The 72,089-nt window shown below is 47.0% G+C and overlaps 1 protein-coding gene across 1 annotated transcript; it reads right to left on the bottom strand.

The window, feature by feature from the left end:
- Window positions 1-1,848: 1,848 nt before the first annotated feature.
- On the bottom strand, window positions 1,849-52,422 carry macroh2a2 (macroH2A.2 histone). Its single transcript, XM_080521212.1, has 9 exons — window positions 52,280-52,422; window positions 50,643-50,820; window positions 47,805-47,911; window positions 7,001-7,189; window positions 6,117-6,221; window positions 3,056-3,155; window positions 2,898-2,987; window positions 2,473-2,647; window positions 1,849-2,327 (listed from the first exon to the last, which is right to left on the bottom strand). Exons 2-9 carry the CDS (start codon window positions 50,812-50,814, stop codon window positions 2,162-2,164), a joined length of 1,104 nt encoding a protein of 367 aa, XP_080377338.1. The 5' UTR covers window positions 50,815-50,820; window positions 52,280-52,422; the 3' UTR covers window positions 1,849-2,161.
- Between the last annotated feature and the right edge of the window lie 19,667 nt (window positions 52,423-72,089).

The following is a 72,089-nucleotide window of genomic DNA, read 5'->3' on the forward strand; positions in this document are numbered from 1 at the left end:
CGTTTCCTAGGCTACAGGAGGCCCTAAAGGAAGCATCAGTGTTTCCTAGGCTAAAGGAGGCTCTACAGGAAGCATCAGTGTTTCCTAGGCTAAAGGAGGCTCTAAAGGAAGCATCAGTGTTTCCTAGGCTAAAGGAAGCATCAGTGTTTCCTAGGCTAAAGGAGGCTCTACAGGAAGCATCAGTGTTTCCTAGGCTAAAGGAGGCTCTAAAGGAAGCATCAGTGTTTCCTAGGCTAAAGGAAGCATCAGTGTTTCCTAGGCTAAAGGAGGCTCTACAGGAAGCATCAGTGTTTCCTAGGCTAAAGGAGGCTCTAAAGGAAGCATCAGTGTTTCCTAGGCTAAAGGAAGCATCAGTGTTTCCTAGGCTAAAGGAGGCTCTACAGGAAGCATCAGTGTTTCCTAGGCTAAAGGAGATCACACTCTGGGTGCTGGTCTCTGGATCAGGGGAAGGTCTGACCCTCGTGGTCGGGGCAGCAGAGGAGTTGAGGAGTGAATGCCCCTGGTTGCAGGCCTTTGGTGTTAGCTGAATGCTAACGCTGGGTGTGCTGCCATCTCGGGGTCTTCGTTGCAAGAGAGCAAGTAGACTGGCCTTTTGTTGCACGTGTGGATTCGAAGGTGTCAAATCCTGAGAGCTTCAACCAATCAGTGACTGGCTGAGTGCATGGGGGGAAGCGTCTTGTGATCAGAAAGGGGGGGAGGAAGGTCCTGCAGAAGCTCTCCCCCACTGGTGCGAAAGACAATCACACTCCTGGGTCAGAATTCATATGTCATGACTGTGTATCATGACATATGAAAATTGTCTTTCCCCAGAAATGAACAAAATTTCTGTGGTCTTGTGAGATCCCAACAAAGAGCAACTGTACTTGTTCATACCACGAATCTGCTCACTTTCTTTCTCAGCTGGGTTGACTGACTTTCCTTGTTTCTGGTATCAACTGAACAGGTTTGTTTGGTTTGTAACCAGCTACAACATTTCCTCAGTGACAAACTGTTTGAAATACATGCATGGTTTCTTCAATGGTCTCATCAAATTTAACATCGAGAGCTTCAAATTCTGCCTTTCACCTCTACTTTCAGATTCATTTGTAGTTTTAGCCTGTGTCAGTGTTGGACATTCTTCTTCGGGACTTGTTTGGTCATCATCTTTATCTAACTTTGCAGCTGTATGCATTGTTCTCCTCTTTTTTTTTTTACTTTTCACTGCCGTTTCCATGCGACCTTGTTGCCTGTGTTGCTGTTGGACTCTCTTATTCCTCTTCAACGATACAAGTATTGACGGGTCAATACTTGTATCATCTTCATCATTACTATTAGAGCTTTCTTCATCATGCTCTGCATTGGAGGGCCAATCTTTATCTTCCACTGCATCATTTGACCCCCACTCCCCAAAATATCGCTCAAATTGGCATCAAGGAAGCACAGTACATCTTGTACTGTCGTACCTTTCAGTTAAAAATATAGGTTTATCAATTTAGAATGGAAATAAATGATCCTTTCTACCAGTTGTATCAAATTTGGTATCAAATTTTTTGCACGTTTTTATGATAACACCCCCCCCCTTTCCCGATTCTGATGCAGGTTAACAATACACAGCAAACACTTTTATATTGAGACAGTCCACTGAAACCTGCACCTGTTTACCCCATGTCCAATAAGTGTGTGTGTGTGTGTGTGTGTGTGTGTGTGTGTGTGTGTGTGTGTGTGTGTGTGTGTGTGTGTGTGTGTGTGTGTGTGTGTGTGTGTGTGTGTGTGTGTGTGTGTGTGTGTGTGTGTGTGTGTGTGTGTGTGTGTGTGTGTGTGTGTGTGTGTGTGTGCGTGTGTGTATAAAGCAGGAGCAGACCTCTGGTGTAAAACATTTCCATTTTACTTGAAAGCAGAATGACATCCACATTGTTTCATTAGTAAACTAAGAGTATCAGAAACTACAGAGGCCAGGAGGAACGCTTCTATTTGTACATGGAATGTGAAACCAGTCGCAGAGGATCAAACGATACTGACTCAAATCATCTAATCTAGAAAGGATGTGACTTGTTGGGAGTGGCAGTGGAACAGAAATGTGAAGAGCACTCTACTCACAAACATGGTTTTCCTCGTTAAACCAGCTGGACCTCCTACTTACACCATCAACAACAAACAACAGTTAAAAAATGGCATGGACGCCTCACTTCCCATCCAGCTTGGCCATTTCCTGCAGGTAGATGCCGATGCTCTCACTGTCAAACAGCACAAAGTAAATGTTTTTCAGAGAGGAGCTGGTGGACGACACAAAGTGGTTGGAGATGGCCTTGAGGATGAGCTGAGCAGCTGTCTGCTTCGGGAAGCCGTTCCTGAGAGACGGAGACAGTAGGTCAGTCATCTTTCTATTCCAGGTGATCGCCAAGGTGTGTGTGTGTGTGTGTGTGTGTGTGTGTGTGTGTGTGTGTGTGTGTGTGTGTGTGTGTGTGTGTGTGTGTGTGTGCGTGTGAGACCCACCGGCCGGCAGGAAGAGAGGGGAAAGCCACAGACTTGAGCTTCTTGTCCTCTGCGGCTGAAAGGCAGTTCTTCACCGTCTTCTCCAGCTGGTCTTCACACTTGTCGGAGCCCCACTGAGGGATGTTACAGTGGATGATGAAGCGGGCAGCCATGCCACTGGCCTGGCTCACTGCCACTGCAGGACCACACACACACGCACGCACGCACGCACGCACGCACGCACACACACACACACACACACACACACACACACACACACACACACACACACACACACACACACACACACACACACACACACACACACACACACACACACACACACACACACGTGTGTCCTCCTTTTGTCATGAAGCTGAGCGTGTTCTCTGGATGTTCTCAGCTCAGTTTAAAGTGTTGCCCCCTGCAGGTGTGTGAATCTGTACCTGAAGCCACATCCAGAGGCCCCTGTGCTTTTCGTAGCTCCTTCACTGCCTCCAGGAATTCACGTCCTCCGGCTTTCTCCAGAGCGTTCCCTGAAACAGAAGCAGCACTAAGTACCAGACAGGACAGAGGACAGAGGGACGGCAAGCTACGTGCTTACCCACTCCATCCTTCAGGTCCATCTCTGCATTGGTGGGGTTGATGATTCCCTCCACTTTAATCGTTCCGATCTTTCCCAGTTCACTCTCTGTTAGTGACAGCTGTGGATTCATCAAACAGTCTGGTGACTCTTTGACACAGCATCAAAATCCACTATGGCTCTACTTCATATCACACTTCTTTTTGTCTCTCTCACTTCTTCAGTATACAATGCTGCCACCTACATGTACCCAGGTTTTTAGAAAAACAAATATTTCCCCTCTACATTTCCCTAAAAAAAAGTCTCCATCGACACAGACCCATATACTGTATAACGCCCTAGTACCTGGCGTCCACATATGTGGACTTCACATTTTCAGTTGTATAGACCACAATACTACATTTTGCTCTACAAGGTCCTGGTGTCCACTTATGAGGACATCATACTGCCACTTGGTGGTGGAAGAAGAGTATAACACATTACAGGTTAGATTCAAGATGGCTGACAACGCACCTAGAAGTTCAGCCGGCCATTCCCGAACCAAAAGTTGACCAGGTAAAAAATTCCAATAAATTTCATGGCTGATTCTTGTTCAGATGTATTTATAATTGTTCAATGTTCGTTATTGAAGTGAAATTAGACAAAAGTTTGTAACTATAACAACTCATGCTGTTAAACTTGATGTACACGTATGTGGACAGGAGGACTTAGTTCTGATAGTTTGGTTGAACATGTCCACAAATGTGGACAAAGGGATTGAGTTTGTAAATTGTACTTTGGGATTGATTTTGGTAGAAATAAATAGTTTACTACAGTACAAGCAGATATGGTATGTTTTATTAATACATTTACATAGATTTTTATTTGATTTTTGTCATGATTTTTTTTTGAGAGCGTTATTCTGGATCACAACTACTGGAGTTGCTGGGGTTAATTGGCGGAGACAAGTCAGAAGTGGAAAATTTGTCAGACATCGATGATTCCGTGGAGGATGCTGATTATCAGCCCCCACGACAGGAGCCAAGTAGCAGTGAGGAGGACAGTAGTGGGTGTGAGGACCCCGTTCCTCAGCCTATCAGAGGACGTAAACGCCTCCGTTAGGAATATCAAGGATATCGTTTGGATCGTGACAATGACAAATCACGCACTCCCAGTCGTCGCTCTCGGGCACCGCAGGACGAGGATGATGTCTCAAGCAATGTCTCAGAAGAGACAACGCCAGGACCAAGCCATCAAGCACAGTCCAAGAAAGGACGTGGGCTGTGATGGAGGGCTTCTCCGCTAACACCAAATCAAGCTCAGTTTGAGCATGAAGAGGACACTGTGGATGACAGAGAGGGCTGGACCACATGGAACACTATATTGATAAAGACTTGATAAATGATTGCTGATTGCTCCAATGCTACATCACTGGCCAGAAGTTGAGACGCAATCAACACGTCAACTCATGAAATCTGTTGTTTTTTTGGTGCTTCTATTTTGATGTCTTGTGTCCAGTGTCCTGCAGTCAGGATGTATTGGTCCAGCACTTTGACACTTCCTGCCCTCACAGAAAAGTTCACACGTGACAGATCTTTCAGACTGAGGAAATGACTGAATGTGGTCATTGTTGATGACGTTCCAGACGTCACTGAAGGGGCGTGATGCATTCTGGAAAGTGAGGCCTTTTCTGCACTGCATTCTGAAAGGTTGCAGGTCCCAGGCTCCCCCACCATGTGTTTCTGTTGACGAGCAGATGATTCCATTCACAGGAGCTTGTCCACAGTGACAATATCTGCCAACGACGGGACAAGAAACTGAAAAGATATGTAACCATCTCGTGACCAAGCATTATCCGTGAATACAACTCCAAGATGGGTGGAGTTGACCTCGTCGATAGAAGGATGAGCGACGACAGCACGGATGGCCACACAAAGAAATGGACACTGCGGATGCTAATGCTCTTTACCGATCTGGCTTTAGCCCCCAGCTGGTTCCTGTGCCGTGAAGACCTCAGTGTATTTGCTACTTCAAAGAAGAACGTCATGCAGTTCTTTTCGGATGGAAGTGGCCGTAACCTTCTAGGGCCAGCATGACAATAACAACTCTGACTTTTCAGAGCAGGAAGATAGCCCAGATGTTTCGATCTGAGGGAAAAGGCGTCCAGTGAAGGCAGTTCCCCATGTCTCAGTCTGAAGGAGGGTTAATGCACAAATTGGCATTTATAGTTTAGAATAGTAACATTGCAGAATGTTTACAATGTGTTTTTACTTTATTACAGTCATACCTTTTCCTGCAACTGTTAACAGCACTACAAACTAAATATACTACTCAAAGACGCAAAATTGTGTTCATTGTCATTTTATTTTTGCACTAAGCAAAACTGTGAAGTTATTTATTTATTTGGATTTTGCGCACAATCATTGTTTATATTTTTGTTTAGGAAAATGGGCAATAATTTCCTACTTTGGTTTTGCACTCAGGAAACAATGTTGCCATGTCCAGGTACCAAATATAGAGTTTTGTACATCATTACTCAATTGTGACTTTATTGTGTTTTATTGGAATATAAAACGAAGGTCCACATATGTGGACATCATTTTTCTCAGAAACTACATCGTGTAATAAGATCATTCTCTGTTTTAACACTCATCAGGTCCCAATAAGCCCAAATAGCAAAGAGAAATTAAAATTGAATGCCATTTAAGAGTTCGGGTCTTAGGTATAAACCTCGTTCAGAGCTCCTATGAGCAGCCAGACCTGTAGCAGGCAGTGTAACGAGAAGCATGAAGCCGTGACAGACTATCAGAATCCTGAAAAAACACATCACCAATTGTGACGTATCCTCCCCCTTAGAAGCAAACGGAGACACAGACTTTCTCCACTTTGGCCACAGTTTTCAGGAATCACCGTTTGTGGAGGCTTTTAGCTGCGTTGATGTGTAAATGCAAGAAACGCAGAGAAACATCACAGGTTGTAAATACTCTGATACATGTAAACGTGGCCTGAGAAACATCCAACCTTCCCGATCTGGTATTAAGATCATCTGCAGCATTTTCTTCATAGTTTAAGTATGTGGCTGCTAGTTGTAGAGGCGTATTACCTTCTGTCCCAGGAACAGGCTCTTGGCTGACAGGATGGTGAAGCCGTCTCCAGGACCGTCCTCCCCGGTGGAGTTGGGCACAGACTCTTTGTCGTTGTCTGTGCTCTTTGTTACAGGGGAGAAGAGAGCTTCATTTAACATCAATGACACTGAGATGTTCATCAGAACCTGCTGAGTCTCTCAACAGGGAGTGGTTCTGTGTGCAGTGGTTGTCATTGAGCTACTCCTTAAGGATTGAACTGGTTCATGCAGCTGCGCAGAGTAAACTGATCAAACAGGGCAGCCTTCTTCCACTATTTTTTCTGGTATTGTATCACCAGAAAACCCTGATCAGTGTCTAGAGTCTTCCTCCATGTAAAAGTTTGGATTCTCTGGTTGTGGTCCTGATTTGAATCCCAGTTTAAAACCTCTGGATATTCTCAGTTCATTGCTTCTGTTGAATGAAGTCCATTTCTGAACTTCTTAACTATTGCTTCTGTTAATTTCTTCATTGCGAGTCTCCAGATGATGCTGCAGGTAAAGGAAATCAGAAAGATTCACACGACTGAGCTTCAACCTGGAATATTAGTTTACTGAGTCCCTCCATTACAGGCTGTGTTCTGTCAGGTATTCAGGACAGTAAATGTCTGAGTGAAGCCCGATGGCACTGTTCTGGGATGTTTAATCCCATCCACATAAAGCCCAAAAATCATTTTAATTGCTCGAACTTGACTTTGATGACCTGTAAGCTACATCATAACCTTTAAATACCAAAAAGAAAAGAAATCCTGCATTTTTATTTAACGCTCAATTCACAAGCTCACTCTCATGATGTGTTCTTTTCAGTAATTTAAATCTTTCACTGCTGTGAGCCCCCCCCCCTCCACTGTGCAGGGCAGACTGACCTTTGGCTTGCGCCCTCGTTTCCCTTTGACTTTTTTGAAGGGTTTGACTGACTTCTTGCTCTTTGCTCGCTCCTCCTGCTTGTCGGGGATGGAGGCCTGGCTGACCCGGCCGCCCCTCTTCTTAGAGAGCAGCTCTGGGTGGATCCGGGGCAGAACTCCTCCATTTGATATGGTCACTCCTCGCAGCAGCTGCGCCAAGACACAACTCACAGTTCATCAAACAGTTTGTCTGCAGAGGGACGACAGCAGAGGTATGACTACTGAGTGTCGACAGCGGAGAGAAAACCGCAGAGGAACGACCACCGAGTGTCAACGGCAGAGTGTCGACCACAGAAGGACGACAGCAGAGGGACAACCACAGAGCGATGACCACAGAGGGACGAACGCAGAAGGATGACCACAGAAGTATGACTGCAGAGTTTCGACCGAGTAACGACTGCAAAGGGACGACCGCAGAGTTTCCACCGCAGAGTTTCGACCACAGAGGGATGACCGCCGAGGGACGAACGCAGAAGGATGACCACAGAAGTATGACTGCAGAGCTTCGACCACAGAGGGATGACCACCGAGGTTTGTCAGCAGAGGGACGAGCACAGAGTGTCAATGGCAGAAGAACAACCGCAGAGGGACAACTACCAAGTGTTGACCGCAAAGGGATGGCCACAGAGGGACGACGGCAGAGTGTCGACCACAGAAGGATGACAGCAGAGTGTCGACCACAGAGTGACGAAAGCAAAGTGTCGACCACAGAAGGATGACAGCAGAGTGACGACCAAAGAGTGACGAAAGCAGAGTGTCGACCACAGAAGGATGACAGCAGAGTGTCGACCACAGAGTGACGAAAGCAGAGTGTCGACCACAGAAGGATGACAGCAGAGTGTCAACCACAGAGTGACGAAAGCAGAGTGTCGACCACAGAGTGACGAAAGCAGAGTGTCGACCACAGAGTGACGAAAGCAGAGTGTCGACCACAGAAGGATGACAGCAGAGTGTCGACCACAGCGTGACGAAAGCAGAGTGTCGACCACAGAAGGATGACAGCAGAGTGTCGACCACAGAAGGATGACAGCAGAGTGACGACCGCAGAGTGACGAAAGCAAAGTGTCGACCACAGAAGGATGACAGCAGAGTGTCGACCGCAGAGTGACGACCACAGAGTGACGAAAGCAAAGTGTCGACCACAGAAGGATGACAGCAGAGTGTCGACCACAGAAGGATGACAGCAGAGTGTCGACCGCAGAAGGATGACAGCAGAGTGTCGACCGCAGAGTGACGACCACAGAGTGACGAAAGCAGAGTGTCGACCACAGAAGGATGACAGCAGAGTGTCGACCGCAGAGTGACGAAAGCAGAGTGTCGACCACAGAAGGATGACAGCAGAGTGTTGACCACAGAAGGATGACAGCAGAGTGTCGACCGCAGAAGGATGACAGCAGAGTGACGACCGCAGAGTGACGAAAGCAAAGTGTCGACCACAGAAGGATGACAGCAGAGTGTCGACCACAGAAGGATGACAGCAGAGTGTCGACCACAGAAGGATGACAGCAGAGTGACGACCACAGAAGGATGACAGCAGAGTGTCGACCACAGAAGGATGACAGCAGAGTGACGACCGCAGAGTGACGAAAGCAAAGTGTCGACCACAGAAGGATGACAGCAGAGTGACGACCACAGAAGGATGACAGCAGAGTGTCGGCCACAGAGTGACGAAAGCAGAGTGTCGACCACAGAAGGATGACAGCAGAGTGTCGACCACAGAAGGATGACAGCAGAGTGTCGACCACAGAGTGACGAAAGCAGAGTGTCGACCACAGAAGGATGACAGCAGAGTGTCGACCACAGAAGGATGACAGCAGAGTGACGACCGCAGAGTGACGAAAGCAAAGTGTCGACCACAGAAGGATGACAGCAGAGTGTCGACCGCAGAGTGACGACCACAGAAGGATGACAGCAGAGTGACGACCACAGAGTGACGAAAGCAGAGTGTCGACCACAGAAGGATGACAGCAGAGTGACGACCACAGAGTGACGAAAGCAGAGTGTCGACCACAGAAGGATGACAGCAGAGTGTCGACCACAGAGTGACGAAAGCAGAGTGTCGACCACAGAAGGATGACAGCAGAGTGTCGACCACAGAAGGATGACAGCAGAGTGACGACCGCAGAGTGACGAAAGCAAAGTGTCGACCACAGAAGGATGACAGCAGAGTGTCGACCGCAGAGTGACGACCACAGAGTGACGAAAGCAAAGTGTCGACCACAGAAGGATGACAGCAGAGTGTCGACCACAGAAGGATGACAGCAGAGTGTCGACCACAGAAGGATGACAGCAGAGTGTCGACCACAGAAGGATGACAGCAGAGTGTCGACCGCAGAAGGATGACAGCAGAGTGACGACCGCAGAGTGACGAAAGCAAAGTGTCGACCACAGAAGGATGACAGCAGAGTGTCGACCACAGAAGGATGACAGCAGAGTGTCGACCACAGAAGGATGACAGCAGAGTGACGACCGCAGAGTGACGAAAGCAAAGTGTCGACCACAGAAGGATGACAGCAGAGTGACGACCACAGAAGGATGACAGCAGAGTGTCGACTACAGAGTGACGAAAGCAGAGTGTCGACCACAGAAGGATGACAGCAGAGTGTCGACCACAGAAGGATGACAGCAGAGTGTCGACCACAGAGTGACGAAAGCAAAGTGTCGACCACAGAAGGATGACAGCAGAGTGACGACCACAGAGTGACGAAAGCAGAGTGTCGACCACAGAAGGATGACAGCAGAGTGTCGACCACAGAGTGACGAAAGCAGAGTGTCGACCACAGAAGGATGACAGCAGAGTGTCGACCACAGAGTGACGAAAGCAGAGTGTCGACCACAGAAGGATGACAGCAGAGTGTCGACCACAGAAGGATGACAGCAGAGTGACGACCGCAGAGTGACGAAAGCAAAGTGTCGACCACAGAAGGATGACAGCAGAGTGTCGACCGCAGAGTGACGACCACAGAGTGACGAAAGCAAAGTGTCGACCACAGAAGGATGACAGCAGAGTGTCGACCACAGAAGGATGACAGCAGAGTGTCGACCGCAGAAGGATGACAGCAGAGTGTCGACCGCAGAGTGACGACCACAGAGTGACGAAAGCAGAGTGTCGACCACAGAAGGATGACAGCAGAGTGTCGACCACAGAAGGATGACAGCAGAGTGTCGACCGCAGAAGGATGACAGCAGAGTGTCGGCCGCAGAGTGACGAAAGCAGAGTGTCGACCACAGAAGGATGACAGCAGAGTGTCGACCACAGAAGGATGACAGCAGAGTGTCGACCGCAGAAGGATGACAGCAGAGTGACGACCGCAGAGTGACGAAAGCAAAGTGTCGACCACAGAAGGATGACAGCAGAGTGTCGACCACAGAAGGATGACAGCAGAGTGTCGACCACAGAAGGATGACAGCAGAGTGACGACCACAGAAGGATGACAGCAGAGTGTCGACCACAGAAGGATGACAGCAGAGTGACGACCGCAGAGTGACGAAAGCAAAGTGTCGACCACAGAAGGATGACAGCAGAGTGACGACCACAGAAGGATGACAGCAGAGTGTCGGCCACAGAGTGACGAAAGCAGAGTGTCGACCACAGAAGGATGACAGCAGAGTGTCGACCACAGAGTGACGAAAGCAGAGTGTCGACCACAGAAGGATGACAGCAGAGTGTCGACCACAGAAGGATGACCGCAGAGTGACGACCGCAGAGTGACGAAAGCAAAGTGTCGACCACAGAAGGATGACAGCAGAGTGTCGACCGCAGAGTGACGACCGCAGAAGGATGACAGCAGAGTGACGACCACAGAGTGACGAAAGCAGAGTGTCGACCACAGAAGGATGACAGCAGAGTGACGACCACAGAGTGACGAAAGCAGAGTGTCGACCACAGAAGGATGACAGCAGAGTGTCGACCACAGAGTGTCGACCGCAGAGTGACGACCACAGAGTGACGAAAGCAAAGTGTCGACCACAGAAGGATGACAGCAGAGTGTCGACCACAGAAGGATGACAGCAAAGTGTCGACCGCAGAAGGATGACAGCAGAGTGTCGACCGCAGAGTGACGACCACAGAGTGACGAAAGCAGAGTGTCGACCACAGAAGGATGACAGCAGAGTGTCGACCACAGAAGGATGACAGCAGAGTGTCGACCGCAGAAGGATGACAGCAGAGTGTCGACCGCAGAGTGACGAAAGCAGAGTGTCGACCACAGAAGGATGACAGCAGAGTGTCGACCACAGAAGGATGACAGCAGAGTGTCGACCGCAGAAGGATGACAGCAGAGTGACGACCGCAGAGTGACGAAAGCAAAGTGTCGACCACAGAAGGATGACAGCAGAGTGTCGACCACAGAAGGATGACAGCAGAGTGTCGACCACAGAAGGATGACAGCAGAGTGACGACCACAGAAGGATGACAGCAGAGTGTCGACCACAGAAGGATGACAGCAGAGTGACGACCGCAGAGTGACGAAAGCAAAGTGTCGACCACAGAAGGATGACAGCAGAGTGACGACCACAGAAGGATGACAGCAGTGTCGACCACAGAGTGACGAAAGCAGAGTGTCGACCACAGAAGGATGACAGCAGAGTGTCGACCACAGAAGGATGACAGCAGAGTGTCGACCACAGAGTGACGAAAGCAGAGTGTCGACCACAGAAGGATGACAGCAGAGTGTCGACCACAGAGTGACGAAAGCAGAGTGTCGACCACAGAAGGATGACAGCAGAGTGACGACCGCAGAGTGACGAAAGCAGAGTGTCGACCACAGAAGGATGACAGCAGAGTGACGACCGCAGAGTGACGAAAGCAAAGTGTCGACCACAGAAGGATGACAGCAGAGTGACGACCACAGAGTGACGAAAGCAAAGTGTCGACCACAGAAGGATGACAGCAGAGTGTCGACCACAGAAGGATGACAGCAGAGTGACGACCACAGAAGGATGACAGCAGAGTGTCGACCACAGAAGGATGACAGCAGAGTGACGACCGCAGAGTGACGAAAGCAAAGTGTCGACCACAGAAGGAGGACAGCAGAGTGACGACCACAGAAGGATGACAGCAGAGTGTCGGCCACAGAGTGACGAAAGCAGAGTGTCGACCACAGAAGGATGACAGCAGAGTGTCGACCACAGAGTGACGAAAGCAGAGTGTCGACCACAGAAGGATGACAGCAGAGTGACGACCGCAGAGTGACGAAAGCAAAGTGTCGACCACAGAAGGATGACAGCAGAGTGTCGACCGCAGAGTGACGACCACAGAAGGATGACAGCAGAGTGACGACCACAGAGTGACGAAAGCAGAGTGTCGACCACAGAAGGATGACAGCAGAGTGACGACCACAGAGTGACGAAAGCAGAGTGTCGACCACAGAAGGATGACAGCAGAGTGTCGACCACAGAGTGACGAAAGCAGAGTGTCGACCACAGAAGGATGACAGCAGAGTGTCGACCACAGAAGGATGACAGCAGAGTGACGACCGCAGAGTGACGAAAGCAAAGTGTCGACCACAGAAGGATGACAGCAGAGTGTCGACCGCAGAGTGACGACCACAGAGTGACGAAAGCAAAGTGTCGACCACAGAAGGATGACAGCAGAGTGTCGACCACAGAAGGATGACAGCAAAGTGTCGACCGCAGAAGGATGACAGCAGAGTGTCGACCGCAGAGTGACGACCACAGAGTGACGAAAGCAGAGTGTCGACCACAGAAGGATGACAGCAGAGTGTCGACCACAGAAGGATGACAGCAGAGTGTCGACCGCAGAAGGATGACAGCAGAGTGTCGACCGCAGAGTGACGAAAGCAGAGTGTCGACCACAGAAGGATGACAGCAGAGTGTCGACCACAGAAGGATGACAGCAGAGTGTCGACCGCAGAAGGATGACAGCAGAGTGACGACCGCAGAGTGACGAAAGCAAAGTGTCGACCACAGAAGGATGACAGCAGAGTGTCGACCACAGAAGGATGACAGCAGAGTGTCGACCACAGAAGGATGACAGCAGAGTGACGACCACAGAAGGATGACAGCAGAGTGTCGACCACAGAAGGATGACAGCAGAGTGACGACCGCAGAGTGACGAAAGCAAAGTGTCGACCACAGAAGGATGACAGCAGAGTGACGACCACAGAAGGATGACAGCAGTGTCGACCACAGAGTGACGAAAGCAGAGTGTCGACCACAGAAGGATGACAGCAGAGTGTCGACCACAGAAGGATGACAGCAGAGTGTCGACCACAGAAGGATGACAGCAGAGTGTCGACCACAGAGTGACGAAAGCAGAGTGTCGACCACAGAAGGATGACAGCAGAGTGTCGACCACAGAGTGACGAAAGCAGAGTGTCGACCACAGAAGGATGACAGCAGAGTGACGACCGCAGAGTGACGAAAGCAGAGTGTCGACCACAGAAGGATGACAGCAGAGTGACGACCGCAGAGTGACGAAAGCAAAGTGTCGACCACAGAAGGATGACAGCAGAGTGACGACCACAGAGTGACGAAAGCAAAGTGTCGACCACAGAAGGATGACAGCAGAGTGTCGACCACAGAAGGATGACAGCAGAGTGTCGACCGCAGAAGGATGACAGCAGAGTGTCGACCGCAGAGTGACGACCACAGAGTGACGAAAGCAGAGTGTCGACCACAGAAGGATGACAGCAGAGTGTCGACCACAGAAGGATGACAGCAGAGTGACGACCGCAGAGTGACGAAAGCAGAGTGTCGACCACAGAAGGATGACAGCAGAGTGACGACCGCAGAGTGACGAAAGCAAAGTGTCGACCACAGAAGGATGACAGCAGAGTGACGACCACAGAGTGACGAAAGCAAAGTGTCGACCACAGAAGGATGACAGCAGAGTGTCGACCACAGAAGGATGACAGCAGAGTGACGACCACAGAAGGATGACAGCAGAGTGTCGACCACAGAAGGATGACAGCAGAGTGACGACCGCAGAGTGACGAAAGCAAAGTGTCGACCACAGAAGGAGGACAGCAGAGTGACGACCACAGAAGGATGACAGCAGAGTGTCGGCCACAGAGTGACGAAAGCAGAGTGTCGACCACAGAAGGATGACAGCAGAGTGTCGACCACAGAGTGACGAAAGCAGAGTGTCGACCACAGAAGGATGACAGCAGAGTGACGACCGCAGAGTGACGAAAGCAAAGTGTCGACCACAGAAGGATGACAGCAGAGTGTCGACCGCAGAGTGACGACCACAGAAGGATGACAGCAGAGTGACGACCACAGAGTGACGAAAGCAGAGTGTCGACCACAGAAGGATGACAGCAGAGTGACGACCACAGAGTGACGAAAGCAGAGTGTCGACCACAGAAGGATGACAGCAGAGTGTCGACCACAGAGTGACGAAAGCAGAGTGTCGACCACAGAAGGATGACAGCAGAGTGTCGACCACAGAAGGATGACAGCAGAGTGACGACCGCAGAGTGACGAAAGCAAAGTGTCGACCACAGAAGGATGACAGCAGAGTGTCGACCGCAGAGTGACGACCACAGAGTGACGAAAGCAAAGTGTCGACCACAGAAGGATGACAGCAGAGTGTCGACCACAGAAGGATGACAGCAAAGTGTCGACCGCAGAAGGATGACAGCAGAGTGTCGACCGCAGAGTGACGACCACAGAGTGACGAAAGCAGAGTGTCGACCACAGAAGGATGACAGCAGAGTGTCGACCACAGAAGGATGACAGCAGAGTGTCGACCGCAGAAGGATGACAGCAGAGTGTCGACCGCAGAGTGACGAAAGCAGAGTGTCGACCACAGAAGGATGACAGCAGAGTGTCGACCACAGAAGGATGACAGCAGAGTGTCGACCGCAGAAGGATGACAGCAGAGTGACGACCGCAGAGTGACGAAAGCAAAGTGTCGACCACAGAAGGATGACAGCAGAGTGTCGACCACAGAAGGATGACAGCAGAGTGTCGACCACAGAAGGATGACAGCAGAGTGACGACCACAGAAGGATGACAGCAGAGTGTCGACCACAGAAGGATGACAGCAGAGTGACGACCGCAGAGTGACGAAAGCAAAGTGTCGACCACAGAAGGATGACAGCAGAGTGACGACCACAGAAGGATGACAGCAGTGTCGACCACAGAGTGACGAAAGCAGAGTGTCGACCACAGAAGGATGACAGCAGAGTGACGACCACAGAGTGACGAAAGCAGAGTGTCGACCACAGAAGGATGACAGCAGAGTGTCGACCACAGAGTGACGAAAGCAGAGTGTCGACCACAGAAGGATGACAGCAGAGTGTCGACCACAGAAGGATGACAGCAGAGTGACGACCGCAGAGTGACGAAAGCAAAGTGTCGACCACAGAAGGATGACAGCAGAGTGTCGACCGCAGAGTGACGACCACAGAGTGACGAAAGCAAAGTGTCGACCACAGAAGGATGACAGCAGAGTGTCGACCACAGAAGGATGACAGCAAAGTGTCGACCGCAGAAGGATGACAGCAGAGTGTCGACTGCAGAGTGACGACCACAGAGTGACGAAAGCAGAGTGTCGACCACAGAAGGATGACAGCAGAGTGTCGACCACAGAAGGATGACAGCAGAGTGTCGACCGCAGAAGGATGACAGCAGAGTGTCGACCGCAGAGTGACGAAAGCAGAGTGTCGACCACAGAAGGATGACAGCAGAGTGTCGACCACAGAAGGATGACAGCAGAGTGTCGACCGCAGAAGGATGACAGCAGAGTGACGACCGCAGAGTGACGAAAGCAAAGTGTCGACCACAGAAGGATGACAGCAGAGTGTCGACCACAGAAGGATGACAGCAGAGTGTCGACCACAGAAGGATGACAGCAGAGTGACGACCACAGAAGGATGACAGCAGAGTGTCGACCACAGAAGGATGACAGCAGAGTGACGACCGCAGAGTGACGAAAGCAAAGTGTCGACCACAGAAGGATGACAGCAGAGTGACGACCACAGAAGGATGACAGCAGTGTCGACCACAGAGTGACGAAAGCAGAGTGTCGACCACAGAAGGATGACAGCAGAGTGTCGACCACAGAAGGATGACAGCAGAGTGTCGACCACAGAAGGATGACAGCAGAGTGTCGACCACAGAGTGACGAAAGCAGAGTGTCGACCACAGAAGGATGACAGCAGAGTGTCGACCACAGAGTGACGAAAGCAGAGTGTCGACCACAGAAGGATGACAGCAGAGTGACGACCGCAGAGTGACGAAAGCAGAGTGTCGACCACAGAAGGATGACAGCAGAGTGACGACCGCAGAGTGACGAAAGCAAAGTGTCGACCACAGAAGGATGACAGCAGAGTGACGACCACAGAGTGACGAAAGCAAAGTGTCGACCACAGAAGGATGACAGCAGAGTGTCGACCACAGAAGGATGACAGCAGAGTGTCGACCGCAGAAGGATGACAGCAGAGTGTCGACCGCAGAGTGACGACCACAGAGTGACGAAAGCAGAGTGTCGACCACAGAAGGATGACAGCAGAGTGTCGACCACAGAAGGATGACAGCAGAGTGACGACCGCAGAGTGACGAAAGCAGAGTGTCGACCACAGAAGGATGACAGCAGAGTGACGACCGCAGAGTGACGAAAGCAAAGTGTCGACCACAGAAGGATGACAGCAGAGTGACGACCACAGAGTGACGAAAGCAAAGTGTCGACCACAGAAGGATGACAGCAGAGTGTCGACCACAGAAGGATGACAGCAGAGTGACGACCACAGAAGGATGACAGCAGAGTGTCGACCACAGAAGGATGACAGCAGAGTGACGACCGCAGAGTGACGAAAGCAAAGTGTCGACCACAGAAGGAGGACAGCAGAGTGACGACCACAGAAGGATGACAGCAGAGTGTCGGCCACAGAGTGACGAAAGCAGAGTGTCGACCACAGAAGGATGACAGCAGAGTGTCGACCACAGAGTGACGAAAGCAGAGTGTCGACCACAGAAGGATGACAGCAGAGTGACGACCGCAGAGTGACGAAAGCAAAGTGTCGACCACAGAAGGATGACAGCAGAGTGTCGACCGCAGAGTGACGACCACAGAAGGATGACAGCAGAGTGACGACCACAGAGTGACGAAAGCAGAGTGTCGACCACAGAAGGATGACAGCAGAGTGACGACCACAGAGTGACGAAAGCAGAGTGTCGACCACAGAAGGATGACAGCAGAGTGTCGACCACAGAGTGACGAAAGCAGAGTGTCGACCACAGAAGGATGACAGCAGAGTGTCGACCACAGAAGGATGACAGCAGAGTGACGACCGCAGAGTGACGAAAGCAAAGTGTCGACCACAGAAGGATGACAGCAGAGTGTCGACCGCAGAGTGACGACCACAGAGTGACGAAAGCAAAGTGTCGACCACAGAAGGATGACAGCAGAGTGTCGACCACAGAAGGATGACAGCAAAGTGTCGACCGCAGAAGGATGACAGCAGAGTGTCGACCGCAGAGTGACGACCACAGAGTGACGAAAGCAGAGTGTCGACCACAGAAGGATGACAGCAGAGTGTCGACCACAGAAGGATGACAGCAGAGTGTCGACCGCAGAAGGATGACAGCAGAGTGTCGACCGCAGAGTGACGAAAGCAGAGTGTCGACCACAGAAGGATGACAGCAGAGTGTCGACCACAGAAGGATGACAGCAGAGTGTCGACCGCAGAAGGATGACAGCAGAGTGACGACCGCAGAGTGACGAAAGCAAAGTGTCGACCACAGAAGGATGACAGCAGAGTGTCGACCACAGAAGGATGACAGCAGAGTGTCGACCACAGAAGGATGACAGCAGAGTGACGACCACAGAAGGATGACAGCAGAGTGTCGACCACAGAAGGATGACAGCAGAGTGACGACCGCAGAGTGACGAAAGCAAAGTGTCGACCACAGAAGGATGACAGCAGAGTGACGACCACAGAAGGATGACAGCAGTGTCGACCACAGAGTGACGAAAGCAGAGTGTCGACCACAGAAGGATGACAGCAGAGTGTCGACCACAGAAGGATGACAGCAGAGTGTCGACCACAGAAGGATGACAGCAGAGTGTCGACCACAGAGTGACGAAAGCAGAGTGTCGACCACAGAAGGATGACAGCAGAGTGTCGACCACAGAGTGACGAAAGCAAAGTGTCGACCACAGAAGGATGACAGCAGAGTGACGACCGCAGAGTGACGAAAGCAGAGTGTCGACCACAGAAGGATGACAGCAGAGTGACGACCGCAGAGTGACGAAAGCAAAGTGTCGACCACAGAAGGATGACAGCAGAGTGACGACCACAGAGTGACGAAAGCAAAGTGTCGACCACAGAAGGATGACAGCAGAGTGTCGACCACAGAAGGATGACAGCAGAGTGTCGACCGCAGAAGGATGACAGCAGAGTGTCGACCGCAGAGTGACGACCACAGAGTGACGAAAGCAGAGTGTCGACCACAGAAGGATGACAGCAGAGTGTCGACCACAGAAGGATGACAGCAGAGTGACGACCGCAGAGTGACGAAAGCAAAGTGTCGACCACAGAAGGATGACAGCAGAGTGTCGACCACAGAAGGATGACAGCAGAGTGTCGACCGCAGAAGGATGACAGCAGAGTGACGACCACAGAGTGACGAAAGCAGAGTGTCGACCACAGAAGGATGACAGCAGAGTGTCGACCGCAGAAGGATGACAGCAGAGTGACGACCGCAGAGTGACGAAAGCAAAGTGTCGACCACAGAAGGATGACAGCAGAGTGTCGACCACAGAAGGATGACAGCAGAGTGTCGACCACAGAAGGATGACAGCAGAGTGACGACCACAGAAGGATGACAGAAGAGTGTCGACCGCAGAGTGACGACCACAGAGTGACGAAAGCAGAGTGTCGACCACAGAAGGATGACAGCAGAGTGTCGACCACAGAAGGATGACAGCAGAGTGTCGACCACAGAAGGATGACAGCAGAGTGACGACCACAGAAGGATGACAGCAGAGTGTCGACCGCAGAGTGTCGACCACAGAGTGACGAAAGCAGAGTGTCGACTTCAGTAGGTCAAGGTCAAGGTCAAATTTATTTATAGAGCACATTTACAAACAGCAGCCACTGCCCCAAAGTGCTGTACAGATCCATAAAATAAAACAATCAACATTTAATACAAATAGAAAAAATAAAATCAACATGAGAAAAAATGCTCAGCTCAGCTCGTGCTGAAGGCCAGTGCAAAAAAGTGAGTCTTCAGCGAGCGCTTGAAACTCTCCAAAGATGTTGCAGTTCTAATATGTAAAGGGAGAGAATTCCACAATTTAGGGCCGGCTACAGCGAAGGTTCGGTCCCCTCTGCTCTTACGCTTAGGCCTGGGATGGTCTAGAAGATAGTGTTCAGCGGACCTCAGAGCTCGGACAGGAGTGTGCAAGGAAATCAACTCTGACAAATAAGGAGGAGCTAATCCATTTAGACATTTAAAAACAAGCAAGAGGATTTTAAAATTTATTCTAAATTCAACAGGGAGCCAATGAAGAGATGCCAGCACAGGAGTGATGTGATCATATCGTGATGCTCCTGAGAGCAGTCGTGCAGCTGCATTTTGTACCAACTGAAGGTGCTGAATCGAGGACTGGCTCAGGCCAAAATAAAGTGAATTACAGTAGTCCAGGCGACTGGTTACAAGGGCAAGGACGAACGTTTCGAATTGGTTAGGGGGCAAGTATCGCTTCACCTTCCCAAGAAGCCTAAGATGAAAAAAGCCAGCTCTAACCACTGCGCTCAGGATGATAGCAGAGTGTCGACCACAGAGTGACGAAAGCAAAGTGTCGACCACAGAAGGATGACAGCAGAGTGACGACCACAGAAGGATGACAGCAGTGTCGACCACAGAGTGACGAAAGCAGAGTGTCGACCACAGAAGGATGACAGCAGAGTGTCGACCACAGAAGGATGACAGCAGAGTGTCGACCACAGAAGGATGACAGCAGAGTGTCGACCACAGAGTGACGAAAGCAGAGTGTCGACCACAGAAGGATGACAGCAGAGTGTCGACCACAGAGTGACGAAAGCAGAGTGTCGACCACAGAAGGATGACAGCAGAGTGACGACCGCAGAGTGACGAAAGCAGAGTGTCGACCACAGAAGGATGACAGCAGAGTGACGACCGCAGAGTGACGAAAGCAAAGTGTCGACCACAGAAGGATGACAGCAGAGTGACGACCACAGAGTGACGAAAGCAAAGTGTCGACCACAGAAGGATGACAGCAGAGTGTCGACCACAGAAGGATGACAGCAGAGTGTCGACCGCAGAAGGATGACAGCAGAGTGTCGACCGCAGAGTGACGACCACAGAGTGACGAAAGCAGAGTGTCGACCACAGAAGGATGACAGCAGAGTGTCGACCACAGAAGGATGACAGCAGAGTGACGACCGCAGAGTGACGAAAGCAAAGTGTCGACCACAGAAGGATGACAGCAGAGTGTCGACCACAGAAGGATGACAGCAGAGTGTCGACCGCAGAAGGATGACAGCAGAGTGACGACCACAGAGTGACGAAAGCAGAGTGTCGACCACAGAAGGATGACAGCAGAGTGTCGACCGCAGAAGGATGACAGCAGAGTGACGACCGCAGAGTGACGAAAGCAAAGTGTCGACCACAGAAGGATGACAGCAGAGTGTCGACCACAGAAGGATGACAGCAGAGTGTCGACCACAGAAGGATGACAGCAGAGTGACGACCACAGAAGGATGACAGAAGAGTGTCGACCGCAGAGTGACGACCACAGAGTGACGAAAGCAGAGTGTCGACCACAGAAGGATGACAGCAGAGTGTCGACCACAGAAGGATGACAGCAGAGTGTCGACCACAGAAGGATGACAGCAGAGTGACGACCACAGAAGGATGACAGCAGAGTGTCGACCGCAGAGTGTCGACCACAGAGTGACGAAAGCAGAGTGTCGACTTCAGTAGGTCAAGGTCAAGGTCAAATTTATTTATAGAGCACATTTACAAACAGCAGCCACTGCCCCAAAGTGCTGTACAGATCCATAAAATAAAACAATCAACATTTAATACAAATAGAAAAAATAAAATCAACATGAGAAAAAATGCTCAGCTCAGCTCGTGCTGAAGGCCAGTGCAAAAAAGTGAGTCTTCAGCGAGCGCTTGAAACTCTCCAAAGATGTTGCAGTTCTAATATGTAAAGGGAGAGAATTCCACAATTTAGGGCCGGCTACAGCGAAGGTTCGGTCCCCTCTGCTCTTACGCTTAGGCCTGGGATGGTCTAGAAGATAGTGTTCAGCGGACCTCAGAGCTCGGACAGGAGTGTGCAAGGAAATCAACTCTGACAAATAAGGAGGAGCTAATCCATTTAGACATTTAAAAACAAGCAAGAGGATTTTAAAATTTATTCTAAATTCAACAGGGAGCCAATGAAGAGATGCCAGCACAGGAGTGATGTGATCATATCGTGATGCTCCTGAGAGCAGTCGTGCAGCTGCATTTTGTACCAACTGAAGGTGCTGAATCGAGGACTGGCTCAGGCCAAAATAAAGTGAATTACAGTAGTCCAGGCGACTGGTTACAAGGGCAAGGACGAACGTTTCGAATTGGTTAGGGGGCAAGTATCGCTTCACCTTCCCAAGAAGCCTAAGATGAAAAAAGCCAGCTCTAACCACTGCGCTCAGGATGATAGCAGAGTGTCGACCACAGAGTGACGAAAGCAGAGTGTCGACTTCAGAAGGATGACAGCAGAGTGTCGACCACAGAAGGATGAAAGCAGAGTGTCGACCACAGAGTGACGAAAGCAGAGTGTCGACTTCAGAAGGATGACAGCAGAGTGTCGACTTCAGAAGGATGACAGCAGAGTGTCGACCACAGAAGGATGACAGCAGAGTGTCGACCACAGAAGGATGACAGCAGAGTGTCGACCACAGAGTGACGAAAGCAGAGTGTCGACTTCAGAAAGATGACAGCAGAGTGTCGACCACAGAGTGACGACCACAGAGTGACGAAAGCAGTGTCGACCACAGAAGGATGACAGCAGAGTGACGACCACAGAGTGACGAAAGCAGAGTGTCGACCACAGAAGGATGACAGCAGAGTGTCGACCACAGAGTGACGAAAGCAGAGTGTCGACTTCAGAAGGATGACAGCAGAGTGTCGACCACAGAGTGACGAAAGCAGTGTCGACCACAGAAGGATGACAGCAGAGTGTCGACCGCAGAGTGTCGACCACAGAGTGACGAAAGCAGAGTGTCGACTTCAGAAGGATGACAGCAGAGTGTCGACCACAGAGTGACGAAAGCAGAGTGTCGACTTCAGAAGGATGACAGCAGAGTGTCGACCACAGAAGGATGACAGCAGAGTGTCGACCACAGAGTGACGAAAGCAGAGTGTCGACTTCAGAAGGATGACAGCAGAGTGTCGACTTCAGAAGGATGACAGCAGAGTGTCGACCACAGAAGGATGACAGCAGAGTGTCGACCACAGAGTGACGAAAGCAGAGTGTCGACTTCAGAAGGATGACAGCAGAGTGTCGACCACAGAGTGACGAAAGCAGTGTCGACCACAGAAGGATGACAGCAGAGTGTCGACCACAGAGTGACGAAAGCAGAGTGTCGACTTCAGAAGGATGACAGCAGAGTGTCGACCACAGAAGGATGACAGCAGAGTGTCGACCGCAGATTGTCGACCACAGAGTGACGAAAGCAGAGTGTCGACTTCAGAAGGATGACAGCAGAGTGTCGACCACAGAGTGACGAAAGCAGTGTCGACCACAGAAGGATGACAGCAGAGTGTCGACCACAGAGTGACGAAAGCAGAGTGTCGACTTCAGAAGGATGAGAGCAGAGTGTCGACCACAGAAGGATGACAGCAGAGTGTCGACCGCAGAGTGTCGACCACAGAGTGACGAAAGCAGAGTGTCGACTTCAGAAGGATGACAGCAGAGTGTCGACCGCAGAGTGACGACCACAGAGTGACGAAAGCAAAGTGTCGACCACAGAAGGATGACAGCAGAGTGTCGACCGCAGAGTGTCGACCACAGAGTGACGAAAGCAGAGTGTCGACTTCAGAAGGATGACAGCAGAGTGTCGACCGCAGAGTGACGACCACAGAGTGACGAAAGCAAAGTGTCGACCACAGAAGGATGACAGCAGAGTGATGACCGCAGAGTGACGAAAGCAGAGTGTCGACCACAGAAGGATGACAGCAGAGTGTCGACCGCAGAGTGTCGACCACAGAGTGACGAAAGCAGAGTGTCGACTTCAGAAGGATGACAGCAGAGTGTCGACCGCAGAGTGACGACCACAGAGTGACGAAAGCAAAGTGTCGACCACAGAAGGATGACAGCAGAGTGATGACCGCAGAGTGACGAAAGCAGAGTGTCGACCACAGAAGGATGACAGCAGAGTGTCGACCACAGGGTGACGAAAGCAGAGTGTCGACTTCAGAAGGATGACAGCAGAGTGTCGACCACAGAAGGATGACACCAGAGTGTCGACCACAGAAGGATGACAGCAGAGTGTCGACCACAGAGTGACGAAAGCAGAGTGTCGACTTCAGAAGGATGACAGCAGAGTGTCGACCACAGAGTGACGAAAGCAGAGTGTCGACTTCAGAAGGATGAGAGCAGAGTGTCGACCACAGAAGGATGACAGCAGAGTGTCGACCGCGGAGTGTCGACCACAGAGTGACGAAAGCAGAGTGTCGACTTCAGAAGGATGACAGCAGAGTGATGACCGCAGAGTGACGAAAGCAGAGTGTCGACCACAGAGTGACGAAAGCAGAGTGTCGACTTCAGAAGGATGACAGCAGAGTGTCGACTTCAGAAGGATGACAGCAGAGTGTCGACCACAGAAGGATGACAGCAGAGTGTCGACCACAGAAGGATGACAGCAGAGTGTCGATCACAGAGTGACGAAAGCAGAGTGTCGACCACAGAGTGACGACCAGAGAGTAACAAAAGCAGAGTGTCGACCACAGAAGGATGACAGCAGAGTGACGACCACAGAGTGACGAAAGCAGAGTGTCGACCACAGAGTGACGAAAGCAGAGTGTCGACTTCAGAAGGATGACAGCAGAGTGTCGACTTCAGAAGGATGACAGCAGAGTGTCGACCACAGAGTGACAAAAGCAGAGTGTCGACCACAGAGTGACGACCAGAGAGTAACAAAAGCAGAGTGTCGACCACAGAAGGATGACAGCAGAGTGACGACCACAGAGTGACGAAAGCAGAGTGTCGACCACAGAGTGACGAAAGCAGAGTGTCGACTTCAGAAGGATGACAGCAGAGTGTCGACTTCAGAAGGATGACAGCAGAGTGTCGACCACAGAGTGACGACCACAGAGTGACGAAAGCAGAGTGTCGACCACAGAAGGATGACAGCAGAGTGTCGACCACAGAGTGACGAAAGCAGAGTGTCGACTTCAGAAGGATGACAGCAGAGTGTCGACCACAGAGTGACGAAAGCAGAGTGTCGACCACAGAAGGATGACAGCAGAGTGACGACCACAGAGTGACAAAAGCAGAGTGTCGACCACAGAAGGATGACAGCAGAGTGACGACCACAGAGTGACGAAAGCAGTGTCAACCACAGAAGGATGACAGCAGAGTGTCGACCACAGAGTGACGAAAGCAGAGTGTCGACCACAGAAGGATGACAGAAGCGTGTCGACCACAGAGTGACGAAAGCAGAGTGTCGACCACAGAAGGATGACAGAAGAGTGTCGACCGCAGAGTGTCGACCACAGAGTGACGAAAGCAGAGTGTCGACTTCAGAAGGATGACAGCAGAGTGTCGACCGCAGAGTGTCGACCACAGAGTGACGAAAGCAGAGTGTCGACCACAGAAGGATGACAGCAGAGTGTCGACCACAGAGTGACGAAAGCAGAGTGTCGACTTCAGAAGGATGACAGCAGAGTGTCGACCACAGAGTGACGAAAGCAAAGTGTCGACCACAGAAGGATGACAGCAGAGTGTCGACCGCAGAGTGTCGACCACAGAGTGACGAAAGCAGAGTGTCGACCACAGAAGGATGACAGCAGAGTGTCGACCACAGAGTGACGAAAGCAAAGTGTCGACCACAGAAGGATGACAGCAGAGTGTCGACCACAGAGTGACGAAAGCAGAGTGTCGACCACAGAGTGACGAAAGCTGAGTGTCGACTTCAGAAGGATGACAGCAGAGTGTCGACCACAGAAGGATGACAGCAAAGTGTCGACCACAGAAGGATGACAGCAGAGTGTCGACCACAGAGTGACGAAAGCAGAGTGTCGACTTCAGAAGGATGACAGCAGAGTGTCGACCACAGAAGGATGACAGCAAAGTGTCGACCACAGAGTGACGAAAGCAGAGTGTCGACCCCAGAAGGATGACAGCAGAGTGTCGACCGCAGAGTGACGACCACAGAGTGACGAAAGTAAAGTGTCGACCACAGAAGGATGACAGCAGAGGGTCGACCACAGAGTGACGACCACAGAGTGACGAAAGCAAAGTGTCAACCACAGAAGGATGACAGCAGAGTGACGACCGCAGAGTGACGAAAGCAGAGTGTCGACCACAGAGTGACGAAAGTAAAGTGTCGACCACAGAAGGAATGACAGCAGAGTGTCGACCACAGAGTGACGAAAGCAGAGTGTCGACCACAGAAGGATGACAGCAGAGGGTCGACCGCAGAGTGACGACCACAGAGTGACGAAAGCAAAGTGTCAACCACAGAAGGATGACAGCAGAGTGACGACCGCAGAGTGACGAAAGCAGAGTGTCGACCACAGAGTGACGAAAGCAGAGTGTCGACCACAGAAGGATGACAGCAGAGTGTCGACCGCAGAAGGATGACAGCAGAGTGTCGACCACAGAAGGATGACAGCAGAGTGTCGACCACAGAGTGACGAAAGCAGAGTGTCGACCACAGAAGGATGACAGCAGAGTGTCGACCGCAGAGTGACGAAAGCAGAGTGTCGACCACAGAAGGATGACAGCAGAGTGTCGACCGCAGAGTGACGAAAGCAGAGTGTCGACCACAGAAGAATGACAGCAGAGTGACGACCACAGAGTGACGAAAGAAAAGTGACGACCACAGAAGGATGACAGCAGAGTGTCGACCACAGAAGGATGACAGCAGAGTGTCGACCGCAGAGTGACGAAAGCAGAGTGTCGACCACAGAAGGATGACAGCAGAGTGTCGACCACAGAAGGATGACAGCAAAGTGTCGACCACAGAAGGATGACAGCAGAGTGTCGACCACAGAGTGACGACCACAGAGTGACGAAAGAAAAGTGACGACCACAGAAGGATGACAGCAGAGTGTCGACCACAGAAGGATGACAGCAGAGTGACGACCACAGAGTGACGAAAGCAAAGTGTCGACCACAGAAGGATGACAGCAGAGTGTCGACCACAGAGTGACGAAAGCAGAGTGTCGACCACAGAAGGATGACAGCAGAGTGTCGACCGCTGAGTGACGAAAGCAGAGTGTCGACCACAGAGTGTCGACCACAGAGTGACGAAAGCAGAGTGACGACCACAGAAGGATGACAGCAGAGTGTCGACCACAGAAGGATGACAGCAGAGTGTCGACCACAGAAGGATGACAGCAGAGTGTCGACCGCAGAGTGACATAAGCAGAGTGTCGACCACAGAGTGTCGACCACAGAAGGATGACAGCAGAGTGTCGACCGCAGAGTGACATAAGCAGAGTGTCGACCACAGAGTGACGAAAGCAGAGTGACGACCACAGAAGGATGACAGCAGAGTGTCGACCACAGAAGGATGACAGCAGAGTGTCGACCACAGAAGGATGACAGCAGAGTGTCGACCACAGAAGGATGACAGCAGAGTGTCGACCACAGAAGGATGACAGCAAAGTGTCGACCACAGAAGGATGACAGCAGAGTGACGACCACAGAGTGACGAAAGCAGAGTGTCGACCACAGAAGGATGACAGCAGAGTGTCGACCGCAGAGTGACGACCGCAGAGTGACGAAAGCAAAGTGTCGACCACAGAAGGATGACAGCAGAGTGACGACCACAGAGTGACGAAAGCAGAGTGTCGACCACAGAAGGATGACAGCAGAGTGACGACCACAGAGTGACGAAAGCAAAGTGTCGACCACAGAAGGATGACAGCAGAGTGTCGACCACAGAGTGACGAAAGCAGAGTGTCGACTTCAGAAGGATGACAGCAGAGTGTCGACCACAGAGTGACGAAAGCAGAGTGTCGACTTCAGAAGGATGACAGCAGAGTGTCGACCGCAGAGTGTCGACCACAGAGTGACGAAAGCAGAGTGTCGACCACAGAAGGATGACAGCAGAGTTTCGACCACAGAGTGACGAAAGCAAAGTGTCGACCACAGAAGGATGACAGAAGAGTGTCGACCGCAGAGTGTCGACCACAGAGTGACGAAAGCAGAGTGTCGACCACAGAAGGATGACAGCAGAGTGTCGACCACAGAGTGACGAAAGCAAAGTGTCGACCACAGAAGGATGACAGCAGAGTGTCGACCACAGAGTGACGAAAGCAGAGTGTCGACTTCAGAAGGATGACAGCAGAGTGTCGACCACAGAGTGACGAAAGCAAAGTGTCGACCACAGAAGGATGACAGCAGAGTGTCGACCACAGAGTGACGAAAGCAGAGTGTCGACTTCAGAAGGATGACAGCAGAGTGTCGACCACAGAGTGACGAAAGCAGAGTGTCGACTTCAGAAGGATGACAGCAGAGTGTCGACCGCAGAGTGTCGACCACAGAGTGACGAAAGCAGAGTGTCGACCACAGAAGGATGACAGCAGAGTTTCGACCACAGAGTGACGAAAGCAAAGTGTCGACCACAGAAGGATGACAGAAGAGTGTCGACCGCAGAGTGTCGACCACAGAGTGACGAAAGCAGAGTGTCGACCACAGAAGGATGACAGCAGAGTGTCGACCACAGAGTGACGAAAGCAAAGTGTCGACCACAGAAGGATGACAGCAGAGTGTCGACCACAGAGTGACGAAAGCAGAGTGTCGACTTCAGAAGGATGACAGCAGAGTGTCGACCACAGAGTGACGAAAGCAGAGTGTCGACCACAGAAGGATGACAGCAGAGTGTCGACCACAGAAGGATGTCAGCAGAGTGTCGACCACAGAAGGATGACAGCAAAGTGTCGACCACAGAGTGACGAAAGCAGAGTGTCGACTTCAGAAGGATGACAGCAGAGTGTCGACCACAGAAGGATGACAGCAAAGTGTCGACCACAGAAGGATGACAGCAAAGTGTCGACCACAGAGTGACGAAAGCAGAGTGTCGACCACAGAAGGATGACCGCAGAGTGTCGACCGCAGAGTGACGACCACAGAGTGACGAAAGTAAAGTGTCGACCACAGAAGGAATGACAGCAGAGTGACGACCGCAGAGTGACGAAAGCAGAGTGTCGACCACAGAGTGACGAAAGCAGAGTGTCGACCACAGAAGGATGACAGCAGAGTGTCGACCGCAGAAGGATGACAGCAGAGTGTCGACCACAGAAGGATGACAGCAGAGTGTCGACCACAGAGTGACGAAAGCAGAGTGTCGACCACAGAAGGATGACAGCAGAGTGTCGACCACAGAAGGATGACAGCAAAGTGTCGACCACAGAAGGATGACAGCAGAGTGTCGACCACAGAGTGACGACCACAGAGTGACGAAAGAAAAGTGACGACCACAGAAGGATGACAGCAGAGTGTCGACCACAGAAGGATGACAGCAGAGTGACGACCACAGAGTGACGAAAGCAAAGTGTCGACCACAGAAGGATGACAGCAGAGTGTCGACCACAGAGTGACGAAAGCAGAGTGTCGACCACAGAAGGATGACAGCAGAGTGTCGACCGCTGAGTGACGAAAGCAGAGTGTCGACCACAGAGTGTCGACCACAGAGTGACGAAAGCAGAGTGATGACCACAGAAGGATGACAGCAGAGTGTCGACCACAGAAGGATGACAGCAGAGTGTCGACCACAGAAGGATGACAGCAGAGTGTCGACCGCAGAGTGACATAAGCAGAGTGTCGACCACAGAGTGTCGACCACAGAAGGATGACAGCAGAGTGTCGACCGCAGAGTGACATAAGCAGAGTGTCGACCACAGAGTGACGAAAGCAGAGTGACGACCACAGAAGGATGACAGCAGAGTGTCGACCACAGAAGGATGACAGCAGAGTGTCGACCACAGAAGGATGACAGCAGAGTGTCGACCACAGAAGGATGACAGCAGAGTGTCGACCACAGAAGGATGACAGCAAAGTGTCGACCACAGAAGGATGACAGCAGAGTGACGACCACAGAGTGACGAAAGCAGAGTGTCGACCACAGAAGGATGACAGCAGAGTGTCGACCGCAGAGTGACGACCGCAGAGTGACGAAAGCAAAGTGTCGACCACAGAAGGATGACAGCAGAGTGACGACCACAGAGTGACGAAAGCAGAGTGTCGACCACAGAAGGATGACAGCAGAGTGACGACCACAGAGTGACGAAAGCAGAGTGTCGACCACAGAAGGATGACAGCAGTGTCGACCGCAGAGTGACGACCGCAGAGTGACGAAAGCAAAGTGTCGACCACAGAAGGATGACAGCAGAGTGACGACCACAGAGTGACGAAAGCAGAGTGTCGACCACAGAAGGATGACAGCAGAGTGACGACCACAGAGTGACGAAAGCAAAGTGTCGACCACAGAAGGATGACAGCAGAGTGTCGACCACAGAGTGACGAAAGCAGAGTGTCGACTTCAGAAGGATGACAGCAGAGTGTCGACCACAGAGTGACGAAAGCAGAGTGTCGACTTCAGAAGGATGACAGCAGAGTGTCGACCGCAGAGTGTCGACCACAGAGTGACGAAAGCAGAGTGTCGACCACAGAAGGATGACAGCAGAGTTTCGACCACAGAGTGACGAAAGCAAAGTGTCGACCACAGAAGGATGACAGAAGAGTGTCGACCGCAGAGTGTCGACCACAGAGTGACGAAAGCAGAGTGTCGACCACAGAAGGATGACAGCAGAGTGTCGACCACAGAGTGACGAAAGCAAAGTGTCGACCACAGAAGGATGACAGCAGAGTGTCGACCACAGAGTGACGAAAGCAGAGTGTCGACTTCAGAAGGATGACAGCAGAGTGTCGACCACAGAAGGATGACAGCAGAGTGTCGACCACAGAAGGATGTCAGCAGAGTGTCGACCACAGAAGGATGACAGCAAAGTGTCGACCACAGAGTGACGAAAGCAGAGTGTCGACTTCAGAAGGATGACAGCAGAGTGTCGACCACAGAAGGATGACAGCAAAGTGTCGACCACAGAAGGATGACAGCAAAGTGTCGACCACAGAGTGACGAAAGCAGAGTGTCGACCACAGAAGGATGACCGCAGAGTGTCGACCGCAGAGTGACGACCACAGAGTGACGAAAGTAAAGTGTCGACCACAGAAGGAATGACAGCAGAGTGACGACCGCAGAGTGACGAAAGCAGAGTGTCGACCACAGAGTGACGAAAGCAGAGTGTCGACCACAGAAGGATGACAGCAGAGTGTCGACCGCAGAAGGATGACAGCAGAGTGTCAACCACAGAAGGATGACAGCAGAGTGTCGACCACAGAGTGACGAAAGCAGAGTGTCGACCACAGAAGGATGACAGCAGAGTGTCGACCGCAGAGTGACGAAAGCAGAGTGTCGACCACAGAAGGATGACAGCAGAGTGTCGACCGCAGAGTGACGAAAGCAGAGTGTCGACCACAGAAGAATGACAGCAGAGTGACGACCACAGAGTGACGACCACAGAGTGACGAAAGAAAAGTGACGACCACAGAAGGATGACAGCAGAGTGACGACCACAGAGTGACGAAAGCAAAGTGTCGACCACAGAAGGATGACAGCAGAGTGACGACCACAGAGTGACGAAAGCAAAGTGTCGACCACAGAAGGATGACAGCAGAGTGACGACCACAGAAGGATGACAGCAGAGTGTCGACCACAGAAGGATGACAGCAGAGTGTCGACCACAGAAGGATGACAGCAGAGTGTCGACCACAGAAGGATGACAGCAAAGTGACGACCACAGAAGGATGACAGCAAAGTGTCGACCACAGAGTGACGAAAGCAGAGTGTCGACCACAGAAGGATGACCGCAGAGTGTCGACCGCAGAGTGACGACCACAGAGTGACGAAAGTAAAGTGTCGACCACAGAAGGAATGACAGCAGAGTGACGACCGCAGAGTGACGAAAGCAGAGTGTCGACCACAGAGTGACGAAAGCAGAGTGTCGACCACAGAAGGATGACAGCAGAGTGTCGACCGCAGAAGGATGACAGCAGAGTGTCGACCACAGAAGGATGACAGCAGAGTGTCGACCACAGAGTGACGAAAGCAGAGTGTCGACCACAGAAGGATGACAGCAGAGTGTCGACCGCAGAGTGACGAAAGCAGAGTGTCGACCACAGAAGGATGACAGCAGAGTGTCGACCGCAGAGTGACGAAAGCAGAGTGTCGACCACAGAAGAATGACAGCAGAGTGACGACCACAGAGTGACGACCACAGAGTGACGAAAGAAAAGTGACGACCACAGAAGGATGACAGCAGAGTGACGACCACAGAGTGACGAAAGCAAAGTGTCGACCACAGAAGGATGACAGCAGAGTGACGACCACAGAGTGACGAAAGCAAAGTGTCGACCACAGAAGGATGACAGCAGAGTGACGACCACAGAAGGATGACAGCAGAGTGTCGACCACAGAAGGATGACAGCAGAGTGTCGACCACAGAAGGATGACAGCAGAGTGTCGACCACAGAAGGATGACAGCAAAGTGACGACCACAGAAGGATGACAGCAGAGTGTCGACCGCAGAGTGACGACCACAGAAAGATGACAGCAGAGTGTCAACCACAGAGTGACGACCACAGAGTGACGAAAGAAAAGTGACGACCACAGAAGGATGACAGCAGAGTGTCGACCACAGAGTGACGAAAGCAGAGTGTCGACCACAGAAGGATGACAGCAAAGTGTCGACCACAGAGTGACGAAAGCAGAGTGTCGACCACAGAAGGATGACAGCAGAGTGTCGACCACAGAGTGACGAAAGCAGAGTGTCGACCACAGAAGGATGACAGCAGAGTGTCGACCGCAGAAGGATGACAGCAGTGTCGACCACAGAGTGTCGACCACAGAAGGATGACAGCAGAGTGTCGACCGCAGAGTGACGAAAGCAGAGTGTCGACCACAGAGTGTCGACCACAGAGTGACGAAAGCAGAGTGTCGACCACAGAAGGATGACAGCAGAGTGTCGACCACAGAAGGATGACAGCAGAGTGACGACCACAGAGTGACGAAAGAAAAGTGTCGACCACAGAAGGATGACAGCAGAGTGTCGACCACAGAGTGTTGACCACAGAGTGACGAAAGCAGAGTGTCGACCACAGAAGGATGACAGCAGAGTGTCGACCACAGAAGCATGAAAGCAGAGTGACGACCACAGAGTGACGAAAGAAAAGTGTCGACCACAGAAGGATGACAGCAAAGTGTCGACCACAGAAGGATGACAGCAGAGTGTCGACCGCAGAGTGACGAAAGCAGAGTGTCGACCACAGAAGGATGACAGCAGAGTGACGACCACAGAAGGATGACAGCAAAGTGTCGACCACAGAAGGATGACAGCAGAGTGTCGACCGCAGAGTGACGAAAGCAGAGTGTCGACCACAGAAGGATGACAGCAGAGTGTCGACCACAGAAAGATGACAGCAGAGTGCCGACCACAGAGTGACGACCACAGAGTGACGAAAGAAAAGTGACGACCACAGAAGGATGACAGCAGAGTGTCGACCACAGAAGGATGACAGCAGAGTGTCGACCACAGAAGGATGACAGCAGAGTGACGACCACAGAGTGACGAAAGCAAAGTGTCGACCACAGAAGGATGACAGCAGAGTGTCGACCACAGAGTGACGAAAGCAGAGTGTCGACCACAGAAGGATGACAGCAAAGTGTCGACCACAGAGTGACGAAAGCAGAGTGTCGACCACAGAGTGTCGACCACAGAGTGACGAAAGCAGAGTGTCGACCACAGAAGGATGACAGCAGAGTGTCGACCGCAGAAGGATGACAGCAGAGTGTCGACCGCAGAGTGACGAAAGCAGTGTCGACCACAGAGTGTCGACCACAGAGTGACGAAAGCAGAGTGACGACCACAGAAGGATGACAGCAGAGTGTCGACCGCAGAGTGACGAAAGCAGAGTGTCGACCACAGAGTGTCGACCACAGAGTGACGAAAGCAGAGTGTCGACCACAGAAGGATGACAGCAGAGTGTCGACCGCAGAAGGATGACAGCAAAGTGTCAACCACAGAGTGACGAAAGCAGTGTCGACCACAGAGTGTCGACCACAGAAGGATGACAGCAGAGTGTCGACCGCAGAAGGATGACAGCAGAGTGTCGACCGCAGAGTGACGAAAGCAGTGTCGACCACAGAGTGTCGACCACAGAAGGATGACAGCAGAGTGTCGACCACAGAAGGATGACAGCAAAGTGTCGACCACAGAAGGATGACAGCAGAGTGTCGACCGCAGAGTGACGAAAGAAAAGTGACGACCACAGAAGGATGACAGCAGAGTGTCGACCGCAGAGTGACGAAAGAAAAGTGACGACCACAGAAGGATGACAGCAGAGTGTCGACCACAGAAGGATGACAGCAAAGTGTCGACCACAGAAGGATGACAGCAGAGTGACGACCACAGAGTGACGAAAGCAGAGTGTCGACCACAGAAGGATGACAGCAGAGTGTCGACCGCAGAGTGACGACCGCAGAGTGACGAAAGCAAAGTGTCGACCACAGAAGGATGACAGCAGAGTGTCGACCACAGAAGGATGACAGCAGAGTGTCGACCACAGAAGGATGACAGCAGAGTGACGACCACAGAGTGACGAAAGCAAAGTGTCGACCACAGAAGGATGACAGCAGAGTGTCGACCACAGAGTGACGAAAGCAGAGTGTCGACCACAGAAGGATGACAGCAGAGTGACGACCACAGAGTGACGAAAGCAAAGTGTCGACCACAGAAGGATGACAGCAAAGTGTCGACCACAGAGTGACGAAAGCAGAGTGTCGACCACAGAAGGATGACAGCAGAGTGTCGACCACAGAGTGACGAAAGCAGAGTGTCGACCACAGAGTGTCGACCACAGAGTGACGAAAGCAGAGTGTCGACCACAGAAGGATGACAGCAGAGTGTCGACCGCAGAAGGATGACAGCAGAGTGTCGACCGCAGAGTGACGAAAGCAGAGTGTCGACCACAGAGTGTCGACCACAGAGTGACGAAAGCAGAGTGACGACCACAGAAGGATGACAGCAGAGTGTCGACCGCAGAGTGACGAAAGCAGAGTGTCGACCACAGAAGGATGACAGCAAAGTGTCGACCACAGAGTAACGAAAGCAGAGTGACGACCACAGAAGGATGACAGCAGAGTGTCGACCACAGAAGGATGACAGCAGAGTGTCGACCACAGAAGGATGACAGCAAAGTGTCGACCACAGAAGGATGACAGCAGAGTGTCGACCGCAGAGTGACGAAAGAAAAGTGACGACCACAGAAGGATGACAGCAGAGTGTCGACCACAGAAGGATGACAGCAAAGTGTCGACCACAGAAGGATGACAGCAGAGTGACGACCACAGAGTGACGAAAGCAGAGTGTCGACCACAGAAGGATGACAGCAAAGTGTCGACCACAGAAGGATGACAGCAGAGTGTCGACCGCAGAGTGACGAAAGAAAAGTGACGACCACAGAAGGATGACAGCAGAGTGTCGACCACAGAAGGATGACAGCAGAGTGACGACCACAGAGTGACGAAAGCAGAGTGTCGACCACAGAAGGATGACAGCAGAGTGTCGACCGCAGAGTGACGACCGCAGAGTGATGAAAGCAAAGTGTCGACCACAGAAGGATGACAGCAGAGTGTCGACCACAGAAGGATGACAGCAGAGTGACGACCACAGAGTGACGAAAGCAGAGTGTCGACCACAGAAGGATGACAGCAAAGTGTCGACCACAGAAGGATGACAGCAGAGTGACGACCACAGAGTGACGAAAGCAGAGTGTCGACCACAGAAGGATGACAGCAGAGTGTCGACCGCAGAGTGACGACCGCAGAGTGATGAAAGCAAAGTGTCGACCACAGAAGGATGACAGCAGAGTGTCGACCGCAGAGTGACGAAAGAAAAGTGACGACCACAGAAGGATGACAGCAGAGTGTCGACCACAGAAGGATGACAGCAAAGTGTCGACCACAGAAGGATGACAGCAGAGTGACGAAAGCAGAGTGTCGACCACAGAAGGATGACAGCAGAGTGACGACCGCAGAGTGACGAAAGCAGTGTCGACCACAGAGTGTCGACCACAGAGTGACGAAAGCAGAGTGACGACCACAGAAGGATGACAGCAGAGTGTCGACCACAGAAGGATGACAGCAGAGTGTCGACCACAGAAGGATGACAGCAGAGTGTCGACCACAGAAGGATGACAGCAAAGTGTCGACCACAGAAGGATGACAGCAGAGTGTCGACCGCAGAGTGACGAAAGAAAAGTGACGACCACAGAAGGATGACAGCAGAGTGTCGACCGCAGAGTGACGAAAGAAAAGTGACGACCACAGAAGGATGACAGCAGAGTGTCGACCACAGAAGGATGACAGCAAAGTGTCGACCACAGAAGGATGACAGCAGAGTGACGACCACAGAGTGACGAAAGCAGAGTGTCGACCACAGAAGGATGACAGCAGAGTGTCGACCGCAGAGTGACGACCGCAGAGTGACGAAAGCAAAGTGTCGACCACAGAAGGATGACAGCAGAGTGTCGACCACAGAAGGATGACAGCAGAGTGTCGACCACAGAAGGATGACAGCAGAGTGACGACCACAGAGTGACGAAAGCAAAGTGTCGACCACAGAAGGATGACAGCAGAGTGTCGACCACAGAGTGACGAAAGCAGAGTGTCGACCACAGAAGGATGACAGCAGAGTGACGACCACAGAGTGACGAAAGCAAAGTGTCGACCACAGAAGGATGACAGCAAAGTGTCGACCACAGAGTGACGAAAGCAGAGTGTCGACCACAGAAGGATGACAGCAGAGTGTCGACCACAGAGTGACGAAAGCAGAGTGTCGACCACAGAGTGTCGACCACAGAGTGACGAAAGCAGAGTGTCGACCACAGAAGGATGACAGCAGAGTGTCGACCGCAGAAGGATGACAGCAGAGTGTCGACCGCAGAGTGACGAAAGCAGAGTGTCGACCACAGAGTGTCGACCACAGAGTGACGAAAGCAGAGTGACGACCACAGAAGGATGACAGCAGAGTGTCGACCGCAGAGTGACGAAAGCAGAGTGTCGACCACAGAAGGATGACAGCAAAGTGTCGACCACAGAGTAACGAAAGCAGAGTGACGACCACAGAAGGATGACAGCAGAGTGTCGACCACAGAAGGATGACAGCAGAGTGTCGACCACAGAAGGATGACAGCAAAGTGTCGACCACAGAAGGATGACAGCAGAGTGTCGACCGCAGAGTGACGAAAGAAAAGTGACGACCACAGAAGGATGACAGCAGAGTGTCGACCACAGAAGGATGACAGCAAAGTGTCGACCACAGAAGGATGACAGCAGAGTGACGACCACAGAGTGACGAAAGCAGAGTGTCGACCACAGAAGGATGACAGCAAAGTGTCGACCACAGAAGGATGACAGCAGAGTGTCGACCGCAGAGTGACGAAAGAAAAGTGACGACCACAGAAGGATGACAGCAGAGTGTCGACCACAGAAGGATGACAGCAGAGTGACGACCACAGAGTGACGAAAGCAGAGTGTCGACCACAGAAGGATGACAGCAGAGTGTCGACCGCAGAGTGACGACCGCAGAGTGATGAAAGCAAAGTGTCGACCACAGAAGGATGACAGCAGAGTGTCGACCACAGAAGGATGACAGCAGAGTGACGACCACAGAGTGACGAAAGCAGAGTGTCGACCACAGAAGGATGACAGCAAAGTGTCGACCACAGAAGGATGACAGCAGAGTGACGACCACAGAGTGACGAAAGCAGAGTGTCGACCACAGAAGGATGACAGCAGAGTGTCGACCGCAGAGTGACGACCGCAGAGTGATGAAAGCAAAGTGTCGACCACAGAAGGATGACAGCAGAGTGTCGACCGCAGAGTGACGAAAGAAAAGTGACGACCACAGAAGGATGACAGCAGAGTGTCGACCACAGAAGGATGACAGCAAAGTGTCGACCACAGAAGGATGACAGCAGAGTGACGAAAGCAGAGTGTCGACCACAGAAGGATGACAGCAGAGTGACGACCGCAGAGTGACGAAAGCAGAGTGTCGACCACAGAAGGATGACAGCAGAGTGTCGACCACAGAAGGATGACAGCAGAGTGTCGACCGCAGAGTGACGACCACAGAGTGACGAAAGCAAAGTGTCGACCACAGAAGGATGACAGCAGAGTGTCGACCACAGAAGGATGACAGCAGAGTGTCGACCGCAGAAGGATGACAGCAGAGTGACGACCACAGAGTGACGAAAGCAGAGTGTCGACCACAGAAGGATGACAGCAGAGTGTCGACCACAGAGTGACGAAAGCAAAGTGTCGACCACAGAAGGATGACAGCAGAGTGTCGACCACAGAAGGATGACAGCAGAGTGTCGACCGCAGAGTGACGACCACAGAGTGACGAAAGCAAAGTGTCGACCACAGAAGGATGACAGCAGAGTGTCGACCACAGAAGGATGACAGCAGAGTGTCGACCGCAGAAGGATGACAGCAGAGTGTCGACCGCAGAAGGATGACAGCAGAGTGTCGACCACAGAGTGACGAAAGCAGAGTGTCGACCACAGAAGGATGACAGCAGAGTGTCGACCACAGAGTGACGAAAGCAGAGTGTCGACCACAGAAGGATGACAGCAGAGTGTCGACCACAGAAGGATGACAGCAGAGTGTCGACCGCAGAAGGATGACAGCAGAGTGTCGACCGCAGAAGGATGACAGCAGAGTGTCGACCACAGAGTGACGAAAGCAGAGTGTCGACCACAGAAGGATGACAGCAGAGTGACGACCACAGAGTGACGAAAGCAGAGTGTCGACCACAGAAGGATGACAGCAGAGTGTCGACCACAGAAGGATGACAGCAGAGTGTCGACCGCAGAAGGATGACAGCAGAGTGTCGACCGCAGAAGGATGACAGCAGAGTGTCGACCACAGAAGGATGACAGCAGAGTGACGACCACAGAGTGACGAAAGCAGAGTGTCGACCACAGAAGGATGACAGCAGAGTGTCGACCACAGAGTGACGAAAGCAGAGTGTCGACCACAGAAGGATGACAGCAGAGTGTCGACCACAGAGTGACGAAAGCAGAGTGTCGACTTCAGAAGGATGACAGCAGAGTGTCGACCACAGAGTGACGAAAGCAGAGTGTCGACTTCAGAAGGATGACAGCAGAGTGTCGACCGCAGAGTGACGAAAGCAGAGTGTCGACCACAGAGTGACGAAAGCAAAGTGTCGACCACAGAAGGATGACAGCAGAGTGACGACCGCAGAGGGCCATAGATGGATAGCCACATAGGAATGACTGGAAAGTGTCGATCGCAGAAAGACAACCGCAGAGAGACAACTGCACAGGGACGACTACAGAGGGACAACTGCAGAGAGACGACTACCGAGGGACAACCGCAGAGAGACGACTACCGAGGGACAACTGCAGAGAGACGACTACAGAGGGACAACCGCAGAGAGACGACTACAGAGGGACAACTGCAGAGAGACGACTACCGAGGGACAACTGCAGAGAGACGACTACCGAGGGACAACCGCAGAGAGACGACTACCGAGGGACAACCGCAGAGAGACGACTACCGAGGGACAACCGCAGAGAGACGACTACAGAGGGACAACTGCAGAGAGACGACTAACGAGGGACAACCGCAGAGAGACGACTACCGAGGGACAACCGCAGAGAGACGACTACAGAGGGACAACCGCAGAGAGACGACTACAGAGGGACAACCGCAGAGAGACGACTACAGAGGGACAACCGCAGAGAGACGACTACCGAGGGACAACCGCAGAGAGACGACTACCGAGGGACAACCGCAGAGAGACGACTACCGAGGGACAACTGCAGAGAGACGACTACAGAGGGACAACCGCAGAGAGACGACTACAGAGGGACAACTGCAGAGAGACGACTACAGAGGGACAACCGCAGAGAGACGACTACAGAGGGACAACCGCAGAGAGACGACTACCGAGGGACAACCGCAGAGAGACGACTACCGAGGGACAACCGCAGAGAGACGACTACAGAGGGACAACCGCAGAGAGACGACTACAGAGGGACAACCGCAGAGAGACGACTACAGAGGGACAAATGCAGAGAGACGACTACAGAGGGACAACCGCAGAGAGACGACTACAGAGGGACAACCGCAGAGAGACGACTACCGAGGGACAACTGCAGAGAGACGACTACCGAGGGACAACCGCAGAGAGACGACTACAGAGGGACAACTGCAGAGAGACGACTACCGAGGGACAACTGCAGAGGGACAACGGCACCGTGTTGATCACAGAGCGATGACCGGAGAGTAACGACCGCAGAGGGATGACCGCAGAGGGATGACCGCAGAGGGATGACCGCAGAGGGATGACCACAGAGTGTCGACCGCAGAGTGTCGACCCCAAAGGGACGGCAATAGAGGGACGACCGCAGAGGGACAACCGCAGAGATGTTATGATGTGAAATAATCATCAGGTTAAATAATGTTCATGTCTTTGTGCATTCAGATTGTTTTCCTAACAATAGTGCTGTGTGTATTTTGATAATGCTAAACTTTCAGTGTAATGTGGAGCTGCAGTGCTAAGACACCTGTTCTCATAAGAGCTGCTCTATATTTAATTTGAATGTCAGGTACCATGAGATTCCTGAAGGATGATTGGTGTTATTTAAAGACACTGAATGAAATGGGTGAAAGTGGAGCTGAGGAAGAGGAAGTGTGAGTGAGGTGGATTTATCTGATACATTACTTCAGATTGCATTACTTCACAGCTCTCTGGTCCAGAGTGTTTGTATGTTAGTGACAGAGCAGGTCAGGCAACTCGACTGCGTCGGAGCTTTCTGTTTGCAGCATAGCGTCAGTGCTACGCGTGCCGGGCGTGCTCTTTCACGTCTGAGGTTTCTGTTCAAATGCGATGCAGCAGCGGTCAGCGTTCTGTTCAACCGCGGTCAGCGCCGCGGCATTGCGTTTGAACAGAAAGCTCGGTGTCTGCGCAGACAGTGGTCGGGCAGAAGGCGGACGCGATGCAAAGATAAGCTCGGAGCAGCCTCCGTGTCCGGCGCTTCAGCAGAAAGCTCAGGGCTCCCGTGTCCCTGTGCAGCTCGGGTGCGAGGCAAGTCACCGGAGTGTTTGCTTTCTCGGGACCAACACGGAAGTTGCAGCTGCAGCTCTGCAGCTGCAAAAAATAAAAGTTAACAAAACAACTAGTGCAAAGTGTAGGATGTAAACAACAACAACAGAGGATTCATAAGATCCAGATGGCTGCTGAGATGACTGTTCTAACGTTGCATTTCTGCGGCGTTCTAAGCCCCGCCTACTTTTTAAGCTCCTTTCTGCAGTGGAAACGGGTACTGGATTTGGCTCCGATTACGCTTTGCTATACCGCTCCATACCGCTCCGTACCGCTCCGTTCTGTCCCTGCACTTTTTGTGCGGTGGAAACACAGCTTTAAATGCTCTGGTGGGTCCCTGTTCTGGTCCTCTTCAGTGTTCTGATTTGAACTTCAGTATGTTTCTGTTCTGAATGTCAGTCGGTAAAACTCTGTCATGTAGAATAAAGACAAAACCTGCTCTACTATATCAATTAGAATTATTAGTATCCTCAGGATTCTTTTTCACTACTTCTGAAAAAGGAAAATCAAATAGTCCATTTCAGCTTGTTTTCACTGTTAATCTTCAGGCTTTAGAATTCACATATAAATCACATACAAGGAAAATAGTAAAATCCATTGCAGTGTTATATAAAGTCAAATGGTCTCTAAATGAATCTTCTTTACTCATTTTACATATAACAATGATTAAACCATATTTAACTGACTGTGTGAAAATGTGGGGCTCGACCTGTAAAACTTACAGGTCACTGTTCATCTTACAGAAAAGGGTTCTGAAAAAAAAAAAAAGATATAGAGATCCATAAAACCCACTATATACTAAATGTAATGTAAGCATTGCCAAAGAACATCCAAGAAAGGACCCTCATCCAGTTCTACTCACTGGCGCCACTGGCAGGAGGCCAAGTGCTGGTACAGATGGAAACAGCAGCTGTGCAGCTTTAAAACTGGCTCCTTGAAACAAAAAGGGACAAGCTCACAGGAACTTCAGTAGTTGTAACGAAACAACTTCAAGAGTTTCTGCTGAAAGTGGTGCGACAGTGACACATTACCTCCCCGTGGAGGGACGGGAAAACGACGTGCTGTTGGTCTTTTTAATCCCACCCATAGGGATTGGTACAGATTTGCCCAAATCAAATCATCATAATTATGACTGCATTCATTGGACCTTGTCATGTCCGATGTTCTTACTTTTTTGCATGTTTTCCACACTTAAATGTTTCAGATCAAACAAATGTAAACATTAGTCAAAGATCATGCAAGCAAACAGAAAATGCAGTTGAAATTTTTTTTTGAAAAAATAAATAAATAAATAAATACACACACACACACACACACACACACACACACACACACACACACACACACACACACACACACACACATATATGGTCCGATCCAGGCAAAAATAACTGGATATGGCATCTGATTTTTCTTTTTATTAGAACCCGTTCGATCTGATCCATAAGCCTAAACTATCTCATATATCCTCAACTTCACTTTGCGCACCGTGCATTAACACAGACGAGCTGTGGCCATGATTACCATGCATCTGTGTTTTTGTCACATGAATAGAAGCCTGCAGAGCTGTAGTCATGTCTGCCGTGTGGAATTATTTTACGCTAAAGGAGGAGAAAAGTTAAACAGGTGAGTGCAATGTTGCAAAACAAGCGTCTCAGCAGTGGTGGCAGCAAAACCGGACAGGTTCAGTGCTGAGTTGCAGCAGGGAGGAGATGAGAAGCTAATTTAGAGCCATCTTTTGACATAATAAAATAAATCCTTGTCACTGAGGCTTTCAAGAATGTTTGGTTTTTTTTACTTGCTCCAAATCTGTTTATCTCCACAAGGGTTGATCTGTGATAATGAGGTTAATGATCACATCTGACAGAACTGCAGAATCATGAACTTATGAAACAGAACTACTTGTGCCATCACAGTGATGAATTAATATTCCAACACAAAAATCTCAGGCAAGAGAAACTCGGCCTCAAAACAACTGGATGGAAAATCTAAACTAAAAGTAGAGCAGTGAAGAGGTTCATCCCACACATTTCTGCTGGAATAGAGTCAAATTGAGTGATTACAGTGCCATCTGTTTATATCGCTGATGAATTAATATCATATTATTGTACATATAATATAAAAGACAAGAACAAGAATATATAAGATATAATATCATAATCCCACCAAGTCAGAATTAACAAGTCAGGAATGTTCTGGCCTTAGCTGCAGCAGCAGTGTTGCTGTTAGCTGCTGGATGTGTTTGAATTCTTAATTTTATCAGAGAATAATCGCTCCTTCAGTCATCTGTAAACTGTGCTGCAGGATTTCTCCGTGTGTCTGTGTGCACACACGTCAGCCTGGGTTAAACCAACAAGTTGATAACCTACTTCATAGTAACATCTGGATCAGTCAACCCAGGAAATGGAGATCCTGGATATGTTCATCATGCTTCATAGTAGATGCCTCAGGTGTATAGCCTCAAGTTTTTTGTTGATTGTGTGTCTTAAGAAGGCCAGGACCCTTTTGTATTTCCTACATCACCGAACACGAAGTCTAAGGTCAGAACCCTCATGTTGGGCACCAAGCACGAAAAACTACCAAGGCCAGGACCTGGATTCCTATTGTTTTTCATCCGTTTATTGTTCCTTGGAACTCCTGACGCCTTTTCAAGGTCAAATTTGACCCGCTAAACACGAAAGAAATCTTGCTCGTCAAGACTGGAAATTTTTTTAAGAAAATGTCAAATGTTGTGCCAAAATTTGCTCTGGAGCACCACCTAGAAACACTAAAACGGCCACCATGGCCTGTAGAAATGCCGTAGGGAGATCAAAAAAATACCATTGTTCATCTCATCAAGACCTACACCGGACCTAAATCCAAAAGGAAATCTGCAATTTGCCTTTCAAAATAAGACTTTCACCCAAAAAAGGCCTTTAAGCAAACAATATCTCCTCTGAGGGCGAAGGTGATATCGGCCTCAAAAATGGCATGATCAGATAGAGGAGACACTCCTGATCAATAATCTAGAAGAACTATTTCTCGACACATTCGGTTTCATTTTTATTATCTGTCAAAGTTCCGAATGCATAATCCCTCCTCCCTCCTCCCTCCTCCTACTCAAATATGTGGGAAAACTGACATTTCTCCTGAAAAACTGCAGTGACAGAACACTGCAAACAGTTGTTTGCCAACTGTGGCTAAACCGTGACTCTGAGCTACAAAACAAGCAAATCATCAATCGCGACAAGAACCTGCCTAACAAAACGATGGAACACGTGGGGAAAATTCCACAAGACATGACCATTATGACAACAATAAAAAAAGACGTCTTTTTTTTTCACCTGTGTGATTTTCAGGTAGATCAGGAAGACCGCAGCCTCGCATGCTAACAAAGTTTTTTCGATCGAGCTGATATTTGATGGGCGGCCTAATGGCATGTGTATGGTTATGAATCACTAGCTAATTAACTGGGTCGCGCCCACTTTTGACCTGATATTTTTCTAAATAAAAGTAATTTTTGGTTAAAACCTAAATACTTCATTATTTAAAGGGGCCATAGCTGTGTGAACTGTTATCTTAAAAAAATAAAGCAGCACAAACACAAATTTTTTCAGCACAAACCAGCACTAATGATTGAGCCCATTTTTGTTCAGTTTTGACAAAGGTGGAGGAGCTGTGCGAACTTTAGAATTTGCTCCGTTGCTACTGCACGATGTGTGTATCTTCTGCCCCGCACGCACAGCTTTTCTAATATTATTTATTTAATATCTTAAAAACGAAGGGAGAAACAAATGATCATTCTTTCAGCACAAACCAGTACTAATGCAGCGCAAACGTTCAGGACTATTTTCACTCATTTTTGCAAGGGGTGGCGGGCCAGCTTCACGTAGGTGACTGCGTGGCAAGCAGGGAACACGCACACACGCCCGCGCCAGTCACATATGCTCATTAAGGCGGTTTAATGTCTGCACTGCTCCATGAGGCTGCTTTACACTTTAAAGTGTGAATCTTTTTTCATTCTCTGTTATTTGACATAAATCCACCGCCAGACATCATTTGGAGCAGCAGGAGGAGGAGAAGAGAGCAGCAGGAGAATGGAGGAGGAGGAGCGGCAGGAGGAGCAGCAGAAGGAGGAGGATCAGAAGGAGGAGCGGGAGGAGGAGGAGGAGGAGGAGCGAGCAGCAAGAGGAGGAGCAGGAGGAGGAGAAGGGAGCAGGGGGAGGAGAAGCAGAGGAGCAGCTTAGCATGCTAACAAAGTTTGTTCAATTGAGCTGAAATGTACACAGCAGAGGAGCAGAGGGGGAGAAGGAGTAGCAGGAGGGGGTGAGAAGGAGGAGCAGGAGGGGAGGAGGAGCAGGAGGGGAGGAGGAGGAGGAAGAGGAGGAGCAAGAGGGGAGAAGGAGGAGCAGGAGGGGGTGGAGGAGCAGGAGGGGAGGAGGAGGAGGAGGAGGAGGAGGAAGAGGAGGAGGAGGAGGAGGAGCAGGAGGAGATGAGGAGCAGGAAGGGAGGAGGAGCAGGAGGGGAGGAGGAGCAAACGGTGGCCTTGAAATGCAAACCACAACAACAAATTCAAAAACACAACCACAAATTGAAAAACACAGCTGCAAATTCAAAAACACAACAAAAAATGAAAAAACACAACACAAATGAAACAACACAACAAAAAATGAAAAAACACAACACAAATGAAAAAACACAACTGCAAATTCAAAAACACAACAAAAAATGAAAAAACACAACACAAATGAAAAAACACAACAAAAAACGAAAAAACACAACACAAATGAAAAAACACAACTGCAAATTCAAAAACACAACAAAAAATGAAAAAACACAACACAAATGAAAAAACACAACTGCAAATTCAAAAACACAACAAAAAATGAAGAAACACAACACAAATGAAAAAACACAACTGCAAATTCAAAAACACAACAAAAAATGAAAAAACACAACACAAATGAAAAAACACAACAAAAAATGAAAAACACACAACACAAATGAAAAAACACAACACAAATGAAAAAACACAACTGCAAATTCAAAAACACAACAAAAAATGAAAAAACACAACACAAATGAAAAAACACAACAAAAAATGAAAAAACACAACACAAATGAAAAAACACAACAAAAAATGAAAAAAACACAACACAAATGAAAAAACACAACACAAATGAAAAAACACAACTGCAAATTCAAAAACACAACAAAAAATGAAAAAACACAACACAAATGAAAAAACACAACTGGAAATTCAAAAACACAACAAAAAATGAAGAAACACAACACAAATGAAAAAACACAACTGCAAATTCAAAAACACAACAAAAAATGAAAAAACACAACAAAAAATGAAAAAAACACAACACAAATGAAAAAACACAACACAAATGAAAAAACACAACTGCAAATTCAAAAACAACAAAAAATGAAGAAACACAACACAAATGAAAAAACACAACTGCAAATTCAAAAACACAACAAAAAATGAAAAAACACAACAAAAAATGAAAAAAACACAACACAAATGAAAAAACACAACACAAATGAAAAAACACAACTGCAAATTCAAAAACACAACAAAAAATGAAGAAACACAACACAAATGAAAAAACACAACTGCAAATTCAAAAACACAACAAAAAATGAAAAAACACAACACAAATGAAAAAACACAACAAAAAATGAAAAAAACACAACACAAATGAAAAAACACAACACAAATGAAAAAACACAACTGCAAATTCAAAAACACAACAAAAAATGAAAAAACACAACACAAATGAAAAAACACAAAGACGGTAACTTAAACCGAAACGGCAGACAGAGATATCACTGATTGGACGACGGGACAGTACCGCTTATGAACCGGAGGTCATTTTGCTTGTGGCGCCTTTAGATTCGAGAGGAGAAAATACCGGGAAGGAAAGGCGTAACAATGTCTTGTCCAAGCTGCGAGAAAGAGTTGGTAGAGGAGTCACCAAACTTTTCCATGTTTTGAAATTCATGCTCCAGGCAGAATAACTTCTGGTTCAAAGGCTGAACGGCTCCGTCGTCCAATCAGAGAGCTCTCCTGCTGCTCTTCCATTAAAGTTAATGTCCTTGTGTTTTTCAATTTCCTGTTGTGTTTTTTAATTTTCTGTTGTGTTTTTCAATTTGTTGTTGTGTTTTTTTCATTTATGTTGTTTTTCAATTTGTGTTGTTTTTCAATTTGTTGTGTCTTTTTCATTTGTGTTGTGTATTTCAATTTGTTGTTGTGTTTTTTATCTTTGCTGTTGTGTTTTTCAATTTGTTGTTGTGCTTTTTTCATTTGTTGTTGTGTTTTTTCATTTGTGTTGTGTTTTTGAATTTGCAGTTGTGTTTTTCAAATTGTTGTTGTGTTTAATGATTTGCTGTTGTGTTTTTCAATTTGTTGTTATGTTTAATGATTTGTTGTTGTGGTTTGCACTTCAGGGCCACCGTAGGAGCAGGAGGGGATGAGGAGCAAGAGGGGGGAGGAGAGGGGCAGGAGGTGTGACGCCATTCTTTAACATGAAGCGATCTACACTCACACACGCATTGCACGGATACAACATGTACATACAAACACACACGTTAGTATGGTGAGGAAGCGTGCTTTTTAATGCTAATGCTAGGCTAGTTAGCTTTGCAGATTATATCTGAATGACATCGCAAAGCTCCAATAATGACTTTCACTTTTTCAATCAGCCGTCAGGGAACTTTTTAAAGTATAACTTTCTGCCTTAATATTATTCCACTCAAATTATGCTGCTCTGTATAGTTCTACGCCAAAAAATGCTGCACATGCTGCTGCTCTGGTAAGGGAGTTAAAAAAAATAAAAAAAATTGAAGTAAACAAAACAATTTTAATTATGTAAAGTTTTTTTTTTTTTTACAAATTAAACATTTCAAATCAATTAATTGAATTAACGCACTATTTTTGACAGCACTGTATATATATATATATATATATATATATATATATATATATACATCTTTTGAACAGACAGTTAATGTTAATATAATGGTGTTATATTATAGTGGAGAAGCGGTGGGATTTCATTTAACTTATTCCTTCTCAGACATGTAATCTGTTTTCTGCTGTTACTTATCCAGTGTGATTGGTGAAATAACTGGTTGATTGATGTGCACTGTTGATTTAAATAATTGAATCTGAACATGTTTGAAATAAAAAATGAAATGAAATGAACCAAATGTTTTTTTATGCTTATGTTTGACATGTACACATCTGGTGAGGACCTTTCTCTCTGTGTGTGTGTGTGTGTGTGTGTGTGTGTGTGTGTGTGTGTGTGTGTGTGTGTGTGTGTGTGTGTGTGTGTGTGTGTGTGTGTGTGTGTGTGTGTGTACCTACCTGGTTGAGCTCCTCGTCGTTGGCCACAGCCAGCTTGATGTGTCTTGGAGTGATTCTGCCTTTCTTGTTGTCTCGTGCTGCATTTCCAGCTAATTCCAAAATCTCAGCTGAAACAAGAGTAGAGCCATGAGTGTGTGTGCGTGTGTGTGTGTGTGTGTGTGTGTGTGTGTGTGTGTGTGTGTGTGTGTGTGTGTGTGTGTGTGTGTGTGTGTGTGTGTGTACCTCAGTGCATAAATACACTGCATAAATGCCAGCGTTAAAAGTTTGGTGTCAGTGTTCGATTAACAGTGTTGGTGTTATTTTGACTCCCCACAGCTATAAAATGACATTACTGGTGATATTCTTTTTTTTACATTTTCATGTTGTCAAACAGTGTTGATTGGCTAGTGTCAAAATAAGCCATGCTGACACGGCTACAAAATGAGGATCTTTTTTGACGTTGCCTTTTTATTAAGTCAGTGGACAGAATTATAGAATAGAATAGAATAGAATAGTTCTTTATTGTGAGTCAGATAGAAAGTAGTGCTCTTGTCTCACATGGTTTCAAATACTACCTGTGGTTGGTGTTAACACCTGTCAGTGCCGCAGGTATTATTGTTTCCAAGACCATCTGATCAAAATAACACTAAACTAGTGTTATTTGTTGTTTTTCACATCTACTCTGGGGTGGTTCTTGTGTTCTGAGGTGAACTGAGACCAGAGTCCACGGACTCATTGCACTGTCCTCCAGACACAGTTCTGCATTGTGGGTTGGTGATAGGAAAAACATTATTCTGGTACCTTAATTACAATTGCCTGACATAGGGCACTGGTTGGACTTCATTGTAAAGGTGGATACCAAAGGATTTCTGAGAGAAGGGGAAGCCCAAGATACGTCCGCCTTAAGGGGTAGAAGCTTAACATATACTCTCATTGTGAGAGTACACGCTACAACACGTAAAATCCCAGAGTGATAGGCAGGATAAGAAATGGGATATATTGTAGTTTTTGCTAAGGGAAAGGATGACAAGAAAGGGACAGTCAACGCTCATGATAAAATGCTCAATTATAACTAATGGTGATCTATTTCATGTTAATTCATAATTCTTGCTCTGTGCTGATAGTTGCCATGCATGCACGGCTTACACATACTTGCGTGATCATGCATTTACAAGGGCATGGCGACGGCTTTGTTTGAAATCCACTGTACCACGGAGGGTGGTGTCACGCTGTTGAAGACTGATGGCAAGTCCAGCTCACCTAACCCTTGGCACACACCTCATATTTAGATTGTTAAATTTGACTTCAAACCAAGCGATGGTTTTACATCCACAATGACAAATGTGGGGAGGATGTTTCCCTCGTTTTGTCCTAAAGATCAACGAGGGGCCTGGAAAACAAATCCCCGGATCATCTGATTGTGGGTGAATTCCCAGATGACTGGAATATTTGGACATTTTTTCACTGAACAGAACTACTCCTCAGGAAGATTTCGCTTCCAGGAATGGCACACCTTTGAATTTATGATACGATTAAATCATATCAACAGGGGGAATTGAAGGGATGGCAAGCACTATGCTGAAACTGAGCTACAATGCTACTCTAAGTTTGAACAACAGAAAAGTGCCTGAGCCAGGGAGTCATCAAGACATCCGTACCAGTTACGTGAAACACCTACAGGAGACACTTGCTCGGGAGTCATAGTGTCCTTGAGATAAGAAGGACTGAAGAATTTTAGACCCATTATTTTGCCTCTTAGCTTCTCCGGATGCAACATCTCACACACACAGTTTCATTAATCATGCAACGTCTGATTTTGCTTGGAAACAGATGACAAAACCAAATTGACCAATTGCGAAAAGACCAACCCAATGTCACGGCGAGGCCTGCGCCCAGAAGAAAACTGTCAGTCCCGGGTGTTCAACACACTTTGAGTGTGTTCCTGCTTGAATTCATCTGGTGTCCAATGCTGCCCATTGCATTTGGCTATATTTACTCAAATAAATGGGAAAACTTATCTTGCTGTCTTGAAACCTTTTTAGACAACCGAGTACAGGATCAATGGACTGCGAGGAACCAACAGGCCTAAGGCCGGGTTCCAACATATTTTTAACATTGTATTTTAACATCAACACCAGTGTGAAGTTAATGTGACCCAGTAGCATTGAATATTAACAATAAAAGTCGTTAAATCAACAAAAAAGTGGATGCCAATCTTTTAACACTTTAGGAAATGTTACTTTAACAGCAGCTAGTGTAAACACATATAGACACTTCATGGTGTTAAAATTAACAATATGGGTGCTAAATTAGCACAGGCCTTATTACTGTGTAGGTACTCAATAACTGCTCTACTCTTCTGCTGGCATACACGGTATGGTACTTTCAATATTATAATCTATAACATTTAACAAAACAAACATTGACCACAAGGCACCATATGTGAACAACAGTGGAGGCTTTACGGCCAATGACATTGAAATATTGCTGCTTGAGAGTAACCATTGTCACTGACCAATCAGCACACAGTTGCATTGATGCTCAATATAATGGAACTGTACCAATGGGCATAGGTACCTCAACAGAAGTTCTGAAAAATGGTGACAGTTGGTCACGGTTCTTTCAGTACCATCGACAACTTTTGCATTGAGGACGCACGAAAACCTACCCTGCCCAGCTGGCACATATAGCGGTGGGACCGCAGCTCGAGGTGGAAGGGCTACCAAAAAGAGTACTGGTTGGGTACTTTCAGTATGTGTGTGTGTGTGTGTGTGTGTGTGTGTGTGTGTGTGTGTGTGTGTGTGTGTGTGTGTGTGTGTGTGTGTGTGTGTGTGTGTGTGTGTGTGTGTGTGTGTGTACCTGCTAGGTACTCAATGACTGCTGCCATGTATACGGGTGCTCCCATGCCGATGCGGTACTTGTGCGTACCAGTTCGGAGGTACCTCATCATCCTCCCCACCGGGAAGATGACACCGGCCCGAGCCGAGCGTGATAGCTTGGTGGCTTTCTTCTTTCCTCCTCTGGCAGACATCGCAATCTGAATGGTGAGAAACAGTCAAACGTCCACAACTTCAACATTCTCGTCGACTCACTCAAGACAAGACTGAGCTTCAACGCGGTATCACTTGATTCCCAAATAGAAATTTAGACATCATTCTAAAGAAAACATGTCAAAAAAGGAGGAAAACAAAGTAATTCAATCCCACAAACTAGAGCAGTTCCTCAATCGTGTGCTTTGTTTGGAATGTTTTAGACAAAAAAGGTAACAACTGAAAAACCTTTGAATATGATACATTTTTAGCTTTCAACATGATTTGTACTGTTTGGACTTCCATCATCATCCATGAATATGCTTGTTGGAATGAGATGAATGAGTGTTTGTGATGATCTTTGAAGCTCTTTTCTGTTGAATGAATAAAGCCAGTTAAAGCTTTTTTCCAGGGGGGTTCTATTTTAATAGTGTTTCTGGTTTCTCTTTCAGCTCATTTGGTTCATATTCTCTTCACAATAGAAGAAGCAGTCGTATTCCGAACATTTATGCACTCTAGAGAAACAAACTTAGTTCCTGTTTGTTAGCTATGTTGCCATAGAAACAATTCAACCTCCAGTTTCCCAACAGGGGCTTTATAAACAACTTTTTTAATAAAATGGGTCAATTTCTGTAAAAACAAACTTTGGTGAAAAACATTATTGATAGACACTACATAGACTACAGAGTCCTTTAATCTTGTGGTGACACTAAAGTGAAATCCATCTCAGCTTTATGACAAACAACGAATAATAATAAACAAACGTCAAACAACAAACGAATAACAAACAACCGGGAGAAAAGCTAAACCCTCAGTTTTCAGAGGTCAAGGTGACGCGCAGGTGAGCGCGCACTCGTCTAGCGGGTGCACGCGCACTCAGGTAGCGGGTGGTCGCGGCCCCGCCTTCCAGCTCTCGCAGCTCCGGTCCGCGCTGCGGCCTGCAGCAGCGCCGCTGCTCTCCTCGCATCCCGGGCAGGGAGCTTAGCGGAGCGGTCAGCAGAGGAGGAGAGAGCCGGGCTGTTGGCGCGCAGTCCGGGGGAAATACAGGAGTGTGAGCGGGGCCATGTCGGCTAACATTTCCGGTGCATAACCTCTCCGTTACTGTAGCCACACACACACACACACACACACACAACACACAACACACACACACACACACAGTCGTAAAGCTTGATCCGATCGGTGTTTTAATTCTTGTATTTTCATCCGGAGCGCGCGGAGCTCGTTGCGCCGTTAGCAGCGCACACACTCCTGCTTTTCGCTGCACAGTTAAAGATCCTCTGTTATTTTCGGTCACACACATCGACCTTATGAAAGAAGCGCCCCCCCCCCCCCTCGCGCCCCTTGATCTGCCCCATGTTTCCTGTTCTGCATGCGTGAAATCGCATCAGACATGGAAAGTCTGCGCCTCTGGATCCAGATCTGCCCCGCGCCGTGAAAAAAGCGCAGAAACCTGAGATTTTGTACCTGTTAGTCGCTCACAATGTCCGCTCTGTGCTCCGGTTCTCCGGATTTTCGCTCTTTGTGCGTAATAAAGCTGCTTTCCGAGCTGGAGGAGCGCACGGAGAGCGCACGGAGGCAGGCTGAGGCAGGAACAGCGCAGCCTGGTCGGAGGCAGGATCTGTGCTACTGATGCTGCAAAGGGGAAAAATTCAGGAGAGGGAAAAGCCAGTGAAATCGCCCCCCACCCCCCATGACTTCCACAGGGACACTGTTGGAGAGGAGGCTGTGCTTGATGCACAAACATGCAATGAAAATAAAATGAAGTGTAAAAAACTGAATGACCGCATAGACCTGAGTTTGGGCCTTCAGCCTTCCCCAGCCTGTGTGACTGCACTGTACAGTACAACAGGCACTGGGAACTAAGATCTCTCCTCTACATGCTCATGAGCGAATTTAGATGATGGAAATCACAAGGAATGAGAGAGGCGCAGCAGCCAATCAGAGGCCTGGATGTCATCCTGCTTCCTCAAATCCAATAATCCAGAGAAAAAAAGAAAAACGTGTGTGTGTGTGTGTGTGTGTGTGTGTGTGTGTGTGTGTGTGTGTGTGTGTGTGTGTGTGTGTGTGTGTGTGTGTGTGTGTGTGAATACATATATAGTAATGACTAGTGTCAGTAATTGTTCATTGTTCTGTTAAAAAACTGTGTTATAATTGTAATTCTCACTGTTTATGTTGTTGTGGTTGTCATGCTGATTGGATAAGTGGGCACCTGGGAAGAGGAGCAAGGAACAGGGAATGCTGGGAAGGCTGTCCGGAGAGATGCCGGGGTGAATGAACGGCTGCGGTTGTTCTGTATTTTTGTTGGCGTAGTAACAGCCGACAGTGACTATTTATATTTGAAATAAATGGCAACTTGAATGCCAATCGGTGCGTAATTCTTGGGACTATGAGAAAACATTACAATATGTACACACACAGAGCCTGCCTCCAACCAGGCTACATTCAGGCCACCTATTTACGGAGGCCTGAATATCAGTCTCATTTGTCAAAAGGTTATTTAAATTAGTTAATATTCCTGTGCAAAATATAACAATGTTAAATAACAAGGAAGGTGTAGGATTCAAGCACAGACTGTTACAAACCAGTGAATTGTCAACAATAAATACACAATAATTACTAGGAATCGATCAATTCAGCTAAAATGCGTTTATTCAGAAATTATTTATTAAACCAACACAATCAAGTAACAAACGTCAAACACGGAGACCTAATCTACTAAACAGCAAACACTATGTACAAAGAAAGTGTGTGTGTGTGTGTGTGTGTGTGTGTGTGTGTGTGTGTGTGTGTGTGTGTGTGTGTGTGTGTGTGTGTGTGTGTGTGTGTGTGTGTGTGTGTGTGTGTGTGTGTGTGTGTGTGAGCCTGATTGGGGATGCAATGACCACGAGTGTCCACCAGGTGGTGGCGGACCTTGGAGGGTCAGTGTGAGTGGGTGTAGTGACCTTGAACGGACACCAGAGGGAGGCAGGCGTCTGGTTCGAGGCAGTGATCGGAACGACCACTGGGGGCGCGGCGGCGCACGGAGGGAGAATGCAATGACTCGGAGAAGCCATCATTGGAGAATCCAAGATGGCCGACAATATGTCCGCTTCCTGACGACCGCCGCCATCTTGTTTTGCCATTTTGATCCAAATCACCACCACAGCGCCACTGTTGGTGGGAGGCAGTACTACATGGAATATGGCTGCTTCCTGCAGGTCGCCACCTTGTTTTGTTCCGACGCACATTTATTGCATCACTGTCGGTGGGAGGCAAGAGTACATGATCCACAATGCAACCGTGCTCCTCCAGAATTGAAACCCCGCCAGTGCGGTATAAAAATGGTGGTGTACGGCCGCTGACATGCTTGTTTGTGGACGCCGATATTTTTGTTTGCGGACGCCGCCATTATTGCTCACGGTCAGCGCCATACTACTCTCAAACCTCAAACCTTGCCAGTGCGGTCTCACAATGGTGGCTTACGGGCGCCGACATACTCGTTTGTGGTTGTCGACATACTTGTTTGTGGCCGCCGCCATACGTGTTTGTGGTCGCCGCCATATTTAAAAGGACAAAAGACATCACTGCTTCAGTGACGTCACGGTTTTATGGATCATGTTCAGTTTGAAGAAGCACAAGAACACTGGAGGAACATCCAGGTGGATACAATGTGAATAAAGCTCAGAGTATTTATAAGGTCCAGAGCCAAGTGGATTGAAGAGGGAGAACCCCCCCCCCAATCATTTTCCATATTCAATTTATACAAACACAGCCTAGAAAAAAAAATGCTTTGAACAAAAAGTATAATGAAGGAGGTTTTGAGTATCTTTATCAACCTGTAGTCATCTTCTTAAGAAAATGCTGAATCACTTCAATTACATAAATGATCTGATTCTCATAAACAAAGAAAACTTTACAAATGTAGAAGACGATGTAACCAGATTTTGAACAATTCAATTCAATGTCTCATCATAAAAACAGCCTCTGATCTCCAGGCTCAGATGGAATAACTACAAACATTTCTGAAAAGAAATTAAACGTTGCTATTTGAGGCAATAATGTTTACTGGTGAGGAATTATTGACAATGAAATGAGGCAGAATTATTTCAGACCTCCTGAATCAGCTTTCCTTCTATTTGTCATGTTTCCTTACCTTCAGGACGACATAGTGTCTCGTCTAACCTTCTTCTCTGTTCTAAATACTGCAGTACATTTACTCTTCTCTATTCTAAATACTGCAGTACATTTACTCTTCTCTATTCTAAATACTGCATTACATTTACTCTTCTCTATTCTAAATACTGCAGTACATTGACTCTTCTCTATTCTAAATACTGCATTACATTTACTCCTCTCTATTCTAAATACTGCATTACATTCACATTTCACATCACTGCACCTCTTGTTTTAAATCCCAGATTGTTGCTGAGCCACGCAGCAAACGTTTATTCTGGAGACACTTGCTGTGTACACGATTGACAAAGTTGTCCAACTCTCTCTGGACCTATTTCAGCAAGACACTGCAGCTGGAACCACATCTGTAGAGTTCAGCTACTAAACTGATCTGCCTACTTCATTCATGCAGTGACAATGTGTGGTGCATTAAGCAAAACAAACTACAAGAATGGAGAGTAACTGTAGTTACTTCAGCAGGAAAGGAGTAAATGTCCATGACAAACCATCAAAAAGTACCTCTGACAACTTTAAAAGAATAAAACCATCCATGAATCAAGTCATTGTTCTTTATTTTATACACAAGCACAGGTGACTTTGATAGAGAAAACTCATATGAGCAAGTGTGGAAAGGAAAAACTCCCTCTAACAGGAAGAAACCTTTGGAGAAACCAGAGTCAGAGGTGGCGTCTTTTCTGCTGAGCAGTTGGGGTGAGAGGACAGAAGAGAGGACAGGAGAGAGGACAGAAGAGAGGACAGGAGAGAGGATAGGAGAGAGGACAGGTGAGAGGACAGGTGAGAGGACAGGAGAGAGGACAGAAGAGAGGACAGGAGAGAGGATAGGAGAGAGGACAGGTGAGAGGACAGGTGAGAGGGCAGAAGAGAGGACAGGTGAGAGGACAGGAGAGAGGACAGGAGAGAGGATAGGAGAGAGGACAGGAGAGAGGACAGAAGAGAGGACAGGAGAGAGGACAGAAGAGAGGACAGGAGAGAGGACAGAAGAGAGGACAGTAGAGAGGATAGGAGAGAGGACAGACAGATAGATAAGAGAGAGATCCTCTCTGAAAGCTTCGCCTCCGTTCTACTTTTAGAAAACCTAGGAACCTCCAGTAAACCAGCACTCTGAGAACCAAAAGTAAAGGTAACGATTCCAATAGATAAGATGGTAATGAGCGGCAGCAGTGCAGCTACACTCTATCAGGTGAAAACAGGAAGTTATAAGATTACTACACCATCACCAGGTGAAAACAGGAAGTAATCAGATTATTACACCAACACCAGGTGAAAACAGGAAGTAATCAGATTACTACACCATCACCAGGTGAAAACAGGAAGTAATCAGATTACTACACCATCACCAGGTGAAAACAGGAAGTAATCAGATTACTACACCATCACCAGGTGAAAACAGGAAGTAATCAGATTACTACACCATCACCAGGTGAAAACAGGAAGTAATCAGATTATTACACCATCACCCAGTGAAAACAGGAAGTAATCAGATTACTACACCATCACCAGGTGAAAACAGGAAGTTATAAGATTACTACACCATCACCAGGTGAAAACAGGAAGTAATCAGATTACTACACCATCACCAGGTGAAAACAGGAAGTAATCAGATTATTACACCATCACCCAGTGAAAACAGGAAGTAATCAGATTACTACACCATCACCAGGTGAAAACAGGAAGTTATAAGATTACTACACCATCACCAGGTGAAAACAGGAAGTTATAAGATTACTACACCATCACCAGGTGAAAACAGGAAGTAATCAGATTACTACACCATCACCAGGTGAAAACAGGAAGTAATCAGATTATTACACCATCACCCAGTGAAAACAGGAAGTAATCAGATTATTACACCATCACCCAGTGAAAACAGGAAGTAATCAGATTATTACACCATCACCAGGTGAAAACAGGAAGTAATCAGATTATTACACCATCACCAGGTAAAAACAGGAAGTAATCAGAGTACTACACCATCACCAGATGAAAACAGGAAGTAATCAGAGTACTACACCATCACCAGATGAAAACAGGAAGTAATCAGATTATTACACCATCACCAGATGAAATCAGGAAGTAATCAGATTATTACACCATCACCAGATGAAAACAGGAAGTAATCAGATTATTACACCATCACCAGATGAAAACAGGAAGTAATCAGAGTACTACACCATCACCAGATGAAAACAGGAAGTAATCAGATTACTACACCATCACCAGATGCATTCAGACTCTTGTTCATCATGGAGGTTGGTTCTCCAGTGAGAGAGCTAGAACGTTCTCCACTGGCTATGAGGACCTGGGCCTCCAGCCTTGTGTGACCTGAGCCCATCAGGATGTTGATGATGATGTGAAAAACACTGACAAGGTGCATGTAGATACGTTTGAAAAGACACTAAATATTGACCACTCGACTTCTATGATGTCCTCCATTGATTGATCGTCTTACTTCTGGAAGTAGAACATCAAAAACATAACCGATGAGTCTCTGGTCTCTCTTCTTGGTTCCTGTGACCTCCTCCATCTCTTCCAGTAGCTCCAACATCTGTTACAATACAGAGGAATAAAAGTAAACAAATCAAACTTATGTTACGTAAAAACTCTCAAACTTGATTGAAGAGATGTGTTCATACCTGCTGGTCACTGAAAAGCAACATCTTCATGATGACGTGCTGCTGGAGGGCAGGTGAAGCAGACGACATCTTCTCCTCTCTGGAAAACACAGTGAGGATCCTCCTCCTCCTTCAACAGCCTCAATGATCCTGCAGAGAAAAACACCTTGTGGAAACCAATGAAAAGACACAGAAGAAAAGTTGCACTTTGATTAACGTCGAAACTGTCTGGAATTATTGTTTCTGTGATTTAAACAATATTAATCACCAACTGTGGACAAGATGCACTTGATATTTTACTTTGACAATGTGATCATCAAACTACTGTTGATGATTAACCCTTTATGGAAGTAGTGACCTCATATAAAGACATCAAACTACTGTTGATGATTAACCCTTTATGGAAGTAGTGACCTCATATAAAGACATCAAACTACTGTTGATGATTAACCCTTTATGGAAGTAGTGACCTCATATAAAGACATCAAACTACTGTTGATGATTAAACCTTTATGAAAGTAGTGACCTCATATAAAGACATCAAACTACTGTTGATGGTTAAACCTTTATGAAAGTAGTGACCTCATATAAAGACATCAAACTACTGTTGATGATTAAACCTTTATGAAAGTAGTGACCTCATATAAAGACACATCAAACTACTGTTGATGATTAAACCTTTATGGAAGTAGTGACCTCATATAAAGACACATCAAACTACTGTTGATGATTAAACCTTTATGAAAGTAGTGACCTCATATAAAGACGTCAAACTACTGTTGATGATTAAACCTTTATGAAAGTAGTGACCTCATATAAAGACATCAAACTACTGTTGATGGTTAAACCTTTATGAAAGTAGTGACCTCATATAAAGACGTCAAACTACTGTTGATGATTAAACCTTTATGAAAGTAGTGACCTCATATAAAGACATCAAACTACTGTTGATGGTTAAACCTTTATGAAAGTAGTGACCTCATATAAAGACACAACATAAACACAGAGAGTGTAAAATAAATATCTCACCAAGTGGTTCAGTACTTTCTGCCATACGACACACATCTATGGAATAATTGTACAAACTATTGTTGTAGTACCTTGTGCTCTCATTCGTGGTGTTACTGCCACAGCTGGATGACTCCTCCAGATGTTTGTGGGATTTTAAGGCACAACCAACATGCAGCAGCCTTTGCAAAGTTTGTACTGCATCCATTCTAGCATTTCTGTGTCTGGATTAAAAAATCCTGCAAAACAAGAGATGTATTCACATTATTGTTTCACTTCATTTTAAATATAAGATTGCCTCTGAAAAAAGAAGTCAATCATCATCATTTATATTCGTTATAACTTTCTGTTCACTTTACTGTGTTGCTTTCACTGCAGTGTTTACATTATTTATCTTTTTGTACTTCTCTTAACTTATTATATTCATAGCCTGTATATATGTTATGTCAATTATTTCTATTGTTAGTGTGTGAAATTCTTTTTTTTATGCAGATGTGAAGAGAACTGCAATTTCAGTTCTCTATATGTGTGGCACATACATAAACATTTAACTTTATTGACAAACATCTAAATGATTCGTTGCATTATGTTATACATTTGATTTAAGATTTCTCTCATAACCTTTAATACTTTTCTCATGTGAACGTGCTGATAAAAACTTTCATCCCAGATAGATGCTTCCTATTAAGATGCCTGATTATAATAAATTAATTGTTAATCAAATTTTAGTGACCGAGGATGAATAGTCATGTAATTTTACACAAAGACACATGGTGGCACAAAGTGATAATATATATATATTTATACACACACACGGCATCTATCTGGGATAAAAAATACAGCAGCAAGCTCGTTGTATACATCCATTAATACAGAATGATATGATTACTGGTGCAGTTCAATGTCGGCACATTCTTAATTCTTAACACACCAAAAGTTACTGGAGAAAGTTTTCACAAGACAAGAAATGACACTTTATACACCAAAACAAGGCACGAGGATAGAAAGAGCAACTTAAACTTTCATTGCTCCTAACTTAACCACAAAACTCCTCCTTCTCTCATTAACACTGATAAACTACCGTATTTTCCGCACTATAAGGCACCTAAATACCTCAAATTTTCTCAAAAGCTGCCAGTGCGCCATATATACAGAAGGATTGCTCTACTCAAGACTGTTATTTGACAACTGAACAACCAGAAGCTTTTATTTAGACAACCGGATCTTCAGAGCGGACGACACTCCACACAACACCTTCATCACTCATGGTTGCACACCAACATTCTAACAAACCAAAATAAACTAGATGAAATAATGACTCCCTAAACTGGGGAACAAAAACACATAAACACAATCAACACAACACCAAGCCCAACAACAACCCACAATAACCTCCAACAACACAAAACATGAATTCCCATCATGCCTTGCAGCAACAAATTCATCCTGAGCTCCTCAGTGCAGCCGATAGCTGCAATGAATTATGGGAGTTTCTGTTTGTGGTGTTTTAAATGCAATTATTGGGGGTTCTATTTGGTTTGTGGTGTGGGTAATAATTGTGTTGTGTTGTGTTTTTGTTGCTTAGTTCATGTAGTTTAGTTTATTAGCGGTAGTTGTAAGTTGTCAACCAGCAGTGAAGAAGGTTTTGTGTGTAGTCTCGTCATGGCATAGTCTATAGTGATGAGAAATCTGACTCCTTGAACAGCCTCATGGGTTTTTGAATGTTCATCCAACTGAATTGGTCATTTGAGTCATTTGATGCAGTTGCGCATGCGCACTATTTCCACCCGCTCCAGGACCTGGAGGCTGAACTGCGACATGAACCAGGGGGAGAATCATGTATTCATAGTAAAATGATGAAACACTTCTGAGGAAAATAAACAATAAGTACACATTAGTTTTTAGTGATCCTGGTCTCCTTATTCTAGATTATGTGTGTTGTTTTTGAGGTTTATTTGAATCAGAAAATAAATTAAATAAATGATTAAACTGAATAAATACCTGGCATCCAGAATGGCAGATATACAGTATATATTAATGTATACATGTGTTTTTATAGTTTTTTTTCCTCCAACATTCTGATTTTCTTTTTTTACTAGTATCTAATAAATAATCTAATAATAAATAATGTTATGTTCATAGGGCAGAACTAATTATAGGGGACAATATTAAATGTAACACAATACACACTACAGTGGTATTTTAACATTGTTTATTGTGTATTTAGCCATGTATTATTCATGTATTTATCTCTACAAGCTTTGTGAAACAAACAATGTATTTTTTTTTCTCCGCCGTCACTCGGAGATTTTCAGGTGAGGGAGAGGGGGAGAGCTCACCGCTCACCGCTCATGAGGTGAACGACACAGCGGAAGTGCTACTGACCGATTCAGTGAACGACTCTTTCAAGTTTCGAGGGGAGTCGGTCATGTGCGCTGAACGACTGAAGCGAGGGGAGTCGGTCATTCGTGCTGAACTACACCTCCAAGCTGACTCGTGTGCTGAAAGCCTCATGTGAATGTCAGGAGCCGGAAGCTGCTGTGCTTAGCAGCTGGCGTTACAGCTACAAGCTGCTTTTAGCAGAAAAAAGACAGAAAGATAAAAAATTCTTAAAATGCAAATGTTTATTTTTTTTTCTGTCACAACCTCAAAGGTAAATGTGAAACATCACAATTGAAACGTCAAAAACGAAAATTTGTAATAGAAAGTAAACAGAAACTGGAACTTACACTTAAATGAATAAATACGAATAAAATAACTATGTGCAAAATGTAAATGAAGGCGTTTCACAAATTATGAAATTAGTGCAAATCTCGTAAACAATCTTCCAAAGTAAATGGAAAAGATCCGTTCTGAAGGCACTGATGTTGCCACTATGCACAGTTTGGTTTTCATAACCTCCACTGTGTTTTTGAACACTGGGGCACCAGATCTCCACCACACAAGAAGGTCGGCCGTTCGGGGAAGGACTTGCTCAGATAGGAAACCTTTCACTTCCAGCATTTTGATTTTCTTCTCACAACTCTCAAAAATAGTTTTACTTCTATTAATAAATAACGTGATTTTCAAAGGGTGAAACTAATTATAGGGGACAGCATTGAATGCAACAAAGTCGTATTTTTAACATAATTTATTGTGTATTTATTTCTTCAAGCTTTGTGAAACAAACAATGTATTTTTTTTTTCTTTTCCGCTGTCACTCAGAAACTTTCTGAGCGGAGCGCCGCTGCAGATTTTCAGGTGAGGGAGGGGGGGAGGGCTCACCGCTCACCGCTCATGAGGTGAACGACACAGCGGAAGTGCTACTGACCGATTCAGTGAACGACTCTTTCGAGTTTCGAGGGGAGTCGGTCATGTGAGCTGAACGATTGAAGGGAGGTGAGTCGGTCATGTGACCTGACCGATTGGAGCGAGCTGACTCGGGCATGTGAGCTGAACGATTGAGGGGAGGTGAGTCGGTCATGTGAGCTGAACGATTGAGGGGAGGTGAGTCGGTCATGTGAGCTGAACGATTGAAGGGAGGTGAGTCGGTCATGTGAGCTGAACGATTGAAGGGAGGTGAGTCGGTCATGTGAGCTGAACGATTGGAGCGAGCTGACTCGGGCATGTGAGCTGAACGATTGAGGGGAGGTGAGTCGGTCATGTGAGCTGAACGATTGGAGCGAGCTGACTCGGGCATGTGAGCTGAACGATTGAGGGGAGGTGAGTCGGTCATTCGTGCTGAACTACACCGACAAGCTGACTCGAGTGTGCTGAAAGCCTCATGTGAATGTCAGGAGCCGGAAGCTGCTGTGTTTAGCGGCCCAGCTACAAGGAGGCTGTAGCAAAAATGACTCAGTGAACGAGTTAATGAACGTGAAAACTCGTGAGTCATCGTTCAGTAAAGTGACTCGCGGGTTTTGAACGATTCGTTCAAATTTGATCATCACTGCAGGTAGGACTATCAAAATAAAGTGTGTGCACCTCTCTGGGTGTTAGAATCAGTGGGAAATGTAACCTAATGGCTTTGAGCTATAAAAGTTGCTGACCACTGGTCTATTCCATGTTCCTTATAATGTGGTGTGCCTTATATATGAACAAAGTTGTAAATTATGTCAATTAATGTAGGTGAGCCTTATAATCCAGTGCACCTTATACTGCGGAAAATACGGTACTGCTTCTTATTAGAGGAGGATGATCGTTTCTATAGAGACAACAAGGCAAATCTTTACCTTATGAGAAGACAATACTCCGCTCTGTTGACATACGAAAGATGGAAAAATGAAACGATAAATGTGCGTCCCGAGCCCCGGTAGTAGTAGTAGTAGACCAAGCAGCAGACGGCTCGTCAAACTCAGACCCGTTCCATGGTGCCGGGTACCGCGATGGAGGGGTGGCGGAAAATTGACCGCCTTTGGAGCGGTTGTTTCCGGAAAATCACAAATTCCTGCGGTGGAAACACGAACCGTAACAGATTATACCGTTTTATCCCGCACTTTTTGTGCAGTGGAAACGGGGCTTAAGAGTCTCCCCATGTTGCTGCATTTACTAGAAGTTGGCATGGCTGCCTTACACGACCGGGGAGTGGGGGGCTGGTTGGGGTGGGGGTGCTCAAAGAGAGAGATGTCACGGCTGGCGGGCCGGTGCGTGGAGTGTCCTGAACCCAAAAGCAGACCTCAAGCAGAATAGGTGCAAATGTCACAGTTCTTTATTGCGCAGCCATAAACAAGGGGAGTGGGAAGGTGCCTTGCACCCAAACAGAAGCGCTGCGCCGGCAGGACCACCACAGCAGGGAGGTGCGCTGCACCCCGTGGGGGGGTGCGGACGGTGCACGTGGGAACGCCGCCGGGAGTCCTGCACAGACAAGAGACACACAACGAACACCACACCCCAGGGAAAACACTGAACACCCGTGAAGGACTCACCACACCACCGGGAAGACACACAACACACATCTTGGACTGGGGCCCGGGGACTTTCGGGGATCTCGGACAGGGATCCGGGGACTCTCGGGGATCCGGGGACTCTCGGGGATCTCGGACTGGGATCTGGGGACTCTCGGGGATCTCGGGCTTCTCGGACTGGAAAGGGACCCGTCCCGGGGAGAACAAACACAGACTCGCAGCAGTCGACAGGAGACTTAACAATCCTCTGGCACCGGACCCACCTCACTGCAGGGCTTAAGAGTGCAGGGCAATCAATTAGCTGATTGCCTGCAGGAGTGTCAGAGAGGATCCGGTGCCGGAGCGAGATGTGTGAATCGTCACAAGAGAAGATTGAGAGGAGAGAAAGAGAGAGTGGGGGTAGGGGGGTGGGTGGGGGACAACATACAATATCGTTGTTAGTGCAACATATATTACTTACAGTTATCACAATGATCCAAATATTTTCCAACTCTTATGAGATTAAACCAACCTGAGCAGCTCTATCTAGACAGTAACATGATTTTCTAGATTAAACCAACCTGAGCAGCTCTATCTAGACAGTAACACGATTTTCTAGATTAAACCAACCTGAGCAGCTCTATCTAGACAGTAACATGATTTTCTAGACTAAACCAGCCCGAGCAGCTCTATCTAGACAGTAACATGATTTTCTAGATTAAACCAGCCTGAACAGCTCTATCTAGACAGTAACACGATTTTCTAGATTAAGCCAACCTGAGCAGCTCTATCTAGACAGTAACATGATTTTCTAGACTAAACCAGCCTGAGCAGCTCTATCTAGACAGTAACATGATTTTTTAGATTAAACCAGCCTGAGCAGCTCTATCTAGACAGTAACATGATTTTCTAGATTAAACCAGTCTGAGCAGCTCTATCTAGACAGTAACATGATTTTCGAGATTAAACCAGCCTGAGCAGCTCTATCTAGACAGCAACATGATTTTCGAGATTAAACCAGCCTGAGCAGCTCTATCTAGACAGTAACATGATTTTCTAGCAAGAGTATAAATTAGCAGGTAGGCAAAACAACAACAACGATAAAAAAAAAGCAAAAACAACACAAAACAAAAACATGAACAATAGCAGAAAACAAGAAAAATCAGGAGCAAATCTCATCGATGAGGAGTGGAAGTGTGTGTGTGTGTGTGTGTGTGTGTGTGTGTGCGTGTATGTGTGTGTGTGTGTGCATGTGGGTTTGGTGTGTGTGTGTGTGTGCATGTGTGTGTGTGTGTGTGTGTGTGTGTGTGTGTGTGTGTGTGTGTGTGTGTGTGTGTGCGTGTGTGTGTGTGTGTGTGTGTGAGTGCATGTGGTTTGTACGGTGGCCCTGAAGTGCAAACCACAACAACAAATCACTAAACACAACAACAAATTGAAAAACACAACTGCAAATTGAAAAACACAACACAAATGAAAAAACACAACTGCAAATTGAAAAACACAACAACAAATTGAAAAACACAGCTGCAAATCAAAAAACACAACACAAATGAAAAAACACAACTGCAAATCAAAAAACACAACACAAATGAAAAAACACAACTGCAAATCAAAAAACACAACACAAGTGAAAAAACACAACACATTAACTTAAACGGAAAAGGTAGGAACCAGTTGGCAGAAAGAGATCTCGCTGTTTGGACGACGGGACCCTGCCGCTTTATGAAGCGGAAGTCATTTCACTCGTGGCGCGTTTGGATTTGAGAGGAGAAAATACCAAGGAACTGTTTTGTCCAAGCTGCGGGAAAGAGTTGGTGGAGGAGTCACCAAACTTTTGCAGCAGCTGTGGCAAAAGTTTGGTGACTCCTCCACCAACTCTGCGATATCTCTTTCTGCCAACTGGTTCCTACCTTTACCAATTTCTTCAATAATGCATTTAATAATCACACAAACAAGAGATTACAAAAATGCATATCAGATTACACAATGCTACAAAATTCCATATATCAGAGATTACATTATACGAGCTCGGACCGTTCTTCCTTGCAGACCCAAGTATATAGGCTGAGTCTACAGTGAAGAAGGGCCCCGTTGCAACGCGGGGTTCATATTTATACATTTGCATATGACACCTCAACCTCACATTGGTCAGTTCCTCGTAATGTATGCGTTGCTATGGTGACGTTGCTATTCCTTTGTCTCCAAAACTGCTTTAACCTGGTTCTTCTCAGAGCTTGACGTTCTGTGGGACCAAAGTGACCTCTGACCTCTTATCTGTCCAATCTTACCTTAACCATAAAATGTACAGAGTGGGGCACTTAAGAGACGTCTGCCAGCCAACTAGGAATGTCCCTAAACATGATTTTATAGCTTTGTTTTTCCCAACTTTAGCAGTGGGAGAAATCCCAGCTGTGTAGGAAGATAACAATACAATGTGTTCAGTTGTCCCACAGAAATCAAATGTTGAATTTGTATATTCCTTCAATTCCCAGCTTCACTTTGGCCCAGGGCAGGCTCTCGGTCCTGCAACACATTTTTTCAGCACCTCATTTCTGATTTCCTATTCATTTACAACTAAATAAGCAGTTTTTGCCACATATTTGACACACCTCGAGCCTTCTCGAGCTCACAGACAGCGTCTCCTCATCTGCAGAAGTACTCTCCCAATCTGTAGGGGTACACTCCACATCTACAGATGTGCCTTCACCCTGCATAGACATACATGGACAGGGAAATTCTTAACATTTGAGATAACATGCAGACAAACACTGTTTAAAATGTACAAAACGAACAGGATCGTCATCAAGTGGCTCCAAAAGCTCCACTCTGTCCCCAGATACTGCAGCAAACACAGAGTCAGGCACAATAATTCTGTGACGTGTTTCATCTGTAGTGGAAGTGTAATGTGGGAGCCATTTACCATTTATATAGATGTGGCAATCAGGGGCAAGGACTGAATCTGTCACAGTCCCTCCCTGGATCCCCTCCATCACTGGCCTCTCTTTATTCAGGTCAAGGGCCAGCTCCTCTGCTGGGGTCAGGTCCTGTGTAGGTGGGCTTCCCCTTGTGCTCTTACAGTGGAATTTTTTTTGGACTGCTGAAATATTTAAAAATAATAATAACAATAATAATAAAAAGTCAGCTAAACATTAATCTATCACTTTATTTGATAATTGCTATTAAGGCTACAATAAAATCACTTACCAGACTGCAGAATATTTGTATATCTTGTCTTAACCTGTTGCCATGTCCTTTTCTGGCCAGACAGGTTTGTTCTTTATGATGGATGAAAGATCCAGAACACAACATGGGATAAATAGATACGAGATGACAGTTGTTTTGGGTTACTTAGGCATTAAGACGTTCAGCTTTAGTCTGCCAGCCTTTCTTTCTCTCCTTTCGAACAGCGCTGGTGTTTCCTTTTTTCCGTATTTTATCTTTCATTTCTTCATACGGCTGCAGAAGCAGTAGTTGCTTGGCACATGTAAATGAAGCTGCACGTCCGTAATCCATGCTTTCAACAGGGATTTTGTGATCAAATTCATGGGTCTTCTTGAGGACACCATGAGTGCGCGCTTATCTCAAACATCCACACCGGGCTTGATTAAACCTCGTCTCTTTATCCTGCATCGGCAAAGGTGCAACCAAATTATCCAAGATTGCGCCGACCATACTGAACCTAGCAGTCTCCTTTATCCTGGATTTATTTGTCCATCTTTTGTGCAATACCCCCCAGGTGTCTTTTGTTACAGTTTTGGGGAGATCGCCTGCATAGTAGTCCACACAAATGGATTCCTTTAACTTTATCTTGTGTTTGCATTTTTGGCATGGCATTGGTCTTCTTCCCAGCTTTTTCTCCTGCAGCCATTTGATCATGTCTCTGTGTCTTCTTTTAGATTTACTTCTGCTTTCAACAAGCTCTCTTCGCTCAGTGGCTAAACCAGGCATTATTTGACCATATATGATATATATATATATATATATATATATATATATATATATATATATATATATATATATATATATATATTATATATATTTAGGGCCTACCTATTTGTTTTATTTTATCTCTGTTCTTTTCACACACATTAACAATCTTCCAGAGTTTCTGTAACTGGCTCCTGCCAGATCACCTGCTTGAATTGTACCAGGGGGCGGGGCTACGGGGCGAAACAAACCAATCACAATTGGATTTACGTGTTGGAGGAGGAGCTATCCGGCCTCGTCCATCATATTGGTTGGTTATCAACTTGTCAATCACCTCATATTACCACTTAACGTTGACCAGCGACAACCTAGACAGACACGCCCCCTTCTCTCACGAGCAAGTTCTTCTCTGGATGATCAGATTCTGATCATTATCGAAGCTCACATTCGCATTGATTTCATAAAATGAACACCCGGTCTTTTAAAAAGTCAGAAGCCAGTGTTCCCAGCGGAAGTGGTGATGCGCAAAATGCCGAAATGAATCCAGGTACTTACGGGAGAAAGAGAAAAAAGTCAACAGCAGGTAGAAGTAAAAGGAAAACTACACCTGTGGACCACATGAACAACAACGGTAAGCAAGATTGTGTGTTATCTTTTCATTAGAACTATATGATTAGGATAACACAGGTTGATAGTTCTACTGCATAATCCAACCTTTGGTTCATTGCCCAATTACTCATTTGTGTGTGCATGTTTTCCCAGAAAAAAAAGAGTTTCAAGACCTGTTGTAGATCAACAACTAGTAGAATTGTTATTTTCTGAGGTGTGTGTGTGGTGTGTGTGTGTGTGTGTGTGTGTGTGTGTGTGTGTGTGTGTGTGTGTGTGTGTGTGTGTGTGAGCGCACACATTCTGTACCTATCCACCCATATATTTGCCAGCTGCTCATTATTTTATTTTACCTTCACCTGGTTTATAATCACTTTTTTCATGCTCTATCCTCTCATTTCAGACACTGAGGCAACTGTAGCTCCAACAGCTTTTTAAATGTTAAGAAGAGCATCTTGTTAAGAAGAGGCACACTGCCACAGAAGAAACCAGAGACCTGACCCAGGAGAAATCCTCCTCCTCCAACCACCTGGTCAAAGGAAGTAGTCCCGGTGCACACAATGTTCCAATCATATTTTATTGTGAAACATTGAACAATACCTGTAAAAAAATGCAGACTTGTTGTTTTAACTGCACATGAGGTGGTTATCTCAAATATCAAATAAAAGTTTAGAACATTGCTGTTCAAAATTCTAAATTGTATAATGTAAAAGCACTTTGGGTGGTCAATGATGAGAATGTGCTCTATAAGCACAGTCCATCTACCAATTAACATTTAATAAATGTTAAATGCTATTGATAACAATGTATGAGTTGACTTTATGTATTTTCTGTTTTTATGAATCAGGTGTGTTGGAAGAAGGAAACATGTAAAACATGCAGCAGAGTGGCCCTGAGGATCAGGATTGGCTCCTCCTGTCCAAGTTGTGCGGAGCCATATTTGTTCTATATGTTTTATGTTCATGTCTGGATAAATCCATGGCTTGTTGTGATGTTTGCTTATAAAATGTCCCTCTAAAATGCTGTTTAGCACAAAAAGCGCTATATTGTTGTATATTGTTTGTGTTTCGAAACATTAAACACATCTGTGTTATTGATAACAATTTCACTTGTGGTGTTTTTTTGGGGGGGAGGGGGAGGGGGGGGTAAAATACAGCACACACAAAAGCCAATGGGTGGAACAAGGCTGAGGTACAATAATGTGATATTTTGCTGTTCCACAAAGTATATTATTATTAGTAGATGGTTAACAAACTATTAATAACTGGTCTGTAAAGTGTGAGTTAATATACTAGTTAAAGGTGTACAGGAGGATTATCCCGAATTTTAGGAAAGAACCGCCCTCTCCACCTTTTGAAAAAATGCACATGCGCAAAGCTCTACCTGCTCCCGAGATGGAACGCCTACTAAGACGTGTGCGAGAGACATGAACGAGCCCAGTTCTCCTCGTGCACGCCCTGTTTACAAGTCACACGTCGGCATCGCTCACACAAGCTCACTTTGCAAGAAGATTTGAACTTTTTCCACTATGTCAGACTCGCCACCGGTAAGTGAAAGTCTGTTTACGACAAGCAAACATTTTTAAAAGCTGAAGGCGTAGCTTACCATATACACCTGAAAGCGCGCATGCGCAGAAAGTGAAAACTAATAGATCCACGCTACCTGGGGACGAGCACGTACGACGGCCTTACGTAATATATCACCAGAATGATTGACAGTTGGGAGTACCAATAGTCTTGATGATCCACCCGGAAAAAGAAAATCCTCCTGTACACCTTTAAGTATCAGTTAATACTTTATATACATTATTAGGACGTTATTCTAAAGTTGCAACTATTCCTCATTTACTAACTGTTATTAAATGAGGAATAGTTGCAACTTTAGAAAAACGTCCTATATAAAGTATTAACTGATACTTAACAAGTCATTAGTAAGTAGTTTACTAATGGCTTATTCATGATTTATTACTAGTTTATAAGGTATAGTTATAAATCATTAACATACAGTTAACATGTAATTTATAAATTGTTAACTAAATGTTTGTAAATTATCTATTGCCAATCTATAAGGCACAGTTATAAATCCTTAATAAACTGTTATCAAATATTCAACAAGCATGTATAACTCATTAACTATTGGCTATTAATGGTTTATTAACTACTTACAACGGATAGTTATTATAAAGTGTTACCACAATGATAATAATAATTTTATTGGGCCAGTATACAGTATAAAAATATACAATGCCCATTTCTGACATATAACAATGAACACAAACTCAGAATGAACAGGAAACAGGACCCCCCTAACTTAAAACCCTCCTTTCTCCCTTCTGATCAGGTTGCCTCTGTAGGTTGTCTCTCAGGACACATCTGACTCTTTGTAAGTGAATCTGTTCATTGTTGTATCCACATTTTAGTAGAGGGAACTAAACTTCCTTTACAAAATGTTTGGAGAAGCGTTTTGGCAGTAATGAGGCACATTGAAAAAAAGGAAATATTGGGTCTTTGAATTTACAAAAGTGAAGTTAGTAAAAGCAACACAATTCATTTATATTCTGTTTGTGAACATGGTTTAATCAAGTACACTTAAGTTGTTCCTAAAGGATGTTGAAATTACTCGTTTCTTGCAAGTTGATTTAAATTAATCAAATTAAAAAAACAAACTCATTGTAATGGAGTTTAGTCTCTGCCGTTCAAATGTCGCAGTGTCGTTATCCCTCCGAAACAGAAGGTGGCGCTTACCATCCGTAGTTGGATGCCAAAAATAGACCAAGAAGAAGACCACTCAGAAGGAAAGAGCGCGAAGGAACGTTGGAAAGTCCGTTGGAAAGTCTCCATGCTTTGCAGCAAGAGGTCGTGACCCAATATCTGAAAAAGTAAGTTCTTCAAATGTAGGCTATATATGTTCCTGTTAGAGTAAGTTGGGCGATAGTCGACATCAGCCAGGTTTTCAAACAGTAACGTAATATAACAAGCCTGTTAACTTTTTGTAGCCTACTTATAGTCTATTGGCATATCATGTTGGGGAACTTTAGCTAACACCGGCTAGTTTTTTTACTTTAGACAGTAAGCGTCAGTGTGTTTCTCTGCTGAGAAAGCGGCTCCCGGGCCCGCTGCTGCCCACAGCCCACCGCCGCTGAAAAGCAGCCGTTAGCCGCTCTGCACCAGGCTGTGACTATGGCGGGTGGGGGAGGAGGGGAAATAAGAACGTGTGTGTGTGTGTGTGTGTGTGTGTGTGTGTGTGTGTGTGTGTGTGTGTGTGTGTGTGTGTGTGTGTGTGTGTGTGTGTGTGTGTGTGCGCGCGCGCGCATGTGTTTTTTCTTTTTACTGAGACACCTGACTGATGCCAAATGTTTTCTTTCACAGGTTCACTGTCCATTTGCGTATCATACATTCAAAAGGCTCTGTAATGGGTAAGTACTCTCACATTTATTTAAGCCCTAAATTTGCATCTTCATTTACCTTGAGATACATTTTTAAAAGAATGTGAGATATTGATAAAATGTTAATTGTAATTTTTCAAATTTGATTATAATGGAAAATATTGAAGTGCCAAATATCGCTGGTCCCAAACAGCTTGTCCTCAGAGGGTTAAAGTCCTATGAATTTATTTGGAAATTATAGCATATTTCCATCTTGTATAGAATTTTGGTAGTGCAGTGAGCCTTTTTGTTCTGACTCGCATTTTGGGGATGAATGATATGACTCATGATGATCTTGATGTATGTTGCAGGATTAGGTCCAGGGAATGTGGAGCTGTAAGGGGTGCACACAAACTGTATCAAGTAGGTCCCAGCTTTTACATCACTACAAGTCAAAGCATCCACATTTTGGACGTAGTTCTCGCTATCCATGTACATACCAGCACTGTCCATGCACATTTAAGACGTGGAATGCCCTTATTGTCCACCAAAGTAAAATCCACACCACAGGGGTCCCTCACAAAAAAGAAGCTATATTCAGTTGTCACATTTGTAGTTGTACTGATTTAGCATCAGAGAAAGATTATTTTACTCATATAAATGCACATCTCAAACGAAACGAGACAGTCATTTGTATGTTTTTAGGATGTGACTTTAAGACA

This window comes from Blennius ocellaris (genome assembly GCF_963422515.1).
Source record: "Blennius ocellaris genome assembly, contig: SUPER_13_unloc_1, whole genome shotgun sequence".
Classification (NCBI taxonomy): Eukaryota; Metazoa; Chordata; class Actinopteri; order Blenniiformes; family Blenniidae; genus Blennius; species Blennius ocellaris.

Coding starts and splice junctions, on each gene's coding strand:
- macroh2a2 (XM_080521212.1), bottom strand. CDS start 50,814: ATGTCTGCCAGAGGAGGAAAGAAGAAAGCCACCAAGCTATCACGCTCG. Junction 47,912..50,642: donor AGTCATTGAGTACCTAGCAG/GTACACACACAC, acceptor CTCTTGTTTCAG/CTGAGATTTTGGAATTAGCT. Junction 2,648..2,897: donor GCCTCTGGATGTGGCTTCAG/GTACAGATTCAC, acceptor GTGGTCCTGCAG/TGGCAGTGAGCCAGGCCAGT.